This window comes from Carassius auratus, unplaced genomic scaffold (assembly GCF_003368295.1).
Source record: "Carassius auratus strain Wakin unplaced genomic scaffold, ASM336829v1 scaf_tig00216276, whole genome shotgun sequence".
Classification (NCBI taxonomy): domain Eukaryota; kingdom Metazoa; phylum Chordata; class Actinopteri; order Cypriniformes; family Cyprinidae; genus Carassius; species Carassius auratus.
This window is the reverse complement of record NW_020528487.1, coordinates 1,004-73,092: the sequence shown is the minus strand read 5'-3', so window position 1 is coordinate 73,092 and position 72,089 is coordinate 1,004. Positions and strand designations below refer to the sequence as shown.

The following is a 72,089-nucleotide window of genomic DNA, read 5'->3' as shown; positions in this document are numbered from 1 at the left end:
TCTCAAACTGAGACACGGTTATGTCCCCAAAGTGCCTTCCACTCCGTTCAGGGCACGAGTCAGCTCTTCCGAGATCTGATAGCGAGGACGATGTGAACCTCCTCTGCCCGGTCAGGGTGCTGAGGATATATGTCGGACAGTCTGCTGTTTTCAGACAGTCAGAGCAGCTCTTTGTTTCTTTTGGTGGTTGTGGTAAGGGGCTAGCCATGTCAAAACAGAGCCTTTCCAGATGCATAATTAATAATAATAGGTTATATAACCTGGAAGTCCCTGCCTTTCAGGCTAAGCTGTTGTCAGTCTATATGTATAGGCACTGATTTCTTGGACTCGGGGTCGTGCAAACAGTGTTTTGTGAGCGTGCTGATAGCACAGAGCTAAGCCTAACAGATCTGACTGTCATACTATGATAAACACATCTGTCCTTAGATGATAATATTATATTCTCGAACCCACTTTGTTGGTCTGGATTTACCCACTGTCTTGTATACCTCGGGCTCATGCCCTGGGAAATATATGTGTGGATGTTACTACACACGCATGGCAATTTACATTCGGTTCCCGTACCATAAGCTAGCTTAAGCAACACGAGAGGACTCTCATAAGAGAATGCTCTCAGTTACTAACGTAACCTCGGTTCTCTCTAGATGAGGTTGTAGTGTAGATACGATTGTAGCGTAAACCTGCTGTGCTTGTGCTACATTCCGTTTTTCGCGTTATCTATGAAAAACTGAAGAGTAACCTATATGGACCCAGCTTATATAGATATAAGCCATGCCCATTTTGGCGGGACGTGACACGCAGGGGCGCCAGCGCCCACATTGGTACCTACGTCATGAGCAGTCCTTTGATAAGTTACAGCAGTTGCTGCAGAGCGACCAATAGGCGCACGACCTGTCTCGCCTAGGTCTGCTTGGGCAGGAATGTGCTTTAAATTAATGCAAAATTAAGGATATTTTTTTTGTCTTCAGTATACTCGAGAAAAAGGGATTTTCGCGTAGCGTAAGCTAGTTTATTCAACACTCGTTCCCTCATCTAGAGAGAACCAAGGTTACATTAGTAACCGAGAGCTTTGCATACATCTTTTGCAAGAATGGTTTTAAATGTATTGTTATTTATATTACCTCATAATTTGGCAATAAGATGTTCTTTTTTTCTCTCTATTTATTTTCTTTACTTTTTTCCAAATATTTATTTCTTTAGAATGTATTTCTTTAGAATATGAATTGTTCAATTCTTTATTATGATTCTCATCCCTAATTAACAGACTTGAGTTATTTGAGAGTTGATACTCTTCCTTTTCCATCTAGAGTTTAAAGAGATCAGGTTAACTGAGGGCTGTGAAGGGAATGTAGAGGTTTTCTACAATGGATCCTGGGGTAATGTGTGCTGGAACCAGATGAACAGAGATACAGCGAGTCTGATCTGTCAAGAGCTGAACTGTGGAAGATCTGGCAGTGAACCCAGTTATTCAGAGGGACAGAAGCCTCGTAATTGGCTTGATAAACTTAAATGTCGACGACATGACTCCACTTTATGGCAGTGTCCATCTTCACCCTGGGGACAGAATGACTGTGATAATGAAGTGGCCAAAATCACCTGCTCTGGTAAGATGATATTTAACTTAAGATAACTCATTAATATTATTTGAAGTAGCCATGCTTGTTTCAATATGATAAGTTTTTTGTCCTTTTTATAACTTTTTATTCAATGGTGAAACTTTATCATGTTTCAATCTCAGAGGATCAGACTCGTGAGTCTCCTCGGAGTCATTTGACATGTTCCACCTCACCATCCCCATACCAGAGACGGTGTTCAAGTAAGTTGGTTTAAAAGGAAGAATTTTTATTCACAGTTTCCTGAATTATTAATATCAACAAATGCAACTGAATATTGAATTCACATTCTCGGGTTATTACAACTTCATATGTGTAATAATAAAATCTCCATTACTACGGGAAGAAGGAGGCGAGAACCGCGCACAATCAAAATGAAACTTTAATAGTCACAAAATAAACACAAACAGCGCATCAGCCCCTCACGGACTCCTCGTTCCCACGTCCCTCGGGCCCGCCCCACTCATCACAATATGGTTATAAAATGCTTTGCAAACGTATGTTTCAAATGTTGTGCTGAAGCTGGTCAGTGGTTGATGTGTTTTAGATCATGTTCCTCTCAGACTGAGTGGAGGGGACGGCCGGTGCTCTGGGAGGCTGGAGGTGTATCATAACGCTGTGTGGGGCTCAGTCTGTGATGATCACTGGGACATCAGCGATGCTCAGGTGGTCTGCAGGCAGCTGGGTTGTGGAGCAGCACTGAGTGCTGATGGGAATTCAACATTTGGTGCTGGTGAAGGTATTGTGTGGATAAAAAGAGTCAAATGCAGAGGGAATGAGATTCACCTGTGGGACTGTCCTCTCTCCCTGAATAACCACACTGACTGCTCCCACAAAGAGCACGCTGGACTCACCTGTGCAGGTCACGACAAAACACTGAGGATTAATATTAATTTGATCATTTTAGAGCAAAATAATATTTGTGTATTCAAGGCTATCATAAATGTGTTTTCATAGATTTGCTAGATGTGTCAATGTACATTACTCCTGCCACAACATCATCAGCTTCTCCTCCAGTGCGCTCAACATCAGTCTCTCCTTCACAAACTCCTCCACCAGTGTCTCTCCCAGTGCTTGTGATTGTTCTGGGAGTTGTGCTCTTACTGCTCTTAGTGCCACTGCTTATACTGATTCAGCAGAACAGAGTGATGAGGAGAGGTAGGAGAGATCCAGAGACTGTCATATTGTGTCTTATTCAGTGTGTGATCAGTCATGTGTTGTGAACTGACAGCAGGTTTGTCTGTCTACAGTCACAGCTCTCTCTAAGAGGAGACACAGGACGATGTCTGAGACCGTTTATGAGGAGATTCAGCACAGACACAATCACTTCACTCAGAGGGGTGAGACATGAGCCATCAATCTCATTTAATATCATTAATAAGAGTCTGTAAGACAGTTGATGTTCATCTATTATTAGTCCTGTTAAACCTCCTGCTTCAAACCACAGAATTCCTGACAGAAAACCACAGACCTGCAGGTGCATTTTCGTGTGTGTGTGTGTGTGTGTGTGTGTGTTAGTCACTGTCTCTTCCTGTGTATATTTTTAGAGGTCACAAGCAGGTGTTCATATAATTTTAAGTGTAGGCACTTGTGTGTGTGTGTGTGTGTGTGTGTGTGTTTGTGTGTGTGTGTATTTCTGGAAGGCAGTGAGGAATAGGTTCATGTGAAGATAAATTACATGTGTGTTTGCTAATAGGCCCAATAAAAAGGAATTTCTATCTATAATACTTTTTAAATGTGAATAGTTTTTCGTTATTGGGATGTCTTGTCTTCTTTATGCTCCAGTAAAAATTTGGATTCAGTCTGTTATTAATGATAAAAATGTTTCTGAATGTTCTGCTTTTATTTAACAGGGAGTTTTATCTCTGAAGAACTGCATTCTGGGTATGAAGATGCTGATGAGTTTCTCTCAGGTCTGAGAGCTGAAGTGAATATACATTCCACATTTCACACTAAAAAAAAAAAAACTTAATAATGAATTTACCTAAACAAAGAGATAATTGTAACTAGTAATTCTATTATATATTTGATTAATGACTCATTTCTATTCAGATACTGCTGTTTACTTGTATATTAACTTTGTTAGGAAAAGAGTCCAATACTGCATATTATAATGATGTCACCAGTGGCAGTGGCCTAAAAGGTCAGTGACTTTTTTAATTGATCATGACTCATTGCCAAAATGTTTAATAAATTATCAGTCCCATGATCTGCAACAAGAATGTTTTTTTGACTTTTGTGTCCAAATATATTGTGTGTTGATGCATGATGAGTGGACACAACTCTGATATCAAAAAAGGTGTTTACGATTTTATCAACTTTTTAAAATAATATCACTCTGAAATCAAGATAATTTCAGATAATATTATAAATTACTTTTTTAATATGTTGCATTTTGACTGATATTTTCATTTGTAGTGGACACACGAGATGATTATGATGATGTCATCATTAAAAGACCGAGCTCTCAAGGGGTAACAGGTGAGATGCACAGAACTACATTTTTATCACCCTTTGCATGTTTAGATGAGTATTAGACATTTGTTCAAATATCTAAAAGGAAAGGGATTCCTTTAATGATATGACATGTTTTCCTGTCATTCTTGATCAGAGAGAGAGATGATGTGATGAGTTTCAGTGAAGATGTGAAAAACCTGTTGGGTAAGTTATTGTAACCCTTTTTTTGTAATTATTTCAATATCATTATTTATATTGTAATATGTTTCACATTTTTTTTATATATATATAATTTTGTCCAATTCTAACATTTGAAATGATTTTTTTTAAATATTTTAAATAACAGATTATGATGATGTGGAGGAGGAGTCAAACAAAGAAGATTTGGCCCAGTTATCATCCACTGCCTCAGTTCAACAAATTCGAACACAGTTTGAATGATATTGTTTATTGATATGTCAAACCTTGGGGTTTTATGTTTCACCAAGTGTTTTTTTTTTTCTTTTCTTTTTGTATTAAAGCTTCTATGCCTTTGTGAGATTTTGTTGTTTTGTTTAGTTTTTTTGCCTAGCTAATAGCAATAAAAAAAACTTTCCAGACACATTTTTTGTTTGTATTTCAATAAGACATTACACAAACCCTGACATCAAAAGTCTGACCTTACTTTTTAATGCACAACTGCTGTGGTGACAATTGAATACATCCTAAATATAAACCTTAAATGACCAGCAGTGATTCCACAGCCCTCAGCATCACCACAGCAAAAAAAATTGAGTTTTGTGAGTGAAGAATGCTTATTTATTTTGGATGCATTATTAAAGTAACTTTCATAACAGAAAAAAATAAACAATTTGTATGACATAATTGTATGTGATCAGGTGTGTTTTCAATCAATAGATAAATAAGAATAATACTTGCATCTTTTCTCAAGCTGTAGAAGTGTTGAGTTATATGTAAATCAACAAACTGTAACACGTTTAAAAGTCATATTTCTTATCTATAAACCATACAAATCAATTTAAAATAACTTCAGTTTATTATGGCTTAATAATAAAGAACAGTATTCAAAAGATTATTTCAGGAATTGCTAGTTCTTATTCTAAACAACAGACTGAAAATAAGACGTAATAAAAAAAGTATTGGTCAGGATAAATGTTGCTCAGGAGAGCATTTCCCAAAACCATAGTTGCTAACTAAGTTAGATTTACAATTTCCCATTGCCAACCAACTAAGTTTGAGAACATATTTCAGTGTGCAAATGGATTATTCAGTGTTCCTGGATGAACAGACAGTAGTGCAAGTAATAACAAGTTACTGTTTTTTTTTTTTCTTGCTTGTTGTAAATAAATAAATCAGTCAGATGTAGTGTTGAAGAGGGGGAGGAGTCTGTGTGTGTGGTGTAGAGGGGTGTCACAGGACAGAGTTCAGCCAGGAGACAGTTTTAGGGAAAAAGCTGTTCCTGAATCTGCTGGTCCTTGTCCGGAAGCTCCTGAAGTACCTCCCGGAGGACAGGAGGTTCAGCAGTCCGTGGTCAGGGGAGTCCTTGAGAATGCTGCGAGCTCGTCGTGGACAGTGTTTCCTTTGGATGTCCTCAAGAGCAGGCAGTGGTGTCCCTGTGATGCGTTGGTCAGTTTTCAACACCCTCTGCAGTGCTTTGCGGTCAGCCATTGAGCAGTTCCCATACCAGACTGTGATGCAACTGGTCAGGATACTCTCAATCGCACACCGGTAAAAGTTCACCAGGACGGCTGAAGACAGCTGGTTCTTCTTCAGTGTCCTGAGGAAGAAGAGGCGCTGGTGAGCCTTCTTGACCAGGCTGGAGGTGTTTTGGCCCAGGACAGGTCCTCCGAGATGGTGGTTCCCAGGAACTTGAAGCTGGAGACACGTTCAACAACCATCCCGTTAATGTGGATGGGGGCCTTTTTTCATCCTGAAGTCCACAATGAGCTCCTTAGTCTTATTGGTGTTAAGGAGCAGGTTATTGTCAGCGCGCCATGTGGCCAGATGCTGTACCTCTTCCCTGTAGGCAGTCTGTGATGAGGCTAATCACCGTGGTGTCATCTGCAAACTTAATTATGGAGTGACATCCATGCACAGGCTTGCAGTCGTGGGTGTAAAGGGAGTAAAGGAATGGGCTCAGCACACAGCCCAGTTGTACGCCAGTGTTAAGTGTGATGGTGGTGGAGTGGGTGTGGCCTGACCGTACATGCTGATAGGTTAACGATTGAGTCATATCCTGCGACTATCTGTCGCACAGTAGAGAAATTACCATATGGACAGGAGGAGAAGCTCGCAGGCAATCTTTTACTGTCTATGAGGCAATCGGGGGGACGTGGAGGCATGAAGTCAAGGGAGAAGCCCATAGAGAGTCCATAAAAGCAATGGGACAAAATTATTCAATAACGTCTGCAAGATTCGGTGGGTGATTCTGATTTCTCTTGCCACAACTATTAGAAGACATACAATTGTCAGACAGGTTGCTCATGTGACATCTATGTCATCAAGCTCAGTTTGAGTCTGCGCAGTACGCACGACCCCCAGGAAGTGCGTGCTTCTAATTGACTTCATTTGTCTCCGTTGAATCCAATGGGGTCGCTGTGTCCATTTCTTGTACTGTCTATGGTTCTGGCACAGACAACAGTATTTCCACTGTGGCTCATGTCTCAGTCGCACAAGTGGAGAAGCACATTTACTGTAGGCATTAAATTTGGCATCTCTTTTTTACTGCCACCCACAGGAATAGATCAGTATTGCAGAATTAAATAAATAAAAGTGCAGCTGCAAACTTGGCTCTTGTATGATGAACTGTGCATGACCATAGATATAATTTATTTTATTTTATTTTATTTTATTTTATTTTACAAAATGCCCTACTAAAGTACTATATGTATTAATATATGCTGTGAATTGACAAGCATTGCTAAAATATACTTCTGAATAACAGTAGCTAAAACAATTCTTAAAAAAGTACATTTGATTTTATATTTTATGATCTTATTTGTTATGAGTTTTAGTATTTCTATATCGGTAAATGCTGGGCTTTGATGCTGTTAATAAACTGGAATGTTACCTATCACTGAAATCAGTTTCCTGTATGTTTGACTTTGTCACTTCTTATTCTTGTGTGTTTCTCCCCATTTAAGTGTCTCTGTCAGATGGAGGAGGAGTCCTGTTCATCAATGCTGACATACTTTTAATAAATATGGTGAAAATCATAAATACGCCTTCTGATTAGTCAGTGAAGCTTTTTGATGATTTCCTCTCTTCTGTTTAAAAAGGTAAAAGTGTTTGTGATTGGCTTGTTGTTTGGTGGTTGTGCAGCTTTCTGTCTCTGTCTCTCTTGAACCTTTCAGTTCAGAGTTGATCAAACAAAGTGTATGATCAGTAAAGATGGAGAACTATCTAACTCTCATTTTTTTGTCTTCTGTGATCAAACTCTCCACAGCTGGTATGTACACTCAGGATCATTATGTGTTAGTGATGTTATAGTGATTGACTGTTTGTGTTTGTGTTATGAATTGGTCATAATACAATTTATAGTTCCCCTTCTGTATGCGTAGTCTTTGCATTAATATAAAGGTGAGTTTCTTTTTTTCTCTCAATCATGGTCATTTTCTCTGTTCCTCTCTCTTTAGCTGACTTTTCTCTGTTGTTTGTCTTCTCTCAATCATATTTTATATACATCATTCTGTGTCTTGTCTGCAGGAAATGTGAGGCTGGTGAATGGTAATGATTCTTGTGCTGGTAGGGTGGAGGTTTATTATGATGAAGAATGGGGAACCGTGTGTGATGATTACTGGGCTTTGACAAACACTGCAGTGGTGTGTAGAGAGCTGGGCTGTGACGAAAATTCAAACACAATGCGTGCTGCTCACTTTGGACCAGGATCAGGAAAAATCTGGATGGATGATGTGATATGTAGTGGATCTGAGTCATCAATATTTAATTGCTCAAAAACAAAAATGGGTGGCCATAACTGTGGACATAGTGAAGATGTTGGCATTATCTGCTCAGGTAGACTGATTTTATCACTACCTTTCATTTCATTAAAAAATAAATACATTATAAAGCCCGCATGTACTAAGTAGATTATTTAATTAGAATTTAAACCACCAGGAGAGTCAAATGAGCGAAGTAATACATGGTGAGTTTAACCATTTAGAATTGAGCTACAGGGCAGAAATCACAGAATATTACATCAATCATATAGAACCACTGTATGATGTGAGGTGAAAGCAGAAGTTGTGTCTGTGTAAAAACATAAAGGATCTACAGTGCATGAAAAAAATAAAGATGGTTTATTATTTGAATTGTGGTCAGGTTAATGCCACCTGAAATGCTCTTATGTAATTTCATATATAATATTTATATTACACTTTCACATGTTAAGAACAGACCTTAAACTTTTGAATAAATGAATGTACAAAATTCATTCAAAACTGATGTTCTATTAGTGGTACTTTTCAATAAAATGCAAAATTTGGTATTATATCAGTAATAAACTTGATTAGGCTTGGACTTGGTCCTTATCCCTCATGGACAGGGCAATAGTGACACCAGAATATACATATAAAATGATTCTGCTTAGCTAAAAATACAGAATTATGTTATAATTTTTTTCTTCCACTCTGTCTTCCACTCTTTAAGATAAGTTGCAGATTTCAAAACAACTTTAATTTGTGGCAAAATTGTGGCAAAAAGCTGTTTAAGCACAACATCGCAACACTCCTCTCCTAGAGATATAAGCTTTTTTATTTGGGGGGGGTGGGGGGGTGGGGGGGGGTTTAATGTTATAATATGATTTTAAACAGTTTGTTATTACTAACATTTTAGGAATCAGGCTTGTTGGAGGTTCTCGCTGTTCTGGGAGGTTAGAGGTGCCTCATGGGAACACATGGTACACAGTGTGTGCCACTGCCTTTGACCAGAAGGATGCAGAGGTTGTGTGTAGAGAGCTGGACTGTGGGGCTCCTGTACAGGTGCTGGGAGCAGCTGCTTTTGACAAAGGAGACGTTCAAATGTGGACACAAGAGATTCAGTGCAGAGGAAATGAGTATCAGTTTGCTCTTTGTCCAGCATCACCTTCACAATTTTGTTCCCATGAGAACGATGTGAGCGTTGTATGTGCTGGTAGGTGACAAAAATATGAACTATGAGCATATTGACAAAATTACTGAGAAAAAAAATAAAATAATAATAAATAAAACAATTTACTTTATCTTTCTTGTTTCCTTTTACCTTCAGAAACAGTGAGATTAGTAGGTGGTTACAGTCGCTGTGCTGGAAGAGTGGAGGTTCTTCATGATGGTCAGTGGGGAACAGTGCATGATGTTGGCTGGGATTTGCCTGATGCTGCAGTGGTGTGTAAAGAACTTGGCTGTGGAGAGGCTTTAACTGCACCAAAGGGTGCTCACTTTGGTGAAGGATCAGGAAGAGTCTGGGTTTCTAATTTACAGTGTACTGGATCAGAGTTTACATTGAAAAACTGTAGATTCAATGGATGGGGAATAGAAGCTAATCATGCTGAAGATGCTGGAGTCATCTGCTCTGGTAAGATCATCTAGACTTATTTCATAATTACTAATCTTTTCTCGCACAGAATTCCAGGATACTGCACATTCGTTGCTTTATGTAATATAAATATTATGTGACATGCTGAATGAATATATGGAACACACAAAAGCATTTTGTTGACAACATGCATTTTTGTTCCAGATGATTTCTTTTGTGAATCAAATATACATAGTATCTCATTCAAAGATTGAGCATTTTAATGACATGCTGGGTGCAGTTTGATCAATTTTTTTTATGATATCCATTAAATGAAAAACATATTGTACTCACTCTCATGAGCAAAAAAACTGTTAGAATTTTAAATGAATTTTACACACACACACACACACACACAAAACTGCTGATAATTGATGAAAGGCATCTGGTTTAGCTTTATAAAGTAATATTAGGACAAGAATTAGCAAATATCATTGAATGTGTATTTTTTTTATTTAAGGAGTCAGGCTGGTTGGAGGATCTCACTGTTCTGGCAGAGTAGAAGTGCCTCAAAATCAGAAGTGGATGTCAGTGTGTGATGCTGTCTTTGACCAACAGGATGCAGAGGTTGTGTGTAGAGAGCTGGGCTGTGGGGCTCCTGTACAGGTGCTGGGAGCAGCTGCTTTTGGTAAAGGAGACACTCAGATGTGGAAACAAGAGATCCAGTGTAGTGGAGATGAATCCTATATATCGTTGTGTCCGACATCATCATCTCTCAAACAAAATTGCACCCATGAGAATGCCATTGGACTGTTATGTTCTGGTAATAGATCAATAGTTACTTATTGAGAGAATCACAAACTAGTTTTTTTTTTTTTTTTTTTTTTTACATTTTTATTATTATTATTATTATTCTGTTAAACTAAACTTTCTGTTCTTTGTCCAGGTTACACTGATCTCAGGCTGGTAAATGGTTCAGACTCTTGTTCTGGTCGAGTTGAACGTCAGTACTCCAGTAAATGGGGCACAGTGTGTGATGCATGCTGGGATATGAGAGCTGCCAGTGTCCTCTGTAGACAGCTGAATTGTGGGAATGCGGTGTCTGCTGTGGGATCAGACTGGTTTGGAGAGGGAAGTGGTGAAGTCTGGGCTGATGTGTTTGATTGTGACGGGAATGAAACTAAACTCTCAGAATGTTCCATCTCTTCATGGAGTCGAGCTGAATGTTCTCATAGACGAGATGTTGGAGTCATCTGCTCTAGTGAGTCCATTCATGCCGTGATGAAGTCATGGGTTCCAGACTAAAACAACTTATTTTTTAAGTATATTTTAGATAAATACTAAATGATAAATAAATACTCTCTTCAGATTCCTCTCTGGCTCTTCATGACGGTCTGGTGCGGTTGTCTGGAGAGAGACAGTGTGAGGGGGAGGTGGAAGTTTTCTTCCATCAGGTCTGGAGGAGAGTTCTGCTGGACTCCTGGAGTCTCTCTGAATCCTCTGTGGTCTGTAGACAGCTGGGTTGTGGCTCTGTGCTGAACTTCTACAGCTCCTCTTCATCCAGTCCTGAACACAGTCATGAGTGTGTGACGGGCTTCCAGTGCTCTGGGAGTGAAGCTCATCTGGGGAACTGCAGATCTCCACAAACTCTCAACTGCAGCTCCACACAACAGCTGTCAATCACCTGCCTTGGTGAGAAGAAAAACATCTGGACAGATTCTTCAGTTGTTTGTGATCAATAATGTGTTTTTCTTTCTCTGAATATCAGATCAGGGGTCCATCAGGCTGGTGGGTTCTGGGGGAGACTGTGCAGGGAGGCTGGAGGTTTTTCACAGCGGCTCATGGGGGACAGTGTGTGATGACTCCTGGGAAATTAAAGATGCTCATGTGGTGTGCAGACAGCTGCAGTGTGGAGTGGCCCTCAGTAACCAGCAGGTACCAGCCTGGTTTGGTCCTGGTTCTGGACCCATATGGCTGGATGAGGTGGAGTGTGAGGGGAATGAGACGTCCCTGTGGAGCTGCTCTTCTCCAGGCTGGGGAAAACATGACTGTCAACACAAGGAGGATGTAGGAGTCGTGTGCTCAGGTAAACAGTACACTAAAGGAAATTTTTATCAAAGATATAGTTGTTTTTCAGAAAATATACCATGTAATCATCGAAATCCATGGTGATCAGGGAAAAAATGGGTCTGAAGGGGTTTGTTTTGAGTTAATGACTGTCTGACTTTATAGTTCATGACTACTTACCAAATACTTAAACACAAAATATTGATTTGAAAGTAAATTACTATTATTTTTAATAAAAGCTGTCTTCATAAGAAAAAAAAGTTCACTACAGACTACAAAATAATAAAATGGTTGCAATGATATTACTGTATTATTAATACAGATTTTTCTTTTTCAGTATTTTAAAAACACATCATGGAGCTATTTTTAATAAGTTTTGCTTATCTGTTTTTAGAAGCAATCCGTGCTTGAAGCATGCATCAGCCTCATATTAAATAAATCACTGTTTTGGTAAATCACAACCTGAATTTTTATTGTTTAAATGCACATCCTTTTCTCTCCAGAGTTTAAAGAGATCAGGTTAACTGAGGGCTGTGAAGGGAATCTGGAGGTTTTCTACAATGGATCCTGGGGTAATGTGTGCTGGAACCACATGGACAGAGACACAGCGAGTCTGATCTGTCAAGAGCTGAACTGTGGAAGATCTGGTGTTTTGTCTGCTTCTACAGCAAGAGTGAAATCAGCTCCTAACTGGCTGGATAAAGTTACATGTCGACCATATGATTCATATCTGTGGCAGTGTCCATCTTCACCCTGGGGACAGAATGACTGTGGTGAAGATGAAGTGGCAAAATTAACCTGCTCAGGTTGGATGATATTTAAATATTTTAGTATGATCTCAATAATAATCCTTCTGGGTGATTCTATAATTGTAGGTACATTTGTTGTCCATAGTCATTATTTTTTGTATCACCTGCATTTTTAGAATCACTCTTCAGTATATAAATCTTTATGTCTAATGGGGTAAGTCAACATCGAGCATCGCATTAGTTCAGTCAGGCCACGTTAGTGACGCTTGCATCAGCTGACAGTCAGCTGTTCCTGACGTGTACCAATCCAGTCTTGACACCTATCACATGCGGACTGAGGTCTATTTAAATTCCCATTCTTCAGTGTCTCTTCCATCGTATCACTGCTTGCAATTAACTCCAACTCCACCAACTGAACCTGTAATCTGATCTAACCTTGTTCTTTCCCTACAGTCTCTTCATTGGAAGCAGTCTCGCATTTTGTTTACAACTCACGTAATTGTGAATTGTAATTATATATGCTTATAATGGTTCTGTTCTGTACCCCAGGGGGTTTGTCTTGCTGCTCTCCCCGCTCTGTCCAAGCATGGCTGCATGGACAGTCGTGTTGAGTGTTGCCCAGAACATAACCATACCGCCAACACTAACTGTATGCAATTATAATTGTCATAAATATACTTGACGGAAGTGGTCCTGATTGAATTAAATGTTTCTGAGAACTAAAGTGAGCTGATGGGAAGAGTGAAATGATTTGTAAGGTTAAAATGTTTAGCAGTTTTCACACTGACAATTGGTTCTCACTGAGAGATGACAGATTTCTCATCCTAATATTCTGTCCACTTTTCTTTTTTATCATGTTATAATCTCAGAGGAGGAAACTCGTGAGTCGCCTCAGAGTCGTCTGACATGTTTTACCTCACCATCTCCTTACCAGAGACAGTGTTCAAGTAAGTTTATTTACAACAAATCTGTTCAATGTTTGTTAATGTAAGCCTATATTTTCCTAGCAAATTACTGTTAAATTATTTATGTATGCATTTTCAAAATAGAAATTATTAACCTCAAAAAATAATCACAGTTTTAATATTAGTTTGTGTTTTGTTGTAAATGTTGTGCTGAAGCTGGTCAGTGCTGATGTGTGTGTTTTAGATCATGTTCCTCTCAGACTGAGTGGAGGGGACGGCCGGTGCTCTGGGAGGCTGGAGGTGTATCATAACGGTGTGTGGGTCTCAGTCTGTGATGATCACTGGGACATCAGCGATGCTCAGGTGGTCTGCAGGCAGCTGGGTTGTGGAGCAGCACTGAGGTCTGATGGGAATTCAGTCTTTGGTGCTGGTGAAGGTGTTGTGTGGATGAACAAAGTCGAGTGCAGAGGGAATGAGATTCACCTGTGGGACTGTCCTCTCTCCCTGAATAACCACACGGACTGCTCCCACAAAGAGCACGCTGGACTCACTTGTGCAGGTCACACTGAGGAAAACATTTAATTTTAGATCATTTTATGCATTCATCATTTTTTTTAATGTGTTTGTGTCCATTTTGCCAGATGTGTCAGTGTCCACTACTCCTGCCACAACATCATCAGCTTCTTCTCCAGTTTCTCCTCCAGTGCACTCAACATCAGTCTCTCCTTCACAAACTCCTCCACCAGTGTCTCCCTCAGTGCTTGTGATTGTTCTGGGAGTTGTGCTCTTACTGCTCTTAGTGCCACTGCTTATACTGATTCAGCAGAACAGAGTGATGAGGAGAGGTAGGAGAGATCCAGAGACTGTCATATTGTGTCTTATTCAGTGTGTGATCAGTCATGTGTTGTGAACTGACAGCAGGTTTGTCTGTCTACACTCACAGCTCTCTCTAAGAGGAGACACAGGACGATGTCTGAGGCCGTTTATGAGGAAATTCAGCACAGACACAATCACTTCACTCAGAGGGGTGAGACATGAGCCATCAATCTCATTTAATACCATTAATAAGAGTCTGTCAGGCAGTTGATGTTCATCTATTATTAGTCCTGTTAAACCTCCTGCTTCAAACCACAGAATTCCTGACAGAAAACCACAGAGCTGCAGGTGCATGTTCATGTGTTTGTGTGTCAGACTGCGTCTCTTCCTGAGTGTATTTCTGGAAGGCAGTGAGGAATGGGTTCATGTGAGGATACATTGTGTGTGTGTGTGTGTGTGTGTGTGTGTGTGTGTTAGCTAATTGGCCCAACAAAAACATTCTGTCTCAAACTTTTTTTTAAAATGCATGTAATTGACATTTTTGTTATGTTTTCACTAACACAATGCTTTATGATGCAGAGAAAATGAGGATTTAGTCTGTTTGTAATGATGAACATGTTTCTGACTGTTGTGTTCTCCTTTAACAGGGAGTCTCATCTCTGAAGAACTGCATTCTGGGTATGAAAATGCTGATGAGCTTCTCTCAGGTTAGAGTGCTGAAATATATTGAAATTATTACCTAAAAATAAAGCATTTGATGTTCAAACTAAATGAAATATATATAAAATGTAATTCACACTCAAAATCACACAAACAGAATTATTCCAGTAAATTAAATGTCACCAATGACTCAGCTGTTCATTATACTAAAACGTTTATCCTATTAAAAATAGCAGACCTGCAAAATAATATTTTACATTTTGTTTCTAAAAAATATTCCAATATGCCCAAAAATACCACACGTTTTGATTCAGAAGAGATTAAGCAAATCACACCGGGATACTATGATGATGTCATCTCTGAAGGACTGAAACCAGATTGTGAGACAGGTATCACTTTGTTATTCTGTAATTAGATTAAATATTTAAATACATAAAGCAGGCATGTCCAGTCCTGCTCCTGGAGGTCCAAGAGTTTAGCTTCATCCATCTCTAACACACTTGGTCTGGATGTTTCTAGCAGGTGCTTCTCAGGTGTGTCCTTTTTGTCCTTCAGTTACCTACAATCCTTTGCACAGATACCAATTCACAAAAAATGAATTATCTGAAAATTTAAATCGACAGTGAGCTTGTTCAATTTCCTTATGTTATGCAATATACAGTCTTGTTCAAAATAATAGCAGTACAATGTGACTAACCAGAATAATCAAGGTTTTTAGTATATTTTTTATTGCTACGTGGCAAACAAGTTACCAGTAGGTTCAGTAGATTCTCAGAAAACAAATGAGACCCAGCATTCATGATATGCACGCTCTTAAGGCTGTGCAATTGGGCAATTAGTTGAATTAGTTGAATTAGTTGAAAGGGGTGTGTTCAAAAAAATAGCAGTGTGGCATTCAATCACTGAGGTCATCAATTTTGTGAAGAAACAGGTGTGAATCAGGTGGCCCCTATTTAAGGATGAAGCCAACACTTGTTGAACATGCATTTGAAAGCTGAGGAAAATGGGTCGTTCAAGACATTGTTCAGAAGAACAGCGTACTTTGATTAAAAAGTTGATTAGAGAGGGGAAAACCTATAAAGAGGTGCAAAAAATGATAGGCTGTTCAGCTAAAATGATCTCCAATGCCTTAAAATGGAGAGCAAAACCAGAGAGACGTGGAAGAAAACGGAAGACAACCATCAAAATGGATAGAAGAATAACCAGAATGGCAAAGGCTCAGCCAATGATCACCTCCAGGATGATCAAAGACAGTCTGGAGTTACCTGTAAGTACTGTGACAGTTAGAAGACGTCTGTGTGAAGCTAATCTATTTTCAAGAATCCCCCGCAAAGTCCCTCTGTTAAAAAAAAGGCATGTGCAGAAGAGGTTACAATTTGCCAAAGAACACATCAACTGGCCTAAAGAGAAATGGAGGAACATTTTGTGGACTGATGAGAGTAAAATTGTTCTTTTTGGGTCCAAGGGCCACAAGCAGTTTGTGAGACGACCCCCAAACTCTGAATTCAAGCCACAGTACACAGTGAAGACAGTGAAGCATGGAGGTGCAAGCATCATGATATGGGCATGTTTCTCCTACTATGGTGTTGGGCCTATTTATCGCATACCAGGGATCATGGATCAGTTTGCATATGTTAAAATACTTGAAGAGGTCATGTTGCCCTATGCTGAAGAGGACATGCCCTTGAAATGGTTGTTTCAACAAGACAATGACCCAAAACACACTAGTAAACGGGCAAAGTCTTGGTTCCAAACCAACAAAATTAATGTTATGGAGTGGCCAGCCCAATCTCCAGACCTTAATCCAATTGAGAACTTGTGGGGTGATATCAAAAATGCTGTTTCTGAAGCAAAACCAAGAAATGTGAATGAATTGTGGAATGTTGTTAAAGAATCATGGAGTGGAATAACAGCTGAGAGGTGCCACAAGTTGGTTGACTCCATGCCACACAGATGTCAAGCAGTTTTAAAAAACTGTGGTCATACAACTAAATATTAGTTTAGTGATTCACAGGATTGCTAAATCCCAGAAAAAAAAATGTTTGTACAAAATAGTTTTGAGTTTGTACAGTCAAAGGTAGACACTGCTATTTTTTTGAACACACCCCTTTCAACTAATTGCCCAATTGCACAGCCTTAAGAGCGTGCATATCATGAATGCTGGGTCTTGTTTGTTTTCTGACAATCTACTGAACCTACTGGTAACTTGTTTGCCACGTAGCAATAAAAAATATACTAAAAACCTTGATTATTCTGGTTAGTCACATTGTACTGCTATTATTTTGAACAAGACTGTATATATATATATATATATATATATATATATATATATACACACACAAACCCAATTCCAAAAAAGTTGGGACACTGTATAACAAACCCGATTCCAAAAAAGTTGGGACACTGTATAAATTGTGAGTAAAAAAGGAATGGAATAATTTTTTCAAATCTCATAAACTTATATTTTATTCACAATAGAATATAGATAACATATCAAATGTTGAAAGTGAGACATTTTGAAATGTCATGCCAAATATTGGCTCATTTTGGATTTCATGAGAGCTACACATTCCAAAAAAGTTGGGACAGGTAGCAAGAAGAGGCCGGAAATGTTAAATGTACATATAAGGAACAGCTAAAGGACCAATTTGCAACTTATTAGGTCAATTGTTAACATGATTGGGTGTAAAAAAAAAAAAACAGAGCCTCTCAGTGTGGCAGGGTCTCTCAAGAAGTCAAGATGGGCAGAGGATAACTAATTCCCCCAATGCTGCAGCGAAAAATAGTGGAGCAATATCAGAAAGGAGTTTCTCAGAGAAAAATTGCAATTGAGTTTGAAGTTATCATCATCTACAGTGCATAATATCATCCAAAGATTCAGAGAATCTGAAACAATCTCTGTGTGTAAGGGTCAAGGCCGGAAAACCATACTGTGGATGCCCGTGATCTTCAGCCATTAGAAGGCACTGCATCACATACAGGAATGCTCCAGAAGTGCAGGTATTTTCTCTGGGTCAAGGCTAATTTAAAATGGACTGTGGAAAAGTGGAAAACTGTTTTGTGGTCAGACGAATCAAAATAATTTATTTTTGGAAAACTGGGACGCCATGTCATCCGGACTAAAGAGGACAAGGACAACCCAAGTTGTTATCAGCGCTCAGTTCAGAAGCCTGCATCTCTGATGGTGTGAGCTTGCATGAGTGCGTGTGGAATGGGCAGCTTACACATCTGAAAAGGCACCATCAATGCTGAAAGGTATATCCAAGTTCTAGAACAACATGCTCCCATCTAGACGTCGTCTCTTTCAAGGAAGTCCTTGCATTTTCCAACATGACAATGCCAGATCACAAACTGCATCAATTACAACATCATGGCTGCGTAGAAGAAGGATCCGGGTACTGAAATGGCCAGCCTGCAGTCCAGATCTTTCACCCATAGAAAACATATGGCACATCATAAAGAGGAAGATGCGACAAAGAAGACCTAAGACAGTTGAGCAACATTCCTATTCCTAAACTTGAGCAACTTGTCTCCTCAGTCCCCAGACGCTTGCAGACTGTTATAAAAAGAAGAGGGGATGCCACACAGTGGTAAACATGGCCTTGAGATGTGTTGATGCCATGAAATTTAAAATCCACTTATTTTTCCCTTAAAATTATACATTTTCTCAGTTTAAACATTTGATGTCATCTTGTATTCTGAATAAAATATTGAAATTTGAAACAACATCATTGCATTCTGTTTTTATTCACAATTTGTACAGTGTCCCAACTTTTTTTTAGGTGAAAGTATTGTTTTTATTTGTTTAGTTGTAGAAGAAACACATAATGCTAAAATATGTGTAATGTAAACCAGTGAGAGACCCCAGACATTCATTACCTGTACTGCATTAAAAAAAATTGTTCAGTATAAAGTATTATTCCAATTATAATTCTAGTAGTATTTTCTCTGTGACAGAAACATTTATGATGCAGCCATGTGCACCATATCATTCTAGCCTTGAATCCTCAGAAGGACTGGACTAGGAAGGATGTGTCCTCACTAGGATGTGTATTCCATCTGAGAAGCACTTAGTGAGTCTGAAGACCTTGATTACTTTGGTTCAGGACAGTTGTTTAATTAGGGTGGAGCTAAACTCTGCAGGACAGTGTCCCTTCAGAAACAGGTTAGGACATCTCTGATATAAAATATTTTTCTCTCTCTTAGAGCTGATATAGTAATGTGACATTTGTTCTGTTTATATCTTTATGTATGTGTAGTGGACACACTAGATCATTATGATGGTGTCATCGTTATTGGACATAACATGTTTCTACAATTAATGAACCAACATGGCTTTATCAGGTTAAATCTAATAGTCTCATTCTCATGAGGAGAATGAGATGAATGACACAAGCTGTGTTACAAGGTTTTATTTCACATGTGTATCAGAGGGAGATCAGGAGGAGTATGGTGAATGATGACAGCAATTGTTTTTTGTCATCTTTTTGCATAATCTACTTTTAATCATTATGTTGCTAATTGAAACCCTATTTAAACTAAATCATGAATGTAACAATGAACGTGATTTTTTTTTTTTTTTTTTTAAACAGACTATGATGATGTGGGGGAGGTGTCACACAAAAAAGGAGGGGCCATATGACTCCATGGCCACACCCTCTGCCACTGTTCATGAAATCATATTAGTTACTGGAAATGCTGGGAGCTTCTCATATTGCTACTAATGCATCAGTGCCTTATGTTTTTATGTTATTTTAAATATTTTTGTATTAAAAATAAGATGCTTTGCAAAATGCAGTATCAACACATTTAAATATTTGTATTTTAGCATTTGGTCTATTATTTTGATGTCAATGTTTTTCACCTAATAAACAAAATATATCATTCCAACATCATGTCACAAAAAATACTTTTTAAAAAGTGGTTAGAGAAAAGAAGAAAGTAATGCTATAAATGTTTAATAAAGTATTTTTAGGTACTATTGCACTTTTAGGCTGCTGACAGCATTATTTACCTAAATATAATGATAAAAATAGATTTACAACATAATAGATATTATAAAGCTTCATGTTTTTCCATAAGCTTACTGTCCTGGGCCTGGCATTAGTCCTGTACTGTCATCTTGAATTAACTTAAGAAGAGTATAATTTATTTACAAGAAATATTACTGGGAAAGAAAAAGATAATATGCAAATGTATGCACATCCTTGAGGTAAAAAATACAATCTCACCCCCAAACTGCACAGTTTATTGAGTAATGGTGCATTTTAACTTTACAGTGTAATTTTGTGAATGATAATGAATTATTTGCGCTGAGCTTGAATCTTTTGCAGCAACAGCTCCATATGCAGGTTAAGGTTGGGCTGACCCTTTTTGGTTTTTCTTTTCAGCAACTGATATGTTGCCGTTTTCTTCTCCTTGTATTTCTTCAGAGCCTCTTCTCGCTGAGCTTTGTCTTTCAAGAATTCCTACACAGACACGCATAGTAAAACATCCATTAATCATTTACTAAACAATGTACAGGATGATTCAACTGTATGTTCACATGACAAAATGGGTCCTTAAAGGGTTAGTTCGCCCAAAAATGAAAATTATGTCATTAATAACTCACCCTTATGCTGTTCCAAACATGTAAGGCCTCCTTTTATCTTCGGAACACAGTTTAAGATATTTTAGATTTAGTCCGAGAGCTCTCCATTGAAGCTGTGTGTACGGTATACTGTCCATGGTATACTGTCCATGTCCAGAAAGGTAAGAAAAACATCATCAAAGTAGTCCATGTGACATCAGAGGGTCAGTTAGAATTTTTTGAAGCATCGAAAATACATTTTGATACAAAAATAGCAAAAACGACGACTTTATTCAGCATTGTCTTCTCTTCCATGTCTGTGTGAGAGAGAGTTCAAATCAAAGCAGTCTGGATATCCGGTTCGCGAACGAATCATTCAGTTCACCAAATCGAACTGAATCGTTTTAAACGGTTCGCATCTCTAATACGCATTAATCCACAAATGACTTAAGATGTTAACTTTTTTAATGTGGCTGACACTCCCTCTGAGTTCAAACAAACCAATATCCCGGAGTAATGCATGCACTCAAACAGTACACTGACTGAACTGCTGTGAAGATGAACACCAAGCCGAGCCAGATAACGAACAAAACATTGACTCGTTCACGTGTCAAGAACCGTTTCTGTCAGACGCGTCCGATTCGTGAACCGAGGAGCTGATGATACTGTGCATGTGTGATTCAGCGTGAAGCAGACTGACACACAGAGCGTCTGAACTGAACTGATTCTTTTGGTGATTGATTCTGAACTGATTCTGTGCTAGTGTTATGGGTGTGGGTAAACCGAAGGCTTGAATCAAGGGCAATCATCGGCAATGACGCCATTACGTCGAGCGCAAAAGAACTGGTGAACCGTTTTCTTCAACCGGTTTATTGAATCGAACTGTCCGAAAGAACTACTGGTGATCCGAACACCGATGCAACCGGTTCTTCACTCGTGAACGAGTCAGTCTATTGTTCGTTATCTGGCTCGGCTCGGTGTTCGTCTTCAGTTCTCTCTTCACAGCAGTTCAGTCAGTGTACTGTTTGAGTGCATGCATTACTCCGGGATATTGGTTTGTTTGAACTCCGAGGGAGTGTCAGCCACATTAAAAAAAGTTAACATCTTAAGTCATTTGTAGATTAATGCGTATTAGAGAAGCGAACCGTTTAAAACGATTCAGTTCGATTTGGTGAACTGAATGATTCGTTCGCGAACCAGATATCCAGCTGCTTTGTTTTGGACTCTCTCTCACACAGACACGGAAGAGAAGACAATGCTGAATAAAGTCGTTGTTTTTGCTATTTTTGGACCAAAATGTATTTTCGATGCTTCAAAAAATTCCAACGGACCCTCTGATGTCACATGGACTACTTTGATGATGTTTTTCTTACCTTTCTGGACATGGACAGTATACCGTACACACAGCTTCAATGGAGGGACTGAGAGCTCTCGGACTAAATCTAAAATATCTTAAACTGTGTTCCGAAGATAAAAGGAGGCCTTACATGTTTGGAACAGCATAAGGGTGAGTTATTAATGACATAATTTTCATTTTTGGGCGAACTAACCCTTTAATGACATGAGATTCATTAGGGAATAGAAAACTGTACAACAATTCCATCATAATGATAAATTTGCTAGGTTTGATTTCCTCACCTCTCTTTTTCGTGCACGTTCCTCCTTTATCCTTTCATATTCTTGCTTTGTCTTCTGATACGATGACATTTTCTGCTTCTGCTTTTCTTGTATGAATCTTGTGGGAGTCTTGTGGGAGCTGATGACACAAATCATAAATCAGTAATGTGCCTTTGTATATTTGTGTGTGTGTGTGTATAAAACTGTTACTGTACCTGTCAGACTCTGCTGGTTCATTAGCTGAATCAGAGGCTATTTTGTCAGTTGTTGTGTTTGAGATATGTTTCTCAGTGAAAGGAGAATCCAGCACTGATTTTAGTTCATCGTCTACTTCTGTCTCTTCATCTACTGCTCTCCCTTTACATCTTTTCTTCTTTTTTTCTTGTTCTTCTTCGTCTAGTCGTTCTCGTTCCGCCAGGTATAGATGTCTCAGATGCTCGGGATATTCCTCCTCTAAATGGATTTTTGATGGTTGCATTTTCTTCCTCTCTTTTCGAAGAAGTTTGTTGTATTCATGTTTTATTTTCTCCTTCCTTTTGAAAGCAAACCCCTGACCTGAGAAAGAATGAGAGAGATGAGATTCAAACTGAATTCATTTCAAGTTTAGTCGTTTGTATGCACACTATGAACTATTTAATGTATATACTGGTTCATAGTGTAAATAACAAAAATATATATTAGTATATATACAGTACATGGTATCAAGTTTGAAAAATGTATGTAACGTTAACCAACATGAATACTAATAAAGCATATCTAAGAACTAGGTATATGCGTTTTACCCTAGATTTTGTCCCCTCATTTCAGACGTCTTTTATTTGCCCCTTATGTCAAATTAGTTTATTCAATGTGAATTTTCTACATCGAAAACACATTTACTCACCCTCTTTTAAACCACCATCAAAAACTTTGTTCTCCGGAACCCATTTTCTTTTCTTTTTGGCGTTGTGTGATAAACCGCCATGTGCAAATTTGTTATTAAAGCATTTTCCTCTATTTGGACCTTTACTTTTATCATTTTGTTTTAAAGGTGCCATGTCTCACGTTAACTCAGCATCTGCTCGCACTGGATTGTGGACAAAACCGATGTTTCTCGTGTAAAGACGCACAATTATGACGTGGAAAAGGTCGAAAGTCATTACTTATCAAAAAACGGCATTTTTGTAAGGGCAACATATTCAAATCCCCAATTCAACAAAACGCAGACTGGTACACCCAACATGGCCGAACATTCGGTCGCTCACTGATCCTGATTTGACTACTTATGTCTTAAATACTGAGTCGACAGCTGCTGCTAACGCTTAATATTCGCACTGTTCTGTGTCCGTGAACAATAGATGAGGTTAAGCGCTTTCTCTCCATATCGTTAAGTATCTCAAATGCGCACACTGTGGACTTTTACACGCGTGATGTTTGGAGCACGTTCGCGTGTTTGAGTCCAGAGGAACTGTTGTGTGCTATCAGTTCCTCACAAGACCGCATGAGGGCGATAGAAGGTAAGAGAACTTCTGTTCAGTCTGATTCATAGGGCATCCTTTTATATATATATATATATATATATATATATATATATATATATATATATATATATATATATATATATATATATATATATATACGCATTTCTAAATATTTATTTATATAATTATATAAATATATTTCCATTTAAAGAAGGAAAACAATATCTTTGGTTACTGCAATGCCTCAAAGAAGTTGGTGGACAGATGAGAGCAGTGAAAGCCTACTGTTTACCAGGTCTGGGGTCTGTATGCAGCTGGAAGATCTGATGCAGAATCTAATACTGATGACTGGAGACATTATAGAAGGTAACTGCAGTCAGATCAGAAGCACTGAAAAACATATTTACATTCCACTGGATCTTTATTGGGATTATTATGCATGTCACATTCAAGGTTATCAGAAGGTCATATTTCATGCACTGTCTGTCCGTAGGAGTGTCATCAGACGAAGTTCTGACCAGATTAATTTATGCAGGCAATGTCTGGGGTTGAGGCTTGTTTGACCAAATGCTGTCCAGTCAAACAAGTAAAATGTTTCAAATGTGCTTTAGTTAAAAACAAACTGAATTTAATATTGAATTCTTCATCTCAGATGAAAGATCATGGGTTCAGGGAAAGGCTACCTGTGCTCCTATCTGTCCATGTGGTTCAACCTGCAAGTTTTTTTTTTTTTTTCTCCCTCTCTCTTTTCTCTGTGTGGTGTCCAGGATGTAGTTTTGGTTGACCTGCATACATGTGGAGATTTGGCCCCCAAAACTCTGCAGATATTCAGGGCCATACAGGAGCTGTGTGCTGTTTGCAGTGTGAGCTGCTGCTATCACCTGCTCTCTGAAGAGTTTGATCAGGACAGACAGGGTAAGAACACTTCCTGTCACACACACACACACACACACACACACACACACACACACACACACACACACATTTGTTTGTTTTTTAAAAATTTATAAAATAATAATCATCATCATCATCATCAAAATTATTATTATTATTATTATTATTATTTTACTGTTAATATTATACAATAATTGTAACATTCTAATAACATCCTATCATTTTTTAAATTATTACACTGTCCGAATAATTAACATTTATAATGATTATCATTTACAAATGGGCATCGAGAGGATTCTACCTCACAGGAGAGGTGGAGATAGAGATAGAAAATTATTGCAAAGGGAGGATTTTTGGATCTTTGAACTTAAATCTTTATTTCCTGAGGGTATGAATGAAGAACTTGAATTTTCTTGATTTTTGTAAAACATTCTTTCTTTTTGTGTGTCTGTAATGCTGTATTATCATCGGAAGTTGTTCATTTGAAATGTGTGTGTATATATATATACTTGTTTGTAATTCTACGAGACAATTGAGATTCTGAGATAACTGCATTCAGCTGATTGTCCTTAATTTCTGACTTGCTTAAAAAGGGTGAATGTTGTTTGCTAAATGAGCACTGAAGATAGCAATGCGCTGAAACGTTTGCTGGTGTCTATTCTGTTTTTAACCCACATGCACTTTGCACCTTTTTGCACGATGCAATTTGAAAAATAAAATAATTTTTGTAGACTTCCAGTCTTGGGTGGATCAGTGTGCGGCTAGCCACTCCTCTTGTTTATTCCTATGCCATTGGCTCTACGCACCTGTAGTACAAGGACCTGCAGTACAAGAACTTTTTTTCTGTTTGGAGTGCTACATTTTTTCTAGTCCTACATTTACAAATATATACCATTCTTACAATTATGATATACATTTTTATACAATAATGAATTAAATAAAACATGTACATATATACACATAAACATATAAAATACCCTGGTAAGTGTACTAACCGAGACTTGCCATATTGTTGCTCTTTTGTCAGTTTGATTGATTCTGTTGTCCTCATTTGTCCTTATCTGTCGCTTTGGATAAAAGTGTCTGCTAAATGACAAAATGTAAATGCAAAATAATTTATTAAATATAATAATAATAATAATAATAATAATAATAATAATAATTATTATTATTATTTTATAATGAATAATATAGTCGTTTATGATAAATAATAAATTATTCATTAAATATAATTACTTAATTCATTATTTAATAATATTTTTATTATTATAAAACATTTACTTGTTTAGAATTATAAATGTAAATTTAATGTAATTGTAAAAAATTATTATTATTATTATTTAAAATTTACTAGGCTCCAAAACAACTCCATTAGTCTCCACTGACTTTCATTGTGTGGACAAAAAGCACTCTTGTTTTTCAAAATATCGTTGTTTGTTTTCTGCAGAGAAATGAAGTCATATAGCTTATAAGTAAATGATGGCAGGATTTTTATTTATAGGTGGACTTTTCCTTTAAGACTTGGTGTTAGTTTTAAGAGAGCATGTGGTTTCTAATCTCTCTCTCTCTCTCTCTCTCTCTCTCTCTCTCTCTCTCTCTCTCTCTCTATTTCTCTTAGACACTTTTTCATAAAGCAGACAGCACAGAAATGATTGGAGTGCCTTCAAAATGTGATATTTTGATCACATAATTACTGTGCTATGAAGCACAGCAGGGCTACAATAATATCTCATTGTCTTTTAAAGCCTGGTGATCACATCACAGGCTCTCGATTGCTGAAGGGAAATAACTAAAACACATGAAGTGTTTGCAGAAGTTGGACTGACACCACAAACACTCTCCCCTTCACCAGACTGTCTGTTTGATCACTAACTCAAGAAGAGGCAGTAAAACATGTGGTGTTTCAGCTTGATGATGTCAGAGCGGCTCACTTTACAAGCACGCTTGTTCTGCAGTTACTGCCGTTCCAGTGGAAATGAACAATGTGTCTTTTAGTCTCAAAACCCTGTAAGATTACAGCATGATTACATTTAAAAGTGAAGTGTGTAATTTTTGTGTCACTAGCAGTATCCCACAGATTTATGAAGATTTTGCGTAGAATTTTACTTGCCTGAGCAGAATTGACTGCTATGATCTTTTCATTTTGACAGCGTAATACTTTTTACATAATATCTCCTCTCAGGCCTTGCATTTGCTGACTCAGTTCAGAAGAGCCCACATAATGTCTCCTACTTCAACAGAAAACAGGAAGTCCCACCCACAAGCATCATTTGGTTGAGCAGTCACTTATAGTGCATTAAATAATGTCAGAAATACTCACTTCACTTTTTAGTGTTTTATTATCACACACAAACTGAAGATCCTTCAGTTTAATACCTCACAGCCACTGATCTCCTTAAGACAGTGTTGAAGTTCACTCGCAGTCAAATGTTTCATAATCAAATTGCTGATATAGTTTTGCACACTGTCCCTCTCTCATGCATTTTTTTAAGCACTGCTCATTCTGTATCTCACTCATTTTTCAGGCCTGTGCTGGTCTCTGGATCCTGTTCAGTTTGGCATGGTTTAGATTAGCATGATAGCTGGAGTAAACAGTGGTTATCTGCGTCACCAATAGTCCTCAAACCACAGCGTGGGTCTTGTTTGAGTGGCATGTGTTCAACAGGTTTTCATCCACATAATGTTTAGCTTTCACTTTTAAAATGCAATAAAAATGTTGGGGTTGTTAAAATGTATCTTTTTGACAGAAGTCTCTTATGTTCACAAAGGCTGCTTTTATTTGTTAAAATATAAAGTAAATACAGTATTATTGTGAAACATTTTAATAATTTAAAATAACAATTTTCTATTTTTATATAATTTAATATATAATTTACTCCTTTGATACAAAACTTAATTTTCTGAATGCTTTAGTCTTCAGGTTCACATGCTCCTTCAGAAATCATTCTAATACGCTGATTTGCTGCTCTAGAGACATTTTGTATTATAATCAAGGTTAAAAAAGGGTGAACATAATTTTTGTTAAAAGCGGTTTGATTTCATCTGTTTTTGTGTGTTGTTTTGTGGCTGTTGCTCAGGGTGTGTTGATGGTGTGTGTGTGGTTTCTCTGTGAGTCAGTATCTGAAGGCTCAAGAGTGTTTCTGTGGTAGAAATGCCAGGATGTCATCTAGTTTCATAATTCTAGTTCACCCATCACAAATAGCATCACATTGCCTGCACATCTTCAACCACATCCTTTGCTTATTAGCTGATGAATCTTGCATCAATTTGAACTCTAAATATATAATCTTTTTTAAAGATGAGCACATAATGCTTTTTTTCACAGTTCGAAATAGACCCAAAAGTGAAAGTTAATGATTTATTGAAATTAAAGAGAATAAATGCAACACAGGCTGTCTTCCGATCACAGGTCGTCTAGGTGAACACAGGGTCATCGTGATTTTGCCAAGTAAGACATGTTCCTGGATCAACATTATTGTCCAAAAATATACGTTTAACCAAATCCCTACCCCTAAACCTAACCGCACCCATAATTCATTCCTTAAATCAGTTGGAAATGATTAACAAGGGCATAGAAGATTTTAAGATTATTTTATTTATTTATTTTTTAGATTTTTACCCTGATTTTAAGCCTAAAACAGATATTTTCTGAAAAGTTATCTCAATTCTGATTGGTTGATTGGAATGTTGTTCCAGGATCAACAAGGATGTTGATCCAGGAACATGTTGTACTTGGTGAAATCATGCTCACCATGAACACAGAACAGAAAAACGAAATCCAGACTGAAATCAGGCTGGATGAACGACGTCCAGGTAGTGCTCACAGGTAGAGACAAGTGCAGGCTCCATCAGGCAGTAAGTGCAGCACAGAGAATCAGACTTGACTTAGGAAAGCCAGAGCAGTAACTCAGCTGACATACGCACATACAGGACAAGAATCAGTAGCAATAATACTCATGCATCAGTAATGGACATGAAAGAACAAACAATAAATCGACAAGAGGGGAAAATAACATGAGGTCTAAATAACCAGAAAATCAGGGCAAGAGGGAAACAGATTTGAGAAGAGCAGGAGAGTGAACGCTCATTGAGAATTAGTTCAGCTATAGGAGAGCGCACGTGAAAGACAGAGAGAGAAGAGAAACAAGCAGAGGAATAAAACTAGACTCCTGACAGCTATTTAACTGAAAACAACTATCAAGCCATGATAGTTTAAGGGAAAAGTAAGTTGATTTTAAATTTCATGGCAAACAACACATCTCAAAAAAGTTGGGACAAGGCCATGTTTATCACTGTGTGGCATCCCCTTTTCTTTTTATAACAGTCTGCAAACATCTGGGAATTGAGGAGTCAAGTTGCTCATGTTGTAATTGATGCAGTATGTGGTCTGGCATTGTCACGTTGGAAATGCAAGGTCTTCTCTGAAAGAGACGACGTCTGGATGGGAGCATATGTTGTTGAACTTGGATATACCTTTCTGCATTGATGGTGCCTTTCCAGATGTGTAAGCTGCCCATGCTACACGCACTTTAAAGAACTTCAAATTTTGATACGTCTGATCACAGAACAGTTTTCCACTTTGCCACAATCCATTTTAAATTAGCCTTGGCCCAGAGAAAATGCCTGCGCTTCTGGATCATGTTTAGATATGGCTTCTTTTTTGACCTATAGAGTTTTAGCTGGCAACGGCGAATGGCACGGTGGATTGTGTTCACCGACAATGTTTTCTGGAAGTATTCCTGAGCCCATGTTGTGATTTCCATTACAGTAGCATTCCTGTATGTGATGCAGTGCCGTCTAAGGGCCCGAAGATCACTAGCATCCAGTATGGTTTTCCGGCCTTGACCCTTGATGATATTATGCACTGTAGATGATGATAACTTCAAACACTGCAGTTGCCAAATGACCTAATAAGTTGCAGATTAGTCCTCCAGCTGTTCCTTATATGTACATTTAACTTTTCCGGCCTCTTCTTGCTACCTGTCCCAACTTTTTTGGAATGTGTAGCTCTCATGAAATCCAAAATGAGCCAATATTTGGCATTACATTTCAAAATGTCTCACTTTCAACATTTGATATGTTATCTATATTCTATTGTGAATAAAATATAAGATTTTGAGATTTGTAAATTATTCCATTCCTTTTTTACTCACAATTTGTACAGTGTCCCAACTTTTTTTGGAATCGGGTTTGTAATTGTTGGCATAGCAAATCTTCATGGCGTAAAGAAAAATATAGCCTCATATATATCAATCATGAAACAATCATGGACTGCCGTTCTCCTGTTTTTGAGTTTTTTCCTTATTTGGTCTTTTTCCTTTTCTTGTTAGGTTAATCTCAGTCAGAAACACGCACAATGACAAATATTGAGCTCCTACAATGACACCGTTTTTCCTCCAAAAGACCAGGATCAGATATCTCTCACCACATCATCAGCTCATTAGACAGAAAACAACCATCTGTCTTTGTTTTAGTCCCCGGAGAGCTTTAGTAAACTAGAGGAGAGAATAAAGAGGCTCCAGATTCCCTCTGGCCTTTCCTTCTGTTTTGCAGAGGATGAGGAATGTTTATTGAGATACTTGATCGTGGCTGCAGAGAGCAGATCTGACTCAGTGCTGACTGATACTTGTGACTCAAACCCTAAAGCTCTGTTTTCAGGTTTAATAAGCTTCTGTGAGTCAAAGCCAAACCATCAGGTTACAGTAATGTGCAAGTCAACAAGGAGTGCAAAGTTCACCCTCTACATGTGACTTACTCCCTGTACATTTAGTTTTTAAACTACATTTAAAAAAAAATCTCTCTTATAAAAATAATTTTTGAATAATCTGAAGGGTATGTAATTTTCTATTGGCAGTGAGAAATGTGTTGGGAACATGTACTCCAAAGCCTCGTCGTTTTTCTAACCCTAACCCTAACCGTACCCTAACCTAACCCTAACCCACACAGACACACACACACACACACACACACACACATGTTTGTTTTTGTGAAAAGTGGGTTCATCCCATAGGCGTAATGGTTTTAATACTGTACAAACTGTATATTCTATCGCCATTCACCAACCCTACACCTAAACCTAACCCTCACAGGAAACTTTGTGCATTTTTACTTTCTCAAAAAAATAAAAAATATGTATGGTTTATAAGCGTTTTGAAAAAACGCTTATAAACCATACATGGAGGGTTTTATTATGTATAAACCATTTCATAACACAGTAGGTACTCTGGGTGTGCTGCCAAGTACATTAATGATCTTAAGTCAGTGATTTTGAAAAGCTTGCTGTAATTTGAATTTGGATTGAAACAAGCTGTGCTCAGTTAAGTTGATTATTTTGATCAGGTCCAATACTCTTTTTACTTATGGATATGCTGGGAACTTGATTTAACTGATGGTTCATCTATAATAATATATCCTGAGTGGATATAGAAGCACAAGCAGGGTTGAGAACAAGTGTAACATGATTCCTGAACTAACTGTTAACAAAAACAGGATAAAACTACAGCCCTACACATAACTGTCAGTTGGGCATAAGCAAATTGTATGAAAATGCACAAAATAGATTTCGTATTCGTATAAATTATCAACAAATTTGTCAAAATGTGCAATAATTCTGAATTATAATATAAAGTATTTATATATATGTTTTTTTTAATAATAATTATTATTTTTTTTTTTTTTTTTTTGAGATAGGAAGTGTACCTTTAAGGCCTGCTCATTGGCACTGATCATTTGGATCAGGTGGCATAAGTGATGTGTCCCTTTAAATGTGTCGTGAGACATAAACAGAAAAACAATGCGGTGTGAGTTGAAGAGTGAGCCTCTTGGTGTTTCTCCGTTTGTTTTGAATACTAGAGTTATGTTTGTGAAGAGACTTCCAGAGGATGTTGCTTGCTCCGGTTCAACCATGTCCATATTCATTGCAGAGGATATGTTTCCCTCAATATTCAAGTTAGTTTGATTAATTCAGTGGCATAGTACACTTGTAGAGCAGCTCATGCTTTTTATGAATACAGTGGTTGCAGTTTGGTACTGTATGACATCAGCAGTATTGCATTGTAAAAACTAATCAAACAGACTTGTAGTTGAATGAAAGATTTGCATAAGAAAAAAGGTTTTTAATTCAACCCAGTCATAATACTGCGGCCCATTTTTCTTCATTCTTCATGATTTGTTCATCTGTTACAGTCCTTAAACATGACCCAACAATGTGTAATGGGTCTCATGGGGGATTTACAGAACAAAACATCCATCACATTTCCAGCTGAAAAGCGTGCTTAACAGGTTGTCTTGCGTATTGTTGAAAAGTTGATGTTAACTTTGATATCTCCTGCAAATAATTTTGTATTTTGCAGTACCTCACTTGTTGCATACGGTTTGATGGTTATATTGACATTTAATTTTGTTACCCATATAGATTTTTATTTAAATAATGAAGTTTTCCATCCACAAAACTACAACAAAAGACGGTCTATTTGACACTCATCTTTATGACGTTAATCCTACTATTACAGGCCTTAATATTAGTTGTAGATCTCAAATTTAGGCCATAGCCCGGCCTGGTCCGAAATGCTCAGACCCTAGCCCGGCCCGTGTCCAACAGCTTATCAGAATTACCGGCCCGAGTCCATCTTTTTTCCCCTTCTCCCAAAACAGCTTATACTACCGTTCCAGCTATTAAAATAGTTTAGTTTTGTATGTAATGGCAAAGAGACTATATTTTGTTTAGTTTTTTTATTAAGTTAATTTAGACCAAGCGGCCAGCAGCAGACAGTGAGCCTATGTTTGATCTATCTAGCCTTCTCAAATAATCACAACTTGTCTAAAATAAAATCTCTAGATATAAAACAGGTCAAGCAAATAAGGTTTAAACATTAAACTTGGATACATGTGCACTGTATCCAATAGTTGTCAAAATGTGCAGAGAGTGGAAGCCAAAGCGCACTTTGCCGGTCATAGAGGTTCCAGTGTGATCAGTTGCATTTTTTTTTCAGTGAATATGCTGTCAAGTTTGCTAAGATAAGAGTGATACATAATTTGTAAATTCGATCGTAGAACCCGTAGAAAAGAAGAAAAGAATAGTAAAGTGCACACCGAAGAAATGGTGTCTGTAACATGCTGGATTGTATTCTTCAGAAAGTGCTGATTGTGTTGTATTTAGGTGTCTTTTTTTATATAACTTTTAAAGAGTTGAGATTGTCATTATCGAATATGCCTCCTCTTAATTTAATAGTTTATAATAATTTATTGTTGATAAATGAACAGTTTGTCACCTGCAGTGGTTGTTAATAAAACTTAAATTCTCAGTATCTCTCATCTCTCAGACCTCAATATAATACGAAGCACTATTAAGTTGCATTGACTAATTTCAGGCTTTTTATAAACCAAAAAAATTTACTACAATAAAAATGTACGTTTGACCAGAAATAAAGTCGTTACATTTTTTATTATAAATAAAACTGATATATTTCGTTTATTAACTTGTTTCTGGAATTAGTGTTTGGCTGCCATCTATTGGAAGACTAACTCATTGCAGGATGAAATGCACCTCTGCTTGCAGCCTGTCATTAGAATAAATAGTTTTTTGCTGCAATCTTGTGGTTGAGTAACAAATTGCTACATTCAACGCACAAGCCCATGTACTTTAATACTTGCTGTAATGAATGAAAGCGGTTTATTTACAGTAAAACATTTTTTTTTCTGTCACCACCCCCCATTGTTCTTACAATGAATATTAACATTTATTTGAAAATTATAAAATATAATAAGAATAATAAGAATGCCAAAATAGGTGACAGGGTTGAACATTTCTTTGGGAACTATGTGTTATTTATGAAGATATATATTCCACAATTTGTAAGGAATTATTTATTTATTGTAAAAGTGAAATATATGTTTAAAGTGATCAGTTATCAGTTTCTGTGTCCCAGCAGGTGTTGATGCTGTAAATATCCCAGAGTGCTTCCTCTCTCTGAAATCGTTTATGTCTCCTGTATGAGGTGGGACTATTTTTGCCTCTGGCAGGTGTGTGTGCACATCTTCACTGAATGGAAGAGGAGTCCTTTTCAGCGCTGACGTTAATTTGATATATATGGTGAAAATCAGAAATGTCTCCTCTGATTTGTCCCTGATTGTGTTTGATGATTTCCTCTGTGGTGTCTAATAAGGTAACAGTGAGTGTCATTGGCAGCTGTGAGTCTCTCTCACTCTCTTTAGGGGGCTGACAGGAGCCAGTTTCTTCAGTGTGTTTGAGGGAGCAGATGAGAAACTTGTGCTGCATTTTCAGCTGACGAAAATAGTTTGTTGAGCAGGAGACAATGGAGAACTGTTGGATGGTCATATTTCTGTGCTATATTTTAAAACTCATCGCTTCTGGTAGGTTTATGCTTCAAGGAGATTAGGACGAAAATAATCTCAAATCAAACATTTATATGTAATTGTATTATGCTGCTGTTATGCTATAATATATTTATTAAAGTGGTTATTTTCTACCTGTTCTTTTTTTTCCCAATCTTGTTTATAACCCTTTTCTTTCTTTTGATATCTTATTTATCTGTTACACTAAAAGATAGTGTGAATGTGAGGTTGGTTGGTGGTAAAAGTCCCTGCAGCGGGACAGTGGAGGTTCTTCATGATGGTCAGTGGGGAACAGTGTGTGGTGTTGGTTGGGATATGACTAATGCTGCAGTGGTGTGTAGAGAGATGGGATGTGGAGAACCTATAGATGCTCTGAGGAATGCTCGTTTTGGTCAGGGATCAGGGCCAGTCTGGTTGGGTACTCTCTTATGTTTTGGATCAGAGTCAACACTGCTCAACTGTAGATCAAAAGGATGGGGTAAACATAACTGTGATCATAGTAAAGACGCTGGAGTCATTTGTTCAGGTGAGCTGTTCCACATCATTACATTACTGAAAATTGTTCACATAACTTAACATGAGCTAAACATGCACACACCCACACACACACAAACAAATCTATACCTTTTAGAAACATGAAACATCTCTTCCATGAGTACTATCAGCCATTCTCAGCACTCCTTAAAAATGTTTAAATGTTTGTCACTGTTAAAAAGCATCTGCTACAGTGAATTAATAAATGTATAAATGTTTATTATTATTATTATTATTACAACTGTTTAAAATCTTTTTTTAATTTTTTTTTATAGAAGTCCGGCTGGTTGGAGGTTCTCGCTGCTCTGGGAGGTTAGAGATCCTTCATAATCAGACGTGGATGTCAGTGTGTGATGCTGTCTTTTACCAGCAGGATGCAGAGGTTGTGTGTAGAGAGCTGGACTGTGGGGCTCCTGTACAGGTGCTGGGAGCAGCTGCTTTTGAGAAAGGAGACGCTCAGATGTGGACACAAGAGATTCAGTGCAGAGGAAATGAATCTCAGATTCACCTCTGTTCTACATCACTGCCACACAAATACAACTGTTCTGATGACAATGATGCTGTACTGGTGTGTGCTGGTACGAACTACTTTATTTTGAGTAAAATCTTTTTTTTTATTTTATTATTATGCTGTTTTCTTGTTAATTGTCTCTTCATCTCTCATTCTCTTTCTCTCTGTTTAATATACAGACCATGTGAATGTGAGGTTGGTTGGTGGTCACAGTCGCTGTGCTGGTAGAGTGGAGGTTCTTCACAGAGGTCAGTGGGGAACAGTGTGTGATAATTTCTGGGATATGGCTGATGCTGCAGTGGTGTGTAGAGAGCTGGACTGTGGAAAACCTCTAGATGCTCTGGGAGCTGCTCATTTTGGACCAGGATCAGGACCGATCTGGATGGGTATTGTCTTTTGTACTGGATCAGAGTCGACACTGAAGAATTGTGGATCAGCAGGATGGGGTTTACATAACTGTAATCATAGTAGAGATGCAGGAGTCAATTGTTCAGGTGACTGAGATTGATCTTCAAAACATTTTGGAGCAAATTCACTAAACAGCTGTGCCCCTCTTGTGCATGCTATCAGCACAAAAAGCTGTTTCTTATTTACTAACCATCCATAAACTAATTTAAACACAGGCATTCAGAGCTGAAATAACAATTTTGAATCATTAAAATAGATAATTTTTGTTCTTTCCTGTGCATACACACCTCCTTAATTTTTTATTTTTTATTTATTTTTTGCTAAACATGGCTTGTTACCTAAATGAATACTGTGAATTCACATTTATATAAAAGGGATATTTTGGTGACTGGGAATGTTTTGATATTACTCTTGACCTGTCATCGGGAAACTGCAGTATCAACTTGCTGTGCCATTTGTCTTCAGTAAAAATTGTGTGTGTGTTTGTTTGTTTGTTTGTTTTGAGAGGGCACTACTGATTAGTGAATTTTGAATTTTTTAAATCTAACCTCAATGTGGTTTTAATTTTGTATTTTTTTTTTTAACAAACTGGAATAATTTCATTAAAATCTACAAATGTTTATTTAAATTTTGTGCCTATTAAATGTACACTTAAAATTGACACTCTAAATAAACCTGATTTGTATGCTTTATTTTGTATGAAAAGATTATAATCATTCCAGACTTACTATTGGACCTCACCTCTGCTCTGGGAGATTGGAGATACTTCATAATCAGACGTGGATGTCAGTGTGTGACGCTGTCTTTGACCAGCAGGATGCAGAGGTTGTGTGTAGAGAGCTGGACTGTGGGGCTCCTGTACAGGTGCTGGGAGCAGCTGCTTTTGACAAAGGAGACGCTCAGATGTGGACACAAGAGATTCAGTGTAGAGGAAATGAATCACACATTCACCTCTGTCCAACATCAACTTTACATGAAATCACCTGTTCACATGACAATTATGTGGGAGTGATGTGTTCTGGTTGAGTATAAATATTTTTTTGTATAAGCATATACAGTATATAACTATATACTCAGAATACATAGAAATATAATTTATATATTTATATTTAATATGATATATTTTGATCACAGAAATTGTAATTCTCTTCTTCATAGTTTTTGCACACAGTGAAACATACATAAGCTTGCACAAGACAGTATTGTTTTTATACTGTTTAAATAAACTCTCACGCTATGTCCAGGTTACACTGATCTCAGGCTGGTAAATGGTTCAGACTCTTGTTCTGGTCGAGTCGAACGTCAGTACTCCAGTAAATGGGGCACAGTGTGTGATGCATGCTGGGATATGAGAGCTGCCAGTGTCCTCTGTAGACAGCTGAATTGTGGGTGTCTGTTGTGGGATCAGACTGGTTTGGAGAAGGAAGTGGTGAAATCTGGGCTGATGTGTTTGATTGTGACGGGAATGAAACAAAACTCTCAGAATGTTCCATCTCTTCATGGAGTCGAGCTGAATGTTCTCATAGACGAGATGTTGGAGTCATCTGCTCTAGTGAGTCCATTCATGCCGTGATGAAGTCATGGGTTCCAGACTAAAACAACTTATTTTTTAAGTATATTTAAAAAAAAATACTAAATGATAAATAAATATTATCTTCAGATTCCTCTCTGGCTCTTCATGATGGTCTGGTTCGGTTGTCTGGAGAGAGACAGTGTGAGGGGGAGGTGGAAGTTTTCTTCCATCAGGTCTGGAGGAGAGTTCTGCTGGACTCGTGGAGTCTCTCTGAATCCTCTGTGGTCTGCAGACAGCTGGGCTGTGGCTCTGTGCTGAACTTCTACAGCTCCTCTTCATCCAGTCCTGAACACAGTCATGAGTGTGTGACGGGCTTCCAGTGCTCTGGGAGTGAAGCTCATCTGGGGAACTGCAGCTCTCCACAAACTCTCAACTGCAGCTCCACACAACAGCTGTCAATCACCTGCCTTGGTGAGAAGAACAACATCTGGACAGATTCTTCAATTGTTTTGATCAATAATGTGTTTTTCTTTCTCTGAATAACAGGTCGGGGGTCCATCAGGCTGGTGGGTTCTGGGGGAGACTGTGCAGGGAGGCTGGAGGTTTTTCACAGTGGCTCATGGGGGACAGTGTGTGATGACTCCTGGGATATTAAAGATGCTCATGTGGTGTGCAGACAGCTGCAGTGTGGAGTGGCCCTCAGTAACCAGCAGGTACCAGCCTGGTTTGGTCCTGGTTCTGGACACATATGGCTGGATGAGGTGGAGTGTGAGGGGAATGAGACGTCCCTGTGGAGCTGCTCTTCTCCAGGCTGGGGAAAACATGACTGTCAACACAAGGAGGATGTAGGAGTCATGTGCTCAGGTAAACCATTTACTGTTGTGAAATAAAATAAATCAGATGTTTCACTCAAATGTAACGTTATGTAATGTAATGTTTGAAAATATCAGTTTTGTATGAGATCTAAGGTTGATTTATCATTCTTTTTCATCTAGAGTTTAAAGAGATCAGGTTAACTGAGGGCTGTGAAGGGAATCTGGAGGTTTTCTACAATGGATCCTGGGGTAATGTGTGCTGGAACCAGATGGACAGAGACACAGTGAGTCTGATCTGTCAAGAGCTGAACTGTGGAAGATCTGGCAGTGAACCCAGTTATTCAGAGGGACTGAAGTCTTATAATTGGCTTGACAATCTTAAATGTCGACGACATGACTCCACTTTATGGCAGTGTCCATCTTCACCCTGGGGAAAGAATGACTATGATAATGAAGTGGCCAAAATCACATGCTCAAGTAAGATATTTAAGATGGTTTGACAATGTATACTGCTTGTTTAAATATGGCTATTTTATGTATTTTATTGATTTATGATGTTCTGTTCAGAAGTAAAAACATGTTTAACAAGTTTTCATCTCAGAGGAGGAAATTCCTGAGTCTCCTCGGAGTCATCTGACGTGTTCTACTTCATCTCCACACTGGAGACAGTGTTCAAGTAAGTTCATTATAAGCTTGTATTTATTTATTTATTTATTTTTTCATCCTAAAGTTTATCTGCTTAAATAGCATCTGTCCACATCAACACTGAACTATTTTTTATTCCACATTTAAAATTAACCACAGCATTAAAGGCCCATAGCTCTAGTTTTAGTGTGTTTTGTTGTAAATGTTGTGCTGAAGCTGGTCAGGGGTTGATGTGTGTGTTTTAGATCATGTTCCTCTCAGACTGAGTGGAGGGGACGGCCGGTGCTCTGGGAGGCTGGAGGTGTATCATAACGCTGTGTGGGGCTCAGTCTGTGATGATCACTGGGACATCAGCGATGCTCAGGTGGTCTGCAGGCAGCTGGGTTGTGGAGCAGCACTGAGGGCTGATGGGAATTCAACCTTTGGTGCTGGTGAAGGTGTTGTGTCGATGAACAAAGTCGAGTGCAGAGGGAATGAGATTCACCTGTGGGACTGTCCTCTCTCCCTGAATAACCACACTGACTGCTCCCACAAGAAGCTTGTTAGACTCAACTGTGAAGGTCACAGCAAGATCGTTTGATATTTTTAGTGCTAATAATAGTTGTGTGTTTAATCAGTCATTTGCATGTTTTTTTTTTTTTTGTGTTTTGACAGATTTGTCAGATATGTCACTGTCCACTACTCCTGCCACAACATCATCAGCTTCTTCTCCAGTTTCTCCTTCAGTGCGCTCAACATCAGTCTCTCCTTCACAAACTCCTCCACCAGTGTCTCTCCCAGTGCTTGTGATTGTTCTGGGAGTTGTGCTCTTACTGCTCTTAGTGCCACTGCTTATACTGATTCAGCAGAACAGAGTGATGAGGAGAGGTAGGAGAGATCCAGAGACTGTCATATTGTGTCATATTCAGTGTGTGATCGGTCATGTGTTGTGAACTGACAGCAGGTTTGTCTGTCTACACTCACAGCTCTCTCTAAGAGGAGACACAGGATGATGTCTGAGGCCGTTTATGAGGAGATTCAGCACAGACACAATCACTTCACTCAGAGGGGTGAGACATGAGCCATCAATCTCATTTAATACCATTAATAAGAGTCTGTCAGGCAGTTGATGTTCATCTATTATTAGTCCTGTTTAAACCTCCTGCTTCAAACCACAGAATTCCTGACAGAAAACCACATAGCTACAGGTTTATGTGTGTGTGTGTGTGTGTGTGTGTGTGTGTGTGAGAGAGAGATGGAGAGAGAGAGTTTTCTGTCAGCGTCTCTTCCTGTGTGTATTTTTAGAGGGTCATAAGTATAGGCTCATATGTTTGTACATGTACAGTAGATGCAGGTGTGTGTGTTTGTCTCTTCCTGTGTATATTTCTGGAAGGCAGCACGGAATGGGTTAATGTGTGTTTGCTAATAGGCTAACATCATGGGATTTATTTCTTGAATATGCTGTGTTGTCACTAAAACAGTGTTTTATAATCGAAAGGAAACTGATTCAGTTTGTTTGTAATGATGAACATGTTTTGCTCTTCTTTAACAGGGAGTCTCATCTCTGAAGAACTGCATTCTGGGTATGAAGATGCTGATGAGTTTCTCTCAGGTTAGAGAGCTGAAGCACATAATCATTCCATAATACACTAAAAAAATGAATTCACCAAAATGCATAAATAAATGTAATTAGTAATTCCATTATAAATTTGATTATTGACTCAGTACTATTCAGATACTGATGTTTACTTGTATATTAACAGTCTGCTCTCCTTTTTTAGCAAAAGAATTCAATACTGCATATTATGATGATATCACCAGCAACAGTGGCCTAAATGGTCAGTGACATTTTAAATTGATCACATGATTCAAATGTTTACAGAGTCTCAGTCTCAAGATCTGAAGCTTTTGTATCCAAACATATTGTCTGTTGATGCAGAAGAGATGATGAAGGAAATCACTCTGGGATACTATGATGATGTCATCACTGATGGACTGAAGCCAGATCGTGAGACAGGTGTCACTCTCTTAATCTACAGCAGCATATAATATACTTTTAAATCAAAATATTACAGTATATTTAAGATAGATATTTCAAAATTGTTCTTAATATAATGAATCTGTGTCTGTGATGAATGTGTGAATTTGTAGAAGACACACCGGAGAGCTATGATGATTTCATGATGAGCGAACACAACTCTGATATCAAAAAAGGTGTTTTATATATTTTTTTACATTCCTCTAAAATAAAGATGGTTACATATAATATTGTAAATTAAAGTTTTTTTTTTTTTGGCTGATAAAATTTTTACTAATTTTTATGTAAAGTGGACACACCTGAGAATTATGATGATGTCATCATTAATAGACTGAGCTCTAAAGAGGTAACAGGTGAGATGCACAGAGCTATACATTTTTCTTTTTTTCCTTCTTTTTTTAAATCACCCTTTCCATGTCGACATGAGAAAAAGGAAAAGGGATCCTTCAAATGAGATGAAGTGTTTTATAAACTAAAATGGCATGTTTATGTCATTCTTGATCAGAGAGAGTTCAGGAGGAGTATGATGATGTGATGTGATGTGATGTGTCAGTGAAGATGTGAGAAACCTGTTGGGTAAGTTATTATAACCCTTTTGTTCTCATTATTCTTACGTCTTTATTTATATTTTAATATTTTAAATAGTTTTAAATTGTTTAGACTTTTAAAATATTTTTCGAATTATATTATTTGACATGGTTTACTATTTTCTATTTAATAACAGAGTATGATGATGTGAAGGAGGAGTCAAACAAAGAAGTAGGGAATTTGACTGATCATCAACTGCCTCGGTTCAACAAATCTGAACAAAGTTTGAGTGATATTGTTACTGATGTTAAATCTCAAGTTTTTATATTTTCCCCCATTTTTGTATCAACTTTTTAAATTTTGTCTTTTGTGGAATTTTTTTTTTGGGGGGGGCCTTTTAATATCAATAAAAAACATTTCAGACAAATTGTTATGTGTATTTAAGTAAGACATTACACAACAAAGCAAAAGCAACACATTCGAAGACATTCTAAATATAAACCCAAATGACCATCAGTGATTTAATATTAAGTACTGGACTTTAGTGAGTTGATAAATGGGGAAGAAAAAAATCGAACTTCTACATTACACATACACACAAAAAGTATGTATCAAATATTATCTGATGTGATCAGCTGTGTTTTTAATACTTAGAATTTATCAGGCTTTAGAAGTGTTGCAGTACAAGTGTAGTTCAACAACCTGTTACACATTTAAAATACAGAACAACAGAAAATTATTAAAATATAAACAATATAAAATAAGTTCAGAGTTGCCTGTAGTGAAGTCCTCTATGTACATGTGTTGCAGTCATAAATGAAACAATGTCCTGCAATTTTTTTGTTACTTTTAATATCCTTTTGTTGGAAATTGTCCTTACCTTCAGTACTGACTTGTTTAAAGCTGTGTACAACTTAATCAGAGCTTCTTCAGTGCAGACAAACAATAGTATGTAGTTGCAGGTTTTATTTTAATTTATTTAGATTGTTGATTGGTTGAGTTCCCATTTTGTTATCTCTAATACACTCACTGGCCTCTTCAACTGTTAGTGCAAACATCTAATCAGCCAATCATGCCTTAATGCATTTAGACCGCTAGACACGGTAAAGGCAATCAGCTGAAGCTCGAACCGAGCAGAATGGGGAAGAAGAGTGATATAAGTGACTTTGAATGTGGAATAGTTGTTGGTGGTCGATGGGATGATCTGAGTATTTCAGAAACTGCTGATCTACTTGGATTATTACACACAACCATCTATAAGGTTTACAGATAATGGTGCAAAAAGACAAAAACAATTGCAAATGATGTACATAATACACATACTCATCTTTGTTCAAATAAAATGTAAAACATGTTTTACTACCAAATTATATGTAATGGATAATTATATTAACTTACAGTCAAATGCTTTCCTCCATTTCACAGTTTCAGAGCACAAGTTCCTGAACATGATGCATGGTGGGATACGCTAAGCCTTGAATACTTTGGGGAGCATAATCGTTAGATTTAGTGTGCGTTAAAGGGAGAGTTCACCTAAAAAATAAAATTCTGTCATCTTTTACGCAACCTCATTTCGTTCCAAACCTGTATGAGATTCTTTCTTATATTGAACATAAAAGAAGATATTTCGAAGATTGCTGGTAATTGGAACGACATGAGGGTGTGTAAATTAGGGTGACCACATGAGCCATTTTCCCAGGACGCTACCTTGCCAGGATTTTTATATTGCCTAAAATATCCAGATTTTGACTGTTTGTGCTGTGTAGATCCATCATTGTATGACATCCATAAGAGCTATAGAGAGCAGAGAAGACACCTCCTTATGCATTCAAATCACTCTCTTGGTACTTTGGTGTCATACAATGATCTGTGCGCAGCGACACTTCAAGTTGAATGAACGAAACAAACACCTAACATGTACGTGTATTTGCATTGCTCTGATCGTTCTCTGTAGATCTGACCTTCTCACATGATACGATTGGTTGATTATGCAACATACCTGCATGTTATTGGTCAAACTACTTTGGATGTTTAGGCAATATAGAAATCCTGGCAAGGACGTGTCCTGGGAAAATGGCTCATATGGTCACCCTAGTGTAAATGATGACAGAACTATCCCTTTAAGGGGACAGAGCTTTGACATGTTTAGGGGTGCTCACAGCTCTCTCTGTTGGTCAAAATAATTGCTACATGACTGCTCTGAAGACCAACAACAGTAACAAAACGCAAAAATGAAAATATGAGAAATATCACTCTCACTGTTGGTGCATTTGTTAGAATATGTTGTAGCAGCAGATAAAAAGTAAAATAAATGTGCTCTGAAATGAGCTCTACATTACATTTTATTTGTATATGTAATATAGCTGTGAATAAATAAGTGAACATTTTCTGCCTGGAAAAAAAGTGAGAAGCTCCCTCATGTGGTGACAAAAGAATAAGACTCTTGTCTGCTGCTCTTTATATTAATAAGTTTTTGCTCCCATCTGCTGGATAAATTAGACATTACAGTGTTAAACACACAAATGTTCTCTGATATGATGGCAAATTAATAACTTCAGAACAGAAAACTATTTTTATTTACAGATCTTGTCTGAATACCGTTCTGCTGTTGTACAGAATCAATCCAGATCATCTGAGAATGTATTAACATACTGTTTAATGTGCTTTTGATTAGAACATCATAATGAGTAAATCCACCTAATAAAATTCACATTTGTTTAAAAAAAAAAAAATAACTTTAAACAGTTCAGTTTATTCTAACTTATAGCAAAAATCAACTATTTTGAAATAAAGTTTCAGTAAGTGAGCAGTCAGTCATCAGTGCTTGTGTCTGCTGTGTTCAGGTTCAGGTTTTGATGCTGAATATAAGCTGCAGTGTTTCTGTATCAATCTGTTTTAAGTTTAGTATGACTTTATCTCCACACTGACTTCTGACTGACAAGAGTCTGTCCTGGAGGAGTCCCACTCATCAGCGCTCACACTTTATTGATATATATGGAGAAAATAAAAATGCTGCTTTCTGATTTGTCCCTGATTGTGTTTGATGATTTCCTCTGTTGTGTCTAATAAGGTAACAGTGAGTGTCATTGGCAGCTGTGAGTCTCTCTCTCTCTTTAGGGGGCTGACAGGAGCCAGTTTCTTCAGTGTGTTTGAGGGAGCAGAGGAGAAACTTGTCATGTGTTCTTGAACTGCCTGAGAGTATAGTGAAATGTAGAGCTATCTGGCAAATAATTTTTATTCATTCATTCATTACAGCCGGTAACTATGCACTCAGAATAAAAAGATATCTAAAAAAGAAAAGAAAAAGAAACGGAGGAAGAAATACAAAATCTGTTTTCTGCATTCTGAATTTTAATTAATCATTAATCATATTTGTGGTCTCTCCTGAACTGACAGACAGTGTGAATGTGAGGCTTGTGAATGGCAATAATCGCTGTGATGGTCGAGTAGAGGTTAATCACAGAGGTCAGTGGGGAACAGTGTGTCATTATTCCTGGGATATGACTGATGCTGCAGTGGTGTTTAGAGAGCTGGACTGTGGTATGGCTGTAAAAGCAACATATGAAGATCAATTTGATTTGTGTACACACTGGTCCTAATGAGATATTTTCATCGGATTGATTTTTGGAGGCAGCATAGTTAGGGTAGCACTGTATTTGGATTGTAGGATTGTACTATTGTTTAACAATATACCGGTTCTTTGTCTGATGAAAGTGTTTATGCAAAAAAAAAAAAAAAAATGTTTAGACAAAATCATTTATATACAATGTATACCACTGTAAATACTGTAAGTCTGCCTCTCACTTAACTTGACTGGTGTGTAGATGTATATAGATGTACAGTGTAGATGTACAGTGGGATATCCCACTGTCCTCTATGTTCAAGTTTGTGCCTGGTGGTCAGTTTTTGTGTAAATGTATGTTTTTTACTTTTCCACTTTTGATGTAATGTCTAGCAATTCATTATTATTGTAGTGATTAATATTAACTAAGTTATCACAAAAGCTGTTATCATTAAACTCTTATGTTGAATCAAATCCTCAAATATCCGGTTTCCCCAGGCACCACAGCATAAATGGCTGCCCACTGTTCTATGTGTGTGTTCACTGCAGTGTGTGCAGTTTGGATGGGTTAAATGCAGAGCATGAATTCCAAGTATGGGTCACCATACATGGCTGTGTCACGTCAATTCAAATACATTTCGTGAGATTTTGTGTGTAAATGCCTGAAAAGTCATTGCCTTATATTGCAGCCAGGCAACAAAAACTAGCTGCCAAGCTTTCAGATGCAGTCAATCAATAGCTGAACTGTAGCAGATTTGGAGCTTAATCAGCTCAAACTGTAATTGACTGGATAAAGTGAAATATTTATCACATTGATCAAGTCTGAGGCAGTTTCTTTCATTTTGGGCTCAGTGAAGATGGACTGTGTAAGACTACACAGACATAATTGAGAATATTCTCTTTGCTACTGATGGTGAAAGAGGGCACTCCAGAAAACAATGATGATATCATCACTGGACAACAGATTCCTGTAATTCAAGTAATATAATATTCTGGAAATAGAGAATGAAGATAGAAACTGCTTGTATTCACTGACCTGATTGTAATTTCCCTACACAAAGCTAAAGGTATCAAGCTAGCGCTCAAAGAGCAACAAAGTGCTATCGTTTCAATTGAGGCTTTGACTGTAAGAGAAGCAATAGACTCTGTCCTGACTCCAGCACTCTGCGATCTACATTTGGATATACAAATGACCAACAATTTTGTAAAAGAGCTAAAAGCAGTCACAGGACCGGGACGATTCCATTCAAGCAGTTGCACGTGAGGATAGGAGGACAATCATAAACTTAAGAAATCAGCTAGAAACAACTCACCTTAAAAATGAAGGACATTGAAGATAGGAGCAAGGTACAACTGTTGTCAGTAGAGGCAGAGAACTCTGATGCAGCTGGCTTCCCTTAGAGTTAATCTTTCCAAGTGGATCCCCTCACTGAAAGGCAGTGACATCGAGACTGACCGGGCACATCGTGTGTATGACAGAAGGAAAAACTAAGTTTATCTCCACACTGACTTCTGACTGACAAGAGTCTGTCCTCAGTGAAGTGTCTCTTCACGCTGGAGGAGGAGTCCCGCTCATCACCGCTCAAACTTTACTGAAATATATGGAGAGAATAAAAATTCAGATTTCTGATTTGTCACTGATTGTATTTGATGATTTCCTCTGTTGTGACTAACTTAGATCGGCCACATACTCTCATCTTCTGTGTACTTAGATGGCATGACAGATCCTGAAAGGTGCTCGACAGGCTTATCCTGTGAAACATACGCAGGACAATGTCACGCTACTATTTTTTCCGTCTCCATCCTTTCAGCTCAATGAGATAAGCTCAGTGGTGATCCTAACTGCCCTGAAGAGGACAGTAACAAGATGGCCATAGACTCTTATTAATTAATTAATTTATTTTTTATCTTGCCCCTGTCCTGTCCGCTCATCCGCTGACTGGTAAATAATAATAATTCATACATTTTTATTTACTATTACTAATTTTCAGGATAATGGAGAGCAGGTTCAATCGCTAAGCTTTTGGCTCAGTGGCCCTTTTGGAGGCATGTCTTGCTTTGAAGTTGACTGGTCACGTATCAACATGTTTCTTTTGTTTATGCAGACCTACACTCTCAGTAATGTGCAGTCTGCTTTGGCTTTTTGTAGTTGTTTGTCGTTCCTTTTTCTTGTATTTTTTTTTCTATGCCCTTCAACAGACATCAATACTTTTTTTTTATTATGCTTTTCTTTTAAAAGGAATATTCATTGAGGTGGATTGGTATCTAGGATACATACTAATGTTTACATATCACTGGCAGTATGGCATTGCTTATCTTTCTCTCTTAAATCCTGCACTGCCTAGCCACTTAGGCAGGGAATGTGAATCTAAAGCATACACCAGTGCAATAAAATCTTCAGATGATCAAGTAATCACAAATCCTATGATAATTAACAACATATTTAAATGTTTTTACTCAAATCTTTATAAAACCGAAACCGATTTTGATGAGTCAGATATTCATGAAGCATTAAAAAGCCTTCAGAAGGGCAAGACACCAGGCTTAGACGGCCTCCCTCCTGAATTATATTTAGAAATATAGGATGTGGTAGGGACTCTCATGCTTGACTCATTTAATTTTGCAAATGAGCATGGTACGTTTTACAGAGCCTTCTTTGATATCACTGCTTCTTAAAAAGGGTAAAGAGCAGTTAGATTGCTGTAACTACAGACCAGTATCACTCATCCCATGCAATCTAAAAGTTTATGCTAAAACAAGATAAACTGGACCAAATCTGCTTTAATGCCAATTAACAATGTTAAAGTAACTCTCATATCCCCCCATTCATTCCTATTAAATATGATTTCATTTATTTGGGTATTACCATATGTAAAGACATAAATAAAATTGCCAGAAACAATTTTAACAATATGTTAGTCAAGATCAAGAGTGATACTCAAAGATGGAATAATCTTAAAGTCTCTCTTCAAGGCTTTTTTTTCTATTTTGGCGCTTTCCCCTCCTCCAGGTTGCTTTAACCTGTTAACTGTCACTCACGTTTTTGAAGATAGACATGAATGTGCATGATACAAACCTAAATTTTTATAATTCATGACTGAAAACATTTTGTAACATGATTTTGATGTGCCATTTACATGGTAATGCAATGTCTGATTTTAAAATGGGTTTTGAAGGATGAATTTTGAGATTTTATGTTTTCAAGTGATATATAACTTCTGATGATTTCTAAAATGTGATAGAGAAAAAGGCAACGAGGAAGTCTTTTTTTTAAACAAAGGTCAAAGCTCCTTTTGTAATGTAGATTTCTGAGGGTGCACTCTTGTCATAAATTCATCTATTACTTTTCCTACATAATGTTTAACAAAAAATATTGGTAAAATATATATTTGGGAGTCTTAGACCTTTCCAACGATATATAGTTTGTCAAGATTAGATTAGATTTGATTGTAATATAGTATAGTCAACGTAGGCGTCCCGTATACGGGACGGGGTGACATTTAACAGGTTAAGGAATATTCTATACCCCTTTATCAATTCTATACTTTCCCAGTTTATCTGGAATGGTAAACAACCCAGAATAAAACTGGTCACATTGCAGCGTCCTATACATTCAGGAGGATTGGCTGTACCAAATTTTGAATTATATTATTGGTCATTCCACTTTAAGGCTCTTCTTACTTGGGTTTATCCTCAATCTAAAGTTTCATGAAGAGTAATTGAACTGATAAGGTTAAACCACATAGGCTCCAAGATATTTTATTTGCTGGCATAAGTGTCTATGAGGATTTTTGCATATATAAAAATTCTTGCCACCATTGGCCAAACAATTTTAACCACCTATTAAACAAGGTTGACGGAGGTCAATCGGAACAACACTTGGTGTGCGTGTTTGACTCATGGCCCTAAAGGTTTGTAAGAATTGTGAAAGAAATTGGCCACTAGTTGGCACTAACATGTTTTTTGGATCTGTAATCATGTGTTGTTTCACATGTCCACACACAGTATGCATACAATTTGATAGATCTCCTCATAATGCACAACTTTGCCTCAATAACTATTGCTGTCAATCAAATCATTCCACAATAATTCACAAATATGTTAAAAACATACTTTTGCAAACTAGTCCTAGGATTTTCACCCGATCGGAACCAAACCACTGCAGTAATACTCTGGCCTCTCTAGATCTATAATAATAATAATAATTTTGTCCCACAGTTAAATTTAACTAGGTCATTTCGCAAAGGGGCATGGGCAAATATACTCAACAGCCTATAAAACCTAAAAAAAAAAAAATAATAAGTTAACTTAATGGAACTAGGTGAAAAGATGTCAAATTACTCTTAACAAGCACGCAAAGGTAAACTGTAACAGGTTCATTTATAAAAGGGGCATGGCCAAAATACCCAAAAGCCTGTAAATCTCAACAAAAACTCAAAACTTTATGAAACTTGGTGCAAACATTTGACAGATGACTCTTAACAAGCATGCAAAGATTCATGGAGATCGGACTATAGGTGCCACTATAACCATTAAAAAGGCCTCAAAAACATAAGATATCTATAGAAAATGACCTGATATTGTAGAAATTGTTCATGTATTCACACAAACACTAGATCCAAATATACCCAAAAAGCCTATAAAATGAGAACATACAGACATATTCGTTTTTTACCATTAAGCCAGATTATTATAACAGTGAAACCTGAAAATTACATATAAATTCCTAAAAAGAGAAGACTTGCAATAAGTACTGTCACCTATCATTTACTTCAAATATCTATATCTGCAACAAAATGTGTGTGCATGTATGTCTGTATATGTGTGTTTGGTTCTGCCTGTATGTGTGTCTGTCAGCCATTCATCAAGGTTGGCCTAGACCCCAAAAACATACCACCTTAAAGGCCTTAATGTGCTTGGACCCCTTAATCGCTGCTTGCAGCTATATTTAATATTTTAAATTATTATTTGTATTATTATTTTCTTATATACCTTCTGAACAGATTGCTGTGTGATATGTGTGGGGTATAATGTAGTGTTTACTTTTAGATTTTTTTATAAATTGTGTTAAAATTGAAAGTTTACATAATATATGTGTATGTACTGTATATATATTATGTATATATAAAAACACACACATACAGTAAATATTTTGAAAATATTTCCATGTATACTTTTATATTCATTTAATTTATATTATGTATAAATATATTTAAAATATAAACAACATATTTTTCTTAATTATACATATGCATGTGTGTGTTTATATATATATTTATATGCATGTGTGTGTTTATATATAAAATTAATATACAGTACTATGTAAACACACGCAGTAAACTTTTTTTTGATGTGATTAATTGCGATTAATCGATTTGACAGCACTAATATATATATGTATATAGTCTCTGTATCTCAGCAGGTGTTGATGCTGTAAATATCCCGGTGCGCTTCCTCTCTCTGAAATCTTTAATATCTCTTTTATGATGTGTGTCTATTTTTGCCTCTGGCAGGTGTGTGTGCAGATCCTCACTGAAGTGTCTTTGTATGGAGGAGGAGGAGTCCTGTTCAGCGCTGACGTTCTTTTGATATATATGGTGAAATTCAGAAATGCCTCCTCTGATTTGTCACTTAAGTTGTTTGATGATTTCCTCTGTTGTGTCTAATAAGGTAATGATGAACTTGATTGGAATCTTTTGGCACATATCTTCTCTTTAGGGGGCTGACAGAAGTAAATTTCTTCAGTGTGTTTGACGGAGTAGAGGAGAAACTTGTGCTGCGTTTTGACCTGGTGAAAATAGTTTGTTGAGCAGAAAGAGAAAATGAAGATCTGTCTGATGCTGATGTTTCTGATAAAGCTCATCATCTCTGGTAGGTTTATACTCTGAATCAAGGAGGAAAATAATCTCAAATGAAATATAAAGCAATTATATAATGCTGCTGGTGGCTCAAATATTATATACAGTACATTTCAATAATTTATTAATATATTTATTAGAGCTGTATTTTTTAATGTTTTTCTCCCTCTGTCTTTCCATTCTTTTCCACCTAATCTTGTTCATTTCCTCTTTCAATTCATCTGTTATTCATCCATTGCCTTAAAAGACAGTGTGAATGTGAGGTTGGTTGGTGGTCACAGTCGCTGTGCTGGTCGAGTGGAGGTTCTTCATGATGGTCAGTGGGGAACAGTGTGTGGTGATGGTTGGGATATGGCTGATGCTGCAGTGGTGTGTAGAGAGCTGGACTGTGGAGAACCTGTAGATGCTCTGAGTGCTGCTCATTTTGGACCGGAATTAGGACAAGTCTGGATGAGTACTGTCATGTGTACTGGATCAGAATCTACACTGAATAACTGTGTGTCATTTAGACTAGGTGGACCGGGCTGTGGTCCTACAGGATATGCTGGAGTCATCTGCTCAGGTGATATTTTTCTCTGATATTAGAGTGTAATAAACACTAATATTTCTTAGGTTGTACATGAATACAACCCTCCAAAACAAAAATAAAAATCTTTATCAGCTGTAACATCTGTACATCTCTTCTGTGTGTACTCAAAATTGTGCCAATTTTACAGATTGGCACAATTTTATAAAACAAAAAATATGTTTATTTAAATTTTGTGTCCATTAAATGTACTCTTAAACATACCACTCTACATAAATCAATTTTGTGTGTTTTAATTTAATATGAACAGATCATAAACATTCCCGACTTATTAACGGATCTCACCTTTGCTCTGGAAGAATAGAGGTGGTTCATGGGGACACATGGTACACAGTGTGTGATGCTACCTTTGACCAGCAGGATGCAGAGGTTGTGTGTAGAGAGCTGGACTGTGGGGCTCCTGTACAGGTGCTGGGAGCAGCTGCTTTTGGCAAAGGAGACGCTCAGATGTGGACACAAGAGATTCATTGCAGAGGAAACGAATCACATATATATTTTTGTTCACATACATCTTCAAGCAAAAACAACTGTTCCCATGACAATAATGTTGGAGTTATATGTTCTGGTTGAGTATGAATATCTTCCATATATTTGTTCATATGTGTACATATGAGTATATTCTCTCTCTTCTACATGTTGTTATGCAGACAGGAATATACTAAAATGTGAAAAATCACACTAGAAAGAACGAGCATGGTTAATTTTGTATTGTGTTTTTAGTTATTAGAAGAGGTGTAAAGAATATTTGAAAACCATACTAGAGTAAAAGTACAGATACCTACTGTAAAAATTACTGCACTACAAGTTACAAGTCACCAATTCCAAAACAACTTGAGTAAAAATCTTAGAGTATCTGACTTTAACAGTACTTGAGTATTTCACTCCTACTGAATACAGGGTAAAACATGCAGTGATACTCAACACCTACAGTGATTTGTGAGGACAGCAATCATTGTTTATTTTCTAAAATCAAAACAAAACTGAAAACGTCAAAACTGCAGTAAAGTGGCCATTTAAGCTTGACTGTACTGTGCTCAATCGTTGTACACGTCTTTTTTTTTTTTTAATGAATATGACACTAGTGGGTGTGGCCATACCTTACAGGAGTAGTCAAAACACTTTGAAATATGTGTTTTTATTTCTAACTTAAAATGTTGACCACTAAATTTAAACAAATATTATTCTGGTTTAATGTGGAAGATAAAGTTGGCCAGAGTATGGCGACCTTAACATCCACTGATTTTTCTTTTTATGGTTGAAATGTATAGCCTACTCTTTTAGAAAACAGAAATGAGTGTGCAGTCAAGAAATTCAAATTAGAGATGGAAGAAAAAACAGAGAGACAATAGAAAGGAAGGCGATGCAAGAATTTTAATCCCTGGAATTAAGAAAGGATGAGCGGAGCAAAATGTAGAAGCTGAATATAATGCTTTACAATATGGACACAATTACAGTTAATTCAAAGTGTTTAGAAAACATAGACAGCCTATTTGCCTTTAATGCCCTGTCATTGGCGATTTCACTTGTTTTGTAAAGCAAAAATAAACTGCTGCAGAAAAAGGTGCTATGTAACATGTAATTAGTAATTACATTAGTCATCACAAATGCAGGGGAGTAAAGAGTACAGATACCTATTCAAAAATGTAGTCAAGTAGAGAGTAAAAGTTGATACTCATTAAAACTGAAAAATAGATAAAATTATACTTAAGTACAGTAACTAATTACATTTACTCCAGTACTTTACACCTCTGGTTATTAATTGTGTCACTTTTTATGTTTTGTCAAACATATAACCTGACTGGATTGAGCATTAATTTGCTAACTAAATATACAAGATTTCAAAAAATATCATGGAGAAACTGATTTGAGTCTAATTTGAGACGAACACAACATTATTTTAGCAAGGCTATATTGCAAAAGAAAAGTAACATACTTTTTGACAAATGCAACTATGTATTATGATTAATTACAATTTTGGGGATTACTATATTGAATAGTATAACATTTTAAAAGTAACCACACTATTTCTGTAATGCTAGCAGAGTTTTACTGATATATTCAATTGTCTCTTGTTTTACACTGTTTAAAATAATTCTCATGTTTTTTCCAGGTTACACTGATCTCAGGCTGGTAAACAGTTCAGATACATGTTCTGGAACAGTGGAGCTTCTATATAACAGGAAATGGGGCACAGTGTGTGATGCATTCTGGGATATGAGAGCTGCCAGTGTCCTCTGTAGACAGCTGAATTGTGGGATTGCTGTGTCTGTTGTGGGATCAGACTGGTTTGGAGAGGGAAGTGGTGAAATCTGGGCTGATGTGTTTAATTGTGACGGGAATGAAACAAAACTCTCAGAATGTTCCATCTCTTCATGGAGTCGAGCTGAATGTTCTCATAGACAAGATGTTGGAGTCATCTGCTCTAGTAAACTTGTTTAATCAAGAGTCATGAATGCTAATTCTGAAAGGAAAAAAAATAGCAGTACCATTTATGTAACCTGTAACTACAATACTTGGTTCAATATTAAATCTTACCTCCAGATTCCTCTCTGGCTCTTCATGATGGTCTGGTGCGGTTGTCTGGAGAGAGACAGTGTGAGGGGGAGGTGGAAGTTTTCATCCATCAGGTCTGGAGGAGAGTTCTGCTGGACTCCTGGAGTCTCTCTGAATCCTCTGTGGTCTGCAGACAGCTGGGCTGTGGCTCTGTGCTGAACTTCTACAGCTCCTCTTCATCCAGTCCTGAAGACAGTCATGAGTGTGTGACGGGCTTCCAGTGCTCTGGGAGTGAAGCTCATCTGGGGAACTGCAGATCTCCACAAACTCTCAACTGCAGCTCCACACAACAGCTGTCAATCGCCTGCCTTGGTGAGAAGAACAACATCTGGACAGATTCTTCAGTTGATCATGTTCAATAATGTGTTTTTCTGTCTATGAATATCAGGTTGGGGGTCCATCAGGCTGGTGGGTTCTGGGGGAGACTGTGCAGGAAGGCTGGAGGTTTTTCACAGCGGCTCATGGGGGACAGTGTGTGATGACTCCTGGGATATTAAAGATGCTCATGTGGTGTGCAGACAGCTGCAGTGTGGAGTGGCCCTCAGTAACCAGCAGGTACCAGCCTGGTTTGGTCCTGGTTCTGGACACATATGGCTGGATGAGGTGGAGTGTGAGGGGAATGAGACGTCCCTGTGGAGCTGCTCTTCTTCAGGCTGGGGAAAACATGACTGTCAACACAAGGAGCATGTAGGAGTCGTGTGCTCAGGTAAACAGTACAATAGAGAAAATGTTTTGTTTTTTTTTCCACAAAAAAACTAATGCATGTTGCAAATGCATATTATGTCAGTAACTTAGTATTAGGCTACCATGATATTTTAGACGCTGGCAGTGCTGGCAGCATGAATCAGCCGTGAATTAACAAGTTATTTTGGGAATATTTTAAATTAAGCAATACCTGAATTCCAGTTGTTTTAATTCACATTCCTTTCCATTTAGAGTTTAAGGAGATCAGGTTAACTGAGGGCTGTGAAGGGAATGTGGAGGTTTTCTACAATGGATCCTGGGGAAATTTATGTTACAACCAGATGGACATAGACACAGCAAGTATGATCTGTCAAGAGCTGAACTGTGGAAGATCTGGCAGTGAACCCAGTTATTCAGAGGGACTGAAGACTCATAACTGGCTTGATTATTTTAAATGTCGACGACATGATTCCACTTTATGGCAGTGTCCATCTTCACCCTGGGGAAAGAATGACTGTAATAATAAGGATGAAGTGGCAAAAATCACCTGCTCAAGTGAGATTATATTTAAATTATGTAAAATGTTCTCAAAAGTCATGTTTCTTTAAAGCTGCAGTCGGTAACTTTTGACGCTCTAGCGGTTAATAAACAAAACTGCTTGCGTGTTGCGGAAGGACATTGTAGCCGGAACTACTTTTCTCTGTTTATGTCTATGAAGAATCACAAAGGTACTGGGTTACTCCGCCGCGGTACCCCTGAAGCAATCTAAAATAGTCTGAATATAAACACTTATTATAGGTGTACCCTAGTGATTAAGGACAGGCTAAAAACACGGTTTGGAAAATGGATTCATGGTGTACTCACTTATTATATACATTTTGTATACTTTGAACACAAAAAAAAGTTACAGACCGCAGCTCTGATTGGTTGTTTTCTTACCGGGAGTGGTGTATTCTGCAAATGGCAATAGGACCACTGGGAGGAGCCAGAGGAGCTTGATTTTTTTACAGATTATCTGTCTTACATTCCACTGTCAGGACATGATGAAAGGTTTTACAAATATGTAAAAAATACATTTTTACAAAAGTTACTAACTGCAGCTTTAAACACAATGTTTATATGTTGTTAGTAAACTAATGTTTAAGAAAAGCTAAACTTAGCTGATGGAAAGAGCATAAAATTATTTGTTAGGCTTAAATTATATGTTTTCACACCGATATGTTTCAATGAAAGATGTCCCCTGTATCCTAATGTTCAGTTCACTTCATATTTTGAACACAGAGGAGGAGAATCAGGAGTCTCCTCGGAGTCTTCTGACATGTTCAATCTCACAATCTCCTCACCAGAAACAGTGTTCAGGTAAGTTTTTAACTATAAACTTTCACCAGCATATATATATATATATATATATATATATATATATATATATATATATATATATATATATATATATATATACTCAAGCCTTATTCTCCAAATATATTATTGAAATATGTAATTTAAAATGAGAACAAGAAGTCTAATCAAACATTTAAAGCCATCTTGGTTCAGTGTGTGTTTTGTTGTGAATGTTGTGCTGAAGCTGATGTGTGTGTTTTAGATCATCTTCCTCTCAGACTGATTGAAGGGGATGGCCGGTGCTCTGGGAGGCTGGAGGTGTATCATAACGCTGTGTGGGGCTCAGTGTGTGATGATCACTGGGACATCAGCGATGCTCAGGTGGTCTGCAGGCAGCTGGGTTGTGGAGCAGCACTGAGGGCTGATGGGAATTTAACCTTTGGTGCTGGTAAAGGTGTTGTGTGGATGAACAAAGTCGAGTGCAGAGGGAATGAGATTCACCTGTGGGACTGTCCTCTCTCCCTGAATAACCACACTGACTGCTCCCACAAGAAGCTTGTTACACTCGACTGTGAAGGTCACAGCAAAATATCTTGATAATATTATTGCTTATAATAGTTGTGTGTTTAATCAGGCATTTGCATGATTGTTAATGTGTTTGTGTTTGTTTGGACAGATTTATCAGATGTGTCAGTGTCCACCACTACTCCTGCCACAACATCATCAGCTTCTTCTCCAGTTTCTCCTTCAGTGCGCTCAACATCAGTCTCTCCTTCACAAACTCCTCCACCAGTGTCTCTCCCAGTGCTTGTGATTGTTCTGGGAGTTGTGCTCTTACTGCTCTTAGTGCCACTGCTTATACTGATTCAGCAGAACAGAGTGATGAGGAGAGGTAGGAGAGATCCAGAGACTTCATAGTCATATTGTGTCTTATTCAGTGTGTGATCAGTCATGTGTTGTGAACTGACAGCAGGTTTGTCTGTCTACACTCACAGCTCTCTCTAAGAGGAGACACAGGACGATGTCTGAGACCGTTTATGAGGAGATTCAGCACAGACACAATCACTTCACTCAGAGGGGTGAGACATGAGCCATCAATCTCATTTAATACCATTAATAAGAGTCTGTGAGACAGCTGATGTTCATCTATTATTAGTCCTGTTAAACCTCCTGCTTCAAACCACAGAATTCCTGACAGAAAACCACAGAGCTGCAGGTGCATGTTTGTGTGTGTGTGTGTGTGTGCCAGTCAGTGTCTCTTCCTGTGTATATTTTTAGAGGGTCATAAGCAGGAACTTGTGTTTGTACATGTACAGTAGATGCAGGTGTGTGTGTCTGTCTCTTCCTGTGTATATTTCTGGAAGGCAGTGAGGAATGGGTTCATGTATGTTTGCTATTAGGCCTACACATCATGGGATTTATTTTTTGAATGCTTTAAATAATACAAGTTTATTATTTATTGTGTAATTAGTAAAGCAATTTGTTGTGTTGTCACTAACACAAAGTTTTATAATAGAAAATAAATAAAGATCCAGTCTGTTTGTAATGAGGAACATGTTTTTGACTGTTCTGCTCTTCTTTATAAGGGAATCCCATCTCTGAAGAACTGCATTCTGGGTATGAAGATGCTGATGAGCTTCTCTCAGGTTAGAGAGCTGAAGTGCATATTCAATCCATAATCCACTCAAAAACAAAAAACAAAAAAAAAAACACACACACACACACAAAAAAAAAAAAACTAATGTAATTAGTAATTCCATTATATATTTGATTAATGACTCAGTACTGTTCAGATACTGCTGTTTACTTACTTACATATTAATAGTCTGCTCTCCTTTTTTTCAGCAGAAGAGTTCAATACTGCATATTATGATGATGTCACCAATGGCAGTGGCCTAAAAGGTCAGTGACCTTTTAAATTGATCACATGATTCAAATGTTTACAGAGTCTCAGTATCATGATCTGCAACAAGAATGTTTTTTTTTTTTTTGGCTTTTGTATCCAAACATATTGTGTGTTGATGCAGAAGAGATGAAGGAAATCACACCGGTGTACTATGATGATGTCATTACTGATGGACTGAAGCCAGATCGTGAGACAGGTGTCACTTTGTTATTTTACAACAGCATATAATATATTTTTTAATTAAAATATGACAGTACATTTAAGATAGATATTTCAAATTTGTTCTGAATGTAATTATTGTGCGTCTGTGATGAATGTGTGAATTTGTAGAAGAAACACCGGAGAGCTATGATGATGTCATGACAAGCGGATGCAACACTGATATAAAAAAAGGTGTTTTATTATTTTTTTATTTTTTTATATTCCTCTAAAATCAAGATTGTCACAGACATTTTTTTAATTAATGTGAGTTTTTTTCGGGGGCTCATTTAAAGTTTAAAAATGTTTATGTGTAGTGGATGCACCAGAGAATTATGATGATGTCATCATTAATAGACCTAGCTCTCAAGAGGTAAAAGGTGAGATACACAGAAAAAAATTTTTTTTCCAAATCACCCATTCCATGTTGACATGAGTATTAGACATTTGTTCTTTGTCATCAAGTCACTTAAGGGAAAAGGGATCCTTAAAATGAGATGAAGTGTTTTATAAACTAAAATGGCATGTTTATGTCATTCTTGATCAGAGGGAGTTCAGGAGGAGTATGATGATGTGATGAGTGTCAGTGAAGATGTGAAAAACCTGTTGGGTAAGTTATTGTAACCCTTTTGTTCTCATTATGATTACATCTTTATTTGTATTTTAATTTTATTTTTTAATAGTTTTAAATTTTTTAAACTTTAAAATGTTCTTCTAATTATAATATTTTACATGGTTTAATATTTTATTGTTAATAACAGATTATGATGATGTGGAGTCAAACAAAGAAGTGGGGCATTCGGCTCAGTGATCATCCATTGCCTCGGTTCAACAAATCTGAACAAAGTTTGAATGATATTGTTATTGATGTCAAATCTCAGGTTTTTATATTTTCCCCCATTTTTGTTTTAAAACTTTTAAAAGTTCTACATTAGACACACACACACTCAAAGTCTGTATCAAATGTTATCTTATGTGATCAGCTGTTTTTAACCAATAAATAAAAATATTTCAAAAAAATATTTCTTGTCTGCTGGGCGTTTTTCTTTATATGCATGATTTATCAGGCTGTGTGTTACATGTGTAATTCAACAACCTGTAAAACATTTAAAATGCATATTTCTTCTCCATAAACCATATGAAACTCTTTTTTAGAGGAAGTTGTGGCCTAATGGTTAGAGAGTTTGACTTCTAACCCTGTGGTTGTGGATCCGAGTCTCGGGCCAGCAATACCATGACTTGAGCTAGGCACCGAACCCCCAACTGCTCCCTGGGCACCTCAGCATAAATGACTGCCCACTGCTCTGTGTGTGTGTTCACTGGTGTGTGTGTGCACTTTGGATGGATAAATGCAGAGCACGAATGCTGAGTATGGGTCACCATACTTGGCTGTATGTTACTTTTACTTTATAAAAATATATTATGACTTAATATTAACTTATTATGTATTATGACTTAGCAACAGAAAATTATTAATATATAAACTATATAAAATAAGTGCAGAGTTGCCTGTAGTGACATCATCTATGTACATGTGTTGCAGTCAAATTAAACCATTGAAATGTCCTGCTACTGTTTTGGTACTTTTAAAACCCTTTTGTTGGAAATTGTCCTTACCTTCAGTACTGACTTGTTCAAAGCTGCTTCTTCATTGCTGACAACAATAGTTGCAGTTTTATTTAAATTTATTTAGATTGTTGATTGGTTGAGTTCCCATTTTGCTATCTCTTATACACTCACTGGCCACTTAAACTGTTAGTGCAAACATCTAATCAGCCAATCATGCCTTAATGCATTTAGGCATGTAGACATGGTCAAGGCAATCTGCTGAAGTTCAAACTAAAAACCAGTGGTCTGAGTATTTCAGAAACTGCTGATCTACTGGGATTATCACACACAACCATCTCTAGGGTTTACAGAAAATGGTCCAAAATGACTAAATTTCCAGTGAGTGGCAGTTCTGTGGGTGAAAATATCTTGTTGATGCCAGAGGAGATGAACTGAGGTCTATGAAGATGCAATAACCATCAGAGAAGGTGATTTTTTTTTTACAGTCTAGTTATTTAGTGTGTGTTTTGTCATGACACACATTTTCCTGATATCTATTTGCCCTACTTTTTTGCCCTCAGTATTTACTGATTAATCTTCTCTGCTTTTTTTGTAACAGAGCATGGATAAGAGGAGCCAACTGAAGATGAAAAGAGTGTGTGATCAGCTACTGCTTCTGCTATTTCTTCTTATAATTGTTGTTGTTATTTGCTACCTGGTGCATTTTAATATCAGGTAATCAGCAAAAATCGGTATGTTCTGCTTAAAAATTACATATATAATTTTTTTTTTTTTTTTTTTTTTTTTTTTTTTTTTTTTTTACCCATTTTCATAAAACCGTCAGCAGAAGGCATGCAGACATGTAAAGCTGTTTCACAATTGTCTTATTTTCATTTCTTCATATTGCTTGTTCTGATTTAATTTCTAACTACTTTAATATGTAAAGTTGATCACACATTAATTTTAATAACTGCGTCATGTTGAGTAATTTCCATTTGTGTCGGAGGGATCGACTCATTCCTCCTAGAAGCCTACATTACACTGGTGCTGAAATGTAGCGGTCGCTGTCCATGGTGCTGGTTGTGTCCACACTGTAGTTCAGCTCATTTCCGTTGCCGTGTCATGAAAATAATTGACCACCAAAAACAAGAAAGCCAGAAAATATGTTTAGCTTGATGTGATGGTATAAATATCTACGTCACATAAAATACATTCGAGCTGCCATCATTAACATGGTTAATTTAATCCAATATTTGGTTGTGCAAAGTCCCACGAATGAAACAATTTATATTAATAAATCTAAATTACTGTCTCTTTTTGGTCGTGTTCTGTTATTTGTACAGTACAGTAGGCTAGAGTTAAAACACAACCACAACCACAACCCTTCCTTATGTGGTCTAATATTACTTGTCATTAACATGGTTAATTTAATCCAATATTTGGTTTTGCAAAGTCCCACGAATGAAACAATTTATATTAATAAATCTAAATTACTGTCTCTTTTTGGTCGTGTTCTGTTATTTGTACAGTACAGTAGGCTAGAGTTAAAACACAACCACAACCACAACCACAACCCTTCCTTATGTGGTCTAATATTACTTGTCGTCTTTACAGTTTATGTCAAACATTCCTGCAGTTTTATTTTTAAATAATTGATTAAAACATTTCTCTCTCTCTCTCGTGTGCGCATGTGCGGAGTGACTGAGGAAGCGTGTGTGAGTGAGTGACGGCGTTTCTGAGTGAGTTTTTTTTTCTTTCTTATCTTATCTTTTTATTGTATTTTTGTTTATTAGTAGATTGTAGTAGTAGACCTGTCCGAGCTGTGGTGGTTATGGTTCCAAACTCACACTGGTTTTCAATATTGACTGCCCGACAGATGATTCGGTGTCAGTGGTAGATTGCTTGATGGCAATCGGCAATGAGATTGTTGCACGAAACATTTTGTCTGCATCAAGGATGAATAAGGCTTTTGTTGTCTTTCTGAAAGAGCTAAATATGGTGGACATTTAGTTGAGCACAGTATATCTGTGAGAAATATTTTCATTCCGGTATTTCCGCTGTCTAAAAACGTTTAAAAAAAGTTCCTTTCAAATGTCCCGCCGTTTATATCGAATGATATGCTTGAGCGCATTCTTCTGCGTTACGGCAAAAATGTTGGTTCAATGAAGATGATTCCACTGGGTTTAAAAAAAAAATCCACATTTGAAACACATCGTCTTTTAGAAGACACATTGTGCTGTCATTGTGCAAACTCAAAATTTCTAGTCTGATCACCACTATATTTCTCTCACCGTTTCTGTATCTTTTATTAAATCTTATTCAACATATTGGCATTTTAATAATAGACTGCTCCAAGATAAATATTTTATTCATGATTTTCACTGTTTTGGGGAAGCTTGAAGAGAGGAAAGAGAGAGTTTTTTTAATCATTAAGTCAATGGTGGGATATAGGCAAAGTCAGGGTAAAAACAATCAACAATATGCTGTCAACGATATTTTTGTCAACAATATGCTGCCTACAGTACTAGAGCCCTTAAGGAGAAAATGAAGCTATTAGAACAACATATGTTTCAATCAAACATTCAGAATAATAACAACTCTTCTTCTTCTGCAGATATTGAAAGAAATACATTTCTTTAAAAAAAATCTTTTGGAGGAAAGGGGAAAAGGAGCTTTCTTTTTTGGATTAGAAAAAAAAGTTTAGGGGTTAGAGGTATTTTCATCATTTAAAACTTTCCAATGGCCATCAAATAACTGATCAAAAATAAATGTATGCTATTGCTTTGTCATGAAAAATTGTATCAAGCAGAATCATGTGAAGAATCAGATGAGTTTTTATGTGAACTTCCTCAGCTTTCAGAGCAGGATAAAATGGATTTAGAGAGTCCTCTCAACTTCTCTGTGATTTTAAAAGCTGTTTTAGATTTGAATCCAGGGAAGTCTCCTGGAATAGATGGTCTGACAGCAGAGTTTTATAAATGTTTTTGGAATTTGATAGGACATGATCTTTATGCAGTTTTGTTAGAATGTGTTGATAAAGAAATTCTTCCTTTGGGCTGTCGAAGAGCTGTCTGACATTGATTCCAAAGAAAGGAGACTTAGGTCTTTTGAAAAAACTGGCGACCTGTATTGCTTTTAACTGTGGATTTGAAGATAATGTCAAAGGCTCTTACAAATAGATTAAAGCAATGAATATCAAGTTGTAATTCATGAAGATCACATATACTGTATTGTATTCCTAAAAGAACTACTTTTGATAATCTGTTTTTGGTAAAAGACTTAATATCCATTGGAAAAATATATGCTTTGGACATTGGTTTTCTTTCTCTTGATCAAGAAAAAGCATTTGATAAGGTTGATCATTTATCTTTTTAAGACTTTAGAGGCTTTTGGTTTTGGCTATTATTAAGCTGCTTAATAATAATATTTACAGTATTCTGAGAATTAACGGTTCCTTGACCAGACCATTTTCTGTAACTCGGGGTATAAGACAGGGGTGTCCACTGTCTGGATTATTGTATGCTTTTTCAATTGAACCATTGTTGGTTTCTTCAAGGAATAAGCTACAAGGTGTGAACATTTCTAGTTGCCCAGATTAAACCCCAGTGAAACTTACAGCATATGCTGATGATGTCACTGTTTTTATAAGCAATGTTGATGATATAAATACTTTAACAGCTTGTTTAAATAGTTTTCATAAAGCAACATCTGCAAGTATAAACTGGGAGAAATGTACCAATTTTCTTATGGGAGAATGGATGGTAAAGGGACCTCCTAAATTAACTCATCAGTGTAAATGGACTCGAGATGGTTTTAAAATTCTTGGGATTTATTTTGGTACTGATGAGTATATGGAGAAAAATTGGGAAGGACTTTCTGATAAAGTGATAGGGAGAATCCAGAGATGGAAATGGATTCTTCCACATCTTTCATACAGAGGAAGGGTTTAAACTGTTAATAATCTGGCAGCCTCAATGCTGCGGCATAAACTCACAGTTTTGAGTCCTCCTAAAGGTTTCTTTTCATAAATATTCAGAAAGATTGTTTGGACTTTTTCTGGAATGGCCCTCATTGGCTTCCACCTGGGGTTTACTTGCCGGTGGCAGAAGGAGAACAAGGACTCTTTCATGTGGAATTAAAAATGAAGACTATGAGACTACAAACATTGAAAAAGATATTTTATTGGACAGACAATATCATTCAGTCTCATTCTGTTGCAAAATACTACCAGTATTGGACAAACATTTGTTTTTAACTGAAAAGACTTATGATCTAAAAAACTCTGTTGTCTCATGATGATTTGTATGTGTCTATTATGAGAGTATGGGGACTTTTTAAGGTGTTAAGAGATAAAAGTGCATATTATGGTATTCTTGGACCTCTGTTTTTTAATCCATTGTTTGATATACAATCAAGTGTACTGAGTTCATTTGTTGTATTGTTTTCTAATGTAGGAATAGTAAGAATTTTTGACTTGCTTGATTTGCACAATATACAATGCAAGAATGTACAGACTCTTGCTGATCAAATTGGTCTTAGATTAGTAAGATCAATGGAAGGTTTCGTCAACAGTCTTAAAGCCTCTTTTCCTTCTGAAGTTATGTCCTTTGTAAACAATGTTGTGCATAATGGTGAGTTGCCTCAGACTTTTCCTGTTTTAAAGGTTATATCAAAAAATGTGAAAATGAATGAAAGTGGACAGTTTTCTTTGTTAAAGGGGTATGAAGTTTTGGATTTTCAACCCCTCTGGAAAAAGATTTTGTATCAGATATGTGTAAAAGATGCTTATTGTAAACAGTTGAGGGAAAGGGTTGATAGTAAATGGAGGTTTTATCTTTCTGTTCCCAAGGAAGTTACTCCTTCCTGGAGACTTTTATATAAACCCCCAATACCATGATGGCTGACTGCAGTATTACCAAACCCTCACATCCTCACACTTCAAATATTTTATTTTCCCCAGAGATGGTTTCTGTCATTTTACATAGTTTTATTTTTATTTGTATCTTTATCAAATTGATGTATAATTAGTTTGGTTTTAATTAGTTATTGATGCTTTAAAAACAGGATATGTCATGATGATTATGTGCTTGTGGTTGAGTCTTTGGGAGTTTGGGTGGGACCTTGACACTGCGACTCCACCTTATATTCACTACTACATGTTTCTGGCTTCATATACCAATGTCATAGGTGCAGGATGACAGTGGCCATTTCTGGGACATTTTGGCTTAATTTCTCTATAGCTGTAGAAAATAGATGTCTTGTCTTTCTTCTTCTTTTTATTTAATTTTTAGTGTATGGTCTAAAAACAGAAAAATGCTTCCTCCATAACAAAACACATCCAATGATTGTGTAAGTTGACTAAAACTCCATAAAACAGTTTTGAAAGTTGTGAGTTGTGAAAATATTATCTACATTTATATACAGTGTGTGTCATTGTAAATACTGTAAGTCTGCCTCTCACTTAACCTGACTGGTGTGTAGATGAACACTTTGCTCTGTTTGATATCCCACTGTCCTCTATGTTCAAGTTTGTGCCTGGTGGTCAGTTTGTGTTTAACACATTTTGGTTCAGTGAAGATGGACTGTGATGATAATACACATACATAATCTTGAATTCTTTGTGTGTTTTTAAATAAATTTACTTTGACATCAAAAGCACATTCATAATAAAATTCTTACCAGTATACTGCTAAACTTATGTGATTAAACTGACCCTCAAAATCAAACAAAAGTTTTAAATCTAAATCAAAAGCACCTTATTTATGAATAATTATTGAGAATATTATCTTTGCTATTCAGATGGTGAAAGAGAGTACATGATTATAATAATGATTATAATTTCCCTGTACAGGGCTATACGCCATCTGTAACTCATACTAACTTAGGTCTTTCTTATATATATATTTTTTTAATGACTTAAAAAAAAAAGTTGAGATTGTCATTATGTTGATATATAAAACGCTGCCCCTAAATTTATTGTTGATAAATAAATAGTTCGTCACCTACAATGGCTGTTAATAAAACTTAAATTTTCAGTATCTCCCGTCTGTCAGACCGCAATCTCTTATAAAGCACTATTGTTTCTTTGTCTAATTTCAAGCCTTTTTTTTTTTTTTTTTTTTTACATTATTTTGCATTATTTTGAAAAAGAACTGAACAAAATTTGTAAGTGTTTAATATCGAGAGGCTATTTCCTGTCCTAACATGAGCACAAGACACTTATCAGCTCGTTTCTAGAATAAGTGTTTGCTTTCCATCTATTGGAAGACTAACGCATTGCAGGATGAAATGCACGTTGCAGCCTGTTATTAGAATACATAGTGTTTTTGCTGCCATCTTGTGGTTGAGTAACACACTGTTACATTCAATGCACAAGCCCATGTACTTTAATACTTGTTGTAGTGAATGAAAGCTGTAAAAAAAAAAAAATTACCTTATATATATATATATATATATATATATTTGTTTTTAATGTCATGCTGTAGATTTGTTTTGTCACAATTGTTAATGATTTATTTAATTATTTATTGTAAAAGTGAAATATAAGTTTGAAGTGAGCAGTTATCAGTCTCTGTCTCTAAGCAGGTGTTGATTCTGTAAATATCCCAGAGTGCTTCCTCTCTCTGTAAACTTTAATGTCTCCTGTATGAGGTGTGTCTATTTTTCCCTCTGGCAGGTGTGTGTGCACATCTTCACTGAAGAGTCTCTATATGGAGGAGGAGGAGTCCTGTTCAGCGCTGACGTTCTTTTGATATATATGGTGAAAATCAGAAATGCCTCCTCTGATTTGTCCCTGATTGTGTTTGATGATTTCCTCTGTTGTGTCTAATAAGGTAACAGTGAGTGTCATTGGCAGCTGTGAGTCTCTCTCTCTCTCTTTAGGGGGCTGACAGGAGCCAGTTTCTTCAGTGTGTTTGAGGGAGCAGAGGAGAAACTTGTGCTGATTTTTCAGCTGATGAAAATAGTTTGAGCAGGAGATGATGGAGAACTGTCGGATGCTCATATTTTTGTGCTATATTTCAAAACTCACTTCTGGTAGGTTTATACTTCAAGGAGAAAAGGACGAAAATAATCTCAAATCAAACATTTATATGCGATTGTATTACGCTGCAGTTATGCTATTATGCATTTATTAAAGCTGTTATTTTCTTCCTGTTCTTTTTTTTCCTATCTTGTTTATTCCCCTTTTCTCTCTCTTGGTGTCTTATTTATCTGTTGCACTAACAGACAGTGTGAATGTGAGGTTGGTTGGTGGTCACAGTCGCTGCGCTGGTCGAGTGGAGGTTCTTCATGATGGTCAGTGGGGAACAGTGTGTGGTGATGGTTTCTGGGATATGACTGATGCTGCAGTGGTGTGTAGAGAGCTGGACTGTGGAGAACCTGTAGATTCTCTGGGTGCTGCTCATTTTGGTCAGGGATCAAGACCAATCTGGTTGGGTATTGTCTTATGTTTTGGATCAGAGTTAACACTGGTCAATTGTGGATCACCAGGATGGGGTAAACATAACTGTGATCATAGTAAAGACGCTGGAGTCATTTGTTCAGGTAATCTGTTCCAAATCTTTACATCACAAAAAATTGTTCACATAACTAACAGGAGCTAAACATACGCACAAACACACACCCGCACATACGCACAGATCAATACCTTCTAGAAACATGAAACATCTAATAGCACATCTTTTCCATGAGTACTGTCAGCCATTTATGCACTTCTTAAAAATGTTTAAATGTTTTTCACTGTTAAAAAGCATCTGCTACTATTTATTGTTTTATATTTTACCCCATTCCCTTTTTTTCTTATTGCACTCATGTAGATCAGGCATCCTATAATATCATCAGCATTTCCTGCAATTATTTGATAAAATGTTGTTTCAGCAATAAAAAAATTAATCTATATTAAAATCTAAAGAATCTATTGTCTATCATTTATTATTATTATTATTATTATTAATAATGATTATTATTATTAGGGGTTCAAGCACGCAGTGCTGAAACCCTATTGTAATTGTTAGGATTTTTATTATTAGGGGTTCAAGCACGCAGTGCTGAAACCCTATTGTAATTGTTAGGATTTTTATTAGGGGTTCAAGCACGAAGTGCTGAAACCCTATTGTATTTGTTAGGATTTTTATTATTATTATTATTAGGGGTTCAAGCACGCAGTGCTGAAACCCTATTGTAATTGTTAGGATTTTTATTATTAGGGGTTCAAGCACGCAGTGCTGAAACCCTATTGTATTTGTTAGGATTTTTATTAGGGGTTCAAGCACGCAGTGCTGAAACCCTATTGTATTTGTTAGGATTTTTATTATTATTATTATTATTATTATTCTTCTGCCCTAGAACTGAACGTGCAGCTCAAACCGTAAGGCCTAGAGAGCTGAAATTTGGACAGATCGTAGAGCTCAATTTGGGGAGAACTTATCAAAGTCTCAGCCCAATCGGCCTAACGGGGGCGCTACAGCGCAAAAAACAAAAATTTTGGACAATTTTGGGCGTAAAACGTAAGCCGTTAGCCGTAGACTCAAAAACATGGCATTGTTGCAATCCTTGGGTTAGACCGAACAAAAGTGCACGGCGCCTTTTTGGGGTCTACGACGCACCGTTTTCTCGCAAAATCGAGCTATATCCGAAACCTACTTTTGCGAACTAGTCCTAGGATTTTTAACCAATCAGAACCAAACCACTTCATAAATATTCCCTGGACACTCAATATCAATAATTATCAAAAAAAAGTTGAAATTTCAATTCTTACGCGAAACAGTACACCGAAAAGCGCCTATGCTAACGTTAGCCAAATGCTATTTTGACTATAACTCTTAAACGGAATGAGATATCTTCACCAAACTCGGTGTACATATGTATGAGCTCAATCTTTGGTCAAATCAAAAAAATTGCGCATCTCTGCCACTTGGGGGCGCTATAAGATAGGAAAAACACATAAATTGCTATAACTAGGCAACCGTTGCCTCGATCGACTTGAAAATTGGTATGCAGTGTCTTGGTCTGAAGGGGCACAAGTACCTATGAGTACATTTGCATATCTCAAAAAAACATGGCCGCCATTGGCCAAACAAATTTAAGCACCTATTTGAAAGGGTTAACGGATGTTGATCGGAACGAAACTCGCTGGGTACGTTCGACTCATGAACCTTAAGGTCTGTAAGAATTTTGAAAGAAATCGGCCACTAATTGGCGCTAACGAGTTTTATGGCTCTGTAATCACGTGGTGTTTCACATATCAACACAATATGCATATCATTTGATAGATCTCCTCATAATGCACAACTTTGCCTCAAGAACCATTGCTGTCAATCAAATCGTTCAATTGTTATTCACAAATATGTTAAAAACCTACTTTTGCGAACTAGTCCTAGGTTTTTTGTCCGATCGGAACCAAACCACTGCAGTAATATTCTGTGGACTCTCTAGATCAATAATTATTAAAAAAATGTTGAATTTTGTCCTTTGGTTAGCTGTAAAGGGATAATTTAGAAAAAGGGGTGTGGCCAAACATACCCAAAGCCTATAAAACCTAAACGAAAACTCAAAACTTTATGAACCTTGGTGAAATCATGTAACAGATGATTCTTAACAAGCATGCAAAGTTTCATGGAGATCAGACCATAGGTGGCGCTATAACAGTAGAAAAGGTCTCAAAACACAAGATTTAAATGGTAAATGGCCTCAAATTGTTTGAAAATGCTCTTATATTCACTCAGAAACAATAGATCTTGATATCATATGATAGATCTCCTCATTCTGAACAACTTTGCCTCTGGGACCAATGTCGTCAATAAAGCTGTTAATTAAATATTCAAGATTATTTGAAAAAGATACTTTGGCAAACTAGTGATAGGGTATAAGATGAAAATCAATAAAACCACTGAAGTACAATTCTCTAGACTCTGAAGGTCAATAATTATCAAAAACATGTTGAACAATTGCATTTAGACAACTATAAACCAGTAATTTCATAATATGTTATTTGCATAGTGTACACAAAGGCCTATTAATACAAACAGAAATCCCACAAATGATCAAAACTGTGTAAAATAATGCATGATTTCATTCTAAACAAGCATTCATGCTAAATTTAAGAGAGATTGGGCAAAAAAAAAAATAACAACACTATAACATTTATGTTTAAAACACAGTGTTGTTTCAGTAAATGCAATTTATAACCACTAGATGGCAGCGGGAGACCACTAATGGGCTCATTCAGTTAAGTTGAACAGTACTGTAGAAAGGATTCATGAATTCATGCCAAAACATTAATAAATTAACTGTTATAACATGTTAAATCTTATTGAATCAATGTTTTCCATTTTGTTCATACAGACACATCATTTTTTACAATTTTGCCACATTGTGATTACAGTGAAACCTGAATGACATCTAAATTCTTAAAAACTAGTTTAATCATTTAATTTCAGTGTGTGTGTGTCTGTCTTTTGGATGTGTTTAAATGTCATCCATACATCCTGGTTGGCCGAGACCACCCCAGAGGCACAAAGGCCTATTAATACAAACAGAAATCCCACAAATTATCAAAACTGTGTAAAGTAATGCATAATTTCATTCTAAACAAGCATGCAAAATTTAAGAGAGATAGGGAAAAAAAACTCAACAACAACACTTTAACAGTTTTGTTTAAAAACACAGTGTTGTTTGAGTAAATGCAATTTATAACCACTAGATGGCAGCGGAAGACCACTAATGGGCTCATTCAGCTAGTACTGTTTTTATGAATTCATGCCAAAACATTAATAAATTAACTGTTATAACATTTTAAATCTCATTGAATTGATGTTTTCCATTTTGTTCATACAGATCAGTATCAGTTTTAACAATTTTGCCACATTATGATTACAGTTTAATCTGAAAATGACATCTAAACTCTAAAAAAAGAGAAGACTTGCAATAAGTTTATTGTCCCCTATCACTTATTTCAAATACCTATATCTGCCACAAGATGTTTGTGCATGTATATGTGTGTCTTTGTGTGTGTGTGTGTGTGTGTGTGCATATGCTTATAGAGTATACATATATTAGTCTAATCATTTGCTTTCAGTGTGTGTGTCTGTCTGTTAGCCTGTTCTCCATTTTGGATGTGTTTAAATGTCATCAATGCATTCAGGTTGGCTCTGACCACCTCGGAGGCCTTAATGTGCTTGAACCCCGGTAAAATGCTGCTTGCAGCTTTAATTAGGGGTTCAAGCACGCAGTGCTGAAACCCTATTGTATTTGTTAGGATTTTTATTATTATTATTATTATTATTATTATTATTATTCTTCCGCCTTAAAACTGAACGTGCAGCCCAAACCGTAAGGCCTAGAGAGCTGAAACTTGGTCAGATGGTAGTAGTCTTGCTCGCTACTCAGATACAAAGAACCGGCCCAATCGGCCTAACGGGGGCGCTACAGCGCAAAAAACAAAAATTTTGGACAATTTTGGCCGTAAAGTGTAAACCGTTAGCCGTAGACTCAAAAACATGGCATTGTTGCAATCCTTGGGTTAGCCCGAACAAAAGTGCACGGCGCCTTTTTGGGGTCTACGACGCACCGTTTTCTCGCAAAATCGAGCTAAATCCGAAACCTACTTTTGCGAACTAGTCCTAGGATTTTCAACCAATCAGAACCAAACCACTTCATAAATATTCCCTGGACACTCAATATCAATAATTATCAAAAAAAAGTTGAAATTTCAATTCTTACGCGAAACAGTACACCAAAAAGCGTCTATGTTAACGTTAGCCAAATGCTATTTTAACTATAACTCTTGAACGGAATGAGATATCTTCACCAAACTCGGTAAACATATGTATAAGCTCAATCTTTGGTCAAATCAAAAATATTGCGCATCTCTGCCACTTGGGGGCGCTATAAGATAGAAAAAACACATAAATGGCTATAACTAGGCAACTGTTGCCTCGATCGACTTGAAAATTGGTATGCAATGTCTTGGTCTGAAGGGGCACAAGTACATATGAGGACATTTGCATATCTCAAAAAAACATGGCCGCCATTGGCCAAACAATTTTAAGCACCTATTTGAAAGGGTTAACGGATGTTGATCGGAACGAAACTCGCTGGGTACGTTCGACTCATGAACCTTAACGTCTGTAAGAATTTTGAAAGAAATCGGCCACTAGTTGGCGCTAACGAGTTTTATGGCTCTGTAATCACGTGGTGTTTCACATATCAACACAGTATGCATATCATTTGATAGATCTCCTCATAATGCACAACTTTGCCTCAAGAACCATTGCTGTCAATCAAATCGTTCAATTGTTATTCACAAATATGTTAAAAACCTACTTTTGCGAACTAGTCCTAGGTTTTTTGTCCGATCGGAACCAAACCACTGCAGTAATATTCTGTGGACTCTCTAGATCAATAATTATTAAAAAAATGTTGAATTTTGTCCTTTGGTCAGCTGTAAAGGGGTAATTTAGAAAAAGGGGTGTGGCCAAACATACCCCAAAGCCTATAAAACCTTAACGAAAACTCAAAACTTTATGAAACTCGGTGTAATCATCTAACACGTGACTCTTAACAAGCATGCAAAGTTTCATGGAGATCAGACCATAGGTGGCGCTATAACAGTAGAAAAGGTCTCAAAACACAAGATTTATATGGTAAATGGCCTCAAATTGTTTGTAAATGCTCATATATTCACTCAAAAACACTAAATCTTTATATCATTTGATAAATATCCTCATTCTGAACAACTTTGCCTCTGGGACCAACGTTGTCAATAAAGCTGTTAATTAAACATTCAAGATTATTTTAAAAAGGAACTTTGGCAAACTAGTGATCGGGTATAAGATGAAAATCAATAAAACCACTGAAGTACAATTCTCTAGACTCTGAAGGTCAATAATTATCAAAAACATGTTGAACAATTGCATTTAGACAACTATAAACCAGTAATTTTATATTATGTTATTTGCATAGTGTACACAAAGGCCTATTAATACAAACAGAAATCCCACAAATGATCAAAACTGTGTAAAATAATGCATGATTTCATTCTAAACAAGCATGCAAAATTTAAGAGAGATTGGGGCAAAAATAAAAAAAATAACAACACTATAACAGTTATGTTTAGAAACACAGTGTTGTTTCAGTAAATGCAATTTATAACCACTAGATGGCAGCGGAAGACCACTAATGGGCTCATTCAGTTAAAATGAACAGTACTGTAGAAAGGATTCATGAATTCATG

At 36.9% G+C, this 72,089-nt stretch overlaps 4 protein-coding genes, 3 long non-coding RNA genes and 1 pseudogene across 7 annotated transcripts; 7 read left to right on the top strand and 1 right to left on the bottom strand.

Annotated features, from left to right (window-relative positions):
* The window catches only part of LOC113097426 (scavenger receptor cysteine-rich type 1 protein M130-like), a 4,952-nt pseudogene extending 3,122 nt beyond the window's left edge, over positions 1 to 1,830 (top strand).
* A 6,202-nt stretch (positions 1,831 to 8,032) lies between these two features.
* Positions 8,033 to 12,195, top strand: LOC113097425 (scavenger receptor cysteine-rich type 1 protein M130-like; the record flags this gene model as incomplete). The annotated part of the gene is made up of 6 exons (XM_026262668.1): positions 8,033 to 8,084; positions 9,315 to 9,488; positions 10,081 to 10,383; positions 10,507 to 10,703; positions 11,334 to 11,646; positions 12,131 to 12,195. Coding segments are annotated over exons 1-6 (1,104 nt in total), but the record flags the coding sequence as incomplete, so codon positions are not given.
* Positions 12,196 to 14,011: 1,816 nt separating this feature from the next.
* On the top strand, positions 14,012 to 15,100 carry LOC113097448 (uncharacterized). Its single transcript, XR_003288853.1, has 4 exons — positions 14,012 to 14,126; positions 14,225 to 14,308; positions 14,745 to 14,804; positions 15,072 to 15,100. It is a non-coding gene; the product is annotated as an uncharacterized LOC113097448 (long non-coding RNA).
* Positions 15,101 to 19,984: 4,884 nt separating this feature from the next.
* LOC113097440 (thyroid transcription factor 1-associated protein 26 homolog) lies at positions 19,985 to 23,035 on the bottom strand. The gene is made up of 4 exons (XM_026262680.1): positions 22,827 to 23,035; positions 22,159 to 22,498; positions 21,965 to 22,082; positions 19,985 to 20,225 (listed from the first exon to the last, which is right to left on the bottom strand). Exons 1-4 carry the CDS (start codon positions 22,978 to 22,980, stop codon positions 20,061 to 20,063), a joined length of 777 nt encoding a protein of 258 aa, XP_026118465.1. The 5' UTR covers positions 22,981 to 23,035; the 3' UTR covers positions 19,985 to 20,060.
* An 11,552-nt stretch (positions 23,036 to 34,587) lies between these two features.
* On the top strand, positions 34,588 to 35,313 carry LOC113097443 (scavenger receptor cysteine-rich type 1 protein M130-like). Its single transcript, XM_026262683.1, has 2 exons — positions 34,588 to 34,763; positions 34,876 to 35,313. Exons 1-2 carry the CDS (start codon positions 34,646 to 34,648, stop codon positions 35,196 to 35,198), a joined length of 441 nt encoding a protein of 146 aa, XP_026118468.1. The 5' UTR covers positions 34,588 to 34,645; the 3' UTR covers positions 35,199 to 35,313.
* Positions 35,314 to 36,635: 1,322 nt separating this feature from the next.
* Positions 36,636 to 55,388, top strand: LOC113097424 (scavenger receptor cysteine-rich type 1 protein M130-like). Its single transcript, XM_026262666.1, has 10 exons — positions 36,636 to 36,656; positions 36,765 to 36,816; positions 37,164 to 37,481; positions 37,613 to 37,909; positions 39,609 to 39,668; positions 39,939 to 40,064; positions 53,570 to 53,887; positions 54,118 to 54,420; positions 55,147 to 55,224; positions 55,384 to 55,388. The coding sequence occupies exons 1-10, from the start codon at positions 36,636 to 36,638 to the stop codon at positions 55,386 to 55,388; spliced, it is 1,578 nt and encodes a 525-aa protein (XP_026118451.1).
* Positions 40,228 to 40,670, top strand: LOC113097451 (uncharacterized). Its single transcript, XR_003288856.1, has 3 exons — positions 40,228 to 40,270; positions 40,385 to 40,447; positions 40,600 to 40,670. It is a non-coding gene; the product is annotated as an uncharacterized LOC113097451 (long non-coding RNA).
* Positions 55,389 to 57,236: 1,848 nt separating the features above from the next.
* Positions 57,237 to 58,197, top strand: LOC113097452 (uncharacterized). The gene is made up of 5 exons (XR_003288857.1): positions 57,237 to 57,305; positions 57,440 to 57,502; positions 57,625 to 57,687; positions 57,855 to 57,917; positions 58,069 to 58,197. It is a non-coding gene; the product is annotated as an uncharacterized LOC113097452 (long non-coding RNA).
* The last annotated feature ends 13,892 nt before the right edge of the window (positions 58,198 to 72,089 follow it).

Coding starts and splice junctions, on each gene's coding strand:
- LOC113097440 (XM_026262680.1), bottom strand. CDS start 22,980: ATGGCACCTTTAAAACAAAATGATAAAAGTAAAGGTCCAAATAGAGGA. Junction 22,083..22,158: donor GAACCAGCAGAGTCTGACAG/GTACAGTAACAG, acceptor TTGTGTCATCAG/CTCCCACAAGACTCCCACAA. Junction 20,226..21,964: donor AACGTGCACGAAAAAGAGAG/GTGAGGAAATCA, acceptor GTGTCTGTGTAG/GAATTCTTGAAAGACAAAGC.
- LOC113097443 (XM_026262683.1), top strand. CDS start 34,646: ATGTGGACACAAGAGATTCAGTGCAGAGGAAATGAATCTCAGATTCAC. Junction 34,764..34,875: donor TGCTGTACTGGTGTGTGCTG/GTACGAACTACT, acceptor TTTAATATACAG/ACCATGTGAATGTGAGGTTG.
- LOC113097424 (XM_026262666.1), top strand. CDS start 36,636: ATGTTGGAGTCATCTGCTCTA. Junction 53,888..54,117: donor TGTAGGAGTCGTGTGCTCAG/GTAAACAGTACA, acceptor CTTTCCATTTAG/AGTTTAAGGAGATCAGGTTA. Junction 54,421..55,146: donor GGCAAAAATCACCTGCTCAA/GTGAGATTATAT, acceptor TTTTGAACACAG/AGGAGGAGAATCAGGAGTCT.